General features: G+C 33.4%; 4 protein-coding genes across 4 annotated transcripts; 3 read left to right on the top strand and 1 right to left on the bottom strand.

The window, feature by feature from the left end:
• The first annotated feature begins 12,240 nt into the window (after positions 1 to 12,240).
• Positions 12,241 to 21,778, top strand: LOC134237381 (ficolin-1-like). Its single transcript, XM_062719490.1, has 5 exons — positions 12,241 to 12,276; positions 12,548 to 12,644; positions 14,444 to 14,608; positions 20,661 to 20,910; positions 21,739 to 21,778. The coding sequence occupies exons 1-5, from the start codon at positions 12,250 to 12,252 to the stop codon at positions 21,776 to 21,778; spliced, it is 579 nt and encodes a 192-aa protein (XP_062575474.1). The 5' UTR covers positions 12,241 to 12,249.
• A 15,809-nt stretch (positions 21,779 to 37,587) lies between these two features.
• LOC134237383 (angiopoietin-2-like) lies at positions 37,588 to 45,739 on the top strand. Its single transcript, XM_062719492.1, has 2 exons — positions 37,588 to 38,314; positions 45,522 to 45,739. The coding sequence occupies exons 1-2, from the start codon at positions 37,678 to 37,680 to the stop codon at positions 45,737 to 45,739; spliced, it is 855 nt and encodes a 284-aa protein (XP_062575476.1). The 5' UTR covers positions 37,588 to 37,677.
• Positions 45,740 to 47,509: 1,770 nt separating this feature from the next.
• LOC134237382 (putative ATP-dependent DNA helicase Q1) lies at positions 47,510 to 49,550 on the top strand. The gene is made up of 2 exons (XM_062719491.1): positions 47,510 to 48,323; positions 48,442 to 49,550. The coding sequence occupies exons 1-2, from the start codon at positions 48,182 to 48,184 to the stop codon at positions 48,990 to 48,992; spliced, it is 693 nt and encodes a 230-aa protein (XP_062575475.1). The 5' UTR covers positions 47,510 to 48,181; the 3' UTR covers positions 48,993 to 49,550.
• LOC134237384 (uncharacterized) lies at positions 48,993 to 51,209 on the bottom strand. The gene is made up of 3 exons (XM_062719493.1): positions 51,066 to 51,209; positions 49,904 to 50,975; positions 48,993 to 49,390 (listed from the first exon to the last, which is right to left on the bottom strand). The coding sequence occupies exons 1-3, from the start codon at positions 51,207 to 51,209 to the stop codon at positions 48,993 to 48,995; spliced, it is 1,614 nt and encodes a 537-aa protein (XP_062575477.1).
• Positions 51,210 to 54,618: the final 3,409 nt, after the last annotated feature.

Genomic DNA, 54,618 nt, shown 5'->3' with positions numbered 1-54,618 from the left:
ATATGCATCATTGTAGCGTCGAGGATATTGGTACTGGATATTGGGTACATGCACTAAGCTGAGGGGATCGTCTGGTCGTGGTGACACAGCGAAAGGTTCAAGGACTAAAGCCCGGAAGGATGCTGTGTGTGTGATCAAGACTCGCTGATTGTGGACAGACACAGATAAGTCAAACCACGTGTAACATTGTGATAGTTCGTTAGATGAACACTAGTGGCAAACCTGAGATGGTTTTATTTATACGTTGATGATGATGATGACGATGATGATCTATGGTACAGAGACGATTACTACATTGGGAAATGTTTGGCAATAATTGAAACATTGATTGATTGATTCATGATTGATAACTGAGATATATACCCGGGGTTGATTGTTAATTGGTTACGAAGATAATTGGTTTTTTTTGTTAACTGTTTATAGTGAGTAAGGGGTGTGGATCAGAGTGCGGTAGATGGTGTGAGGTTTTTGTTATTATTATTATTTCTTTTTGTAAATAAATTCATTAAACTTATTGAACTTGTGTGATTCTTGGAGAAAGCCAGCTTGACCACGTGACAGAAATAGGTTGATCGTTCAATTCACCCGTACAGGAATACATAAGGCATTTTAATATTATTTCACAAAGTTAGAAAATGGAGAACTCTTCGGATTTTTTCACCTAAGAACTGGAAAATGAAATAGACTTGGAAAATATTATTACTATTTCATTTAAATTACAATTTACAAATAAAAACAGAACAAACTCGGTAAAGGTTTAAGAGGGTTGTCCCAAAAGTCGTAGACAGGGAACATAGTTTATTTTCTCTTTGCTAAATCAAATTTCTTTTCTTGTCATAGCAAAGAGTAACATTTTATGATCATGTCTTTTTAGTTTCATGACGATATCACATTTAATAAGAAAATTATGAAAAAATAAAGAAACCATATAAGTGTACATCGGCGCACGTAAGCAAGCGTAATTTACGTCTATCATAACGTTATGGTCCCTTTTACTGCTTTACATGAGGCTATTAACATCAAAATAAATATTTTTATAGCGAAAACCACTCTTGACTACGGGAATAATTTGAATTCACTATTGTCCGTTTTCTTTAGTAGATTCAAATTTTAGTCAAAATTAAATTAGTTGAAAGATCACCTTACATTTGAGGCAGCAGAGAATACACTTTGCTTGACGAAGTTCATGGTCCAGAACGTTCCCTGCAAATGTCTGCATGAAACAATCAGTACTCTACTTTACATGCAATAACTATTTATTTTTTCGATATAGAGGAAAAGCTATGTTTGAATCTCATACTATTTAAAAAAAACAACTTTTTTTAATCAAAATATAGTGTGTAATGTCCTTTTTGTACTCTTTTCCCCCGTCTCAGATGAATATAAAACATACGAAAAACAATTTATTACATTTCCGTGCGCCGGGTACGCGTTCGATGACGTCATTCTCATCAATCTCAATTCGCACAACACTTTGAAAATCATGCCACCAGTCATCTGTTTCTAATGCTATTTATATGAAATTTTCACATATTATTAAGATTTTGATTCTGGTTTCAATGATTTAAATTTTAGTTCAATCTTTTACATAGTACCAAAGAAATAAAAACAAAATTAATGTAATAGTTATATGCGTAAATTATTCCGAATTTTGATCGTGCGCCGACAGACCATATCAGCCTTCATATAAATCGTCCCAATATGATTAATATGAAAGATACATTGTATAGATTTAAGAATTCACAATTTTAAAGAACAATGAATGTATTATGTCTATGCAAAATTTGGTAAGTATTGGTTGCGTGTTAAAAAAGATATTATCATTGTCTACGACTTTTTGGGACAACCCTCATACAGTACCCGCATCGTTATTCTTTACAGGATACACGATACGATAGGATACACGCACGATACGATAGGATACACGCACGATAGGACAGGATACACGCGCGATTGGATAAACGCAAAACACGATAAACGCAAAACACGATACACGCAAAACACGATAGACCTGATAAACGATCTTCACGATAGGATAAACGCAAAACCTGATAGGATTGTTTCAAAATGCGGAACGTTTTCTGACAAGACAAAAAGATTATTTTGTTTAGTTTGCTGCGATATTTTAATTTAAATACTTGCAAAGCTTCAAATCTAAATTATAAAGTACATTTAATTATTATAATAATAATATTGAGATGACTGGTTATTTTACAAAAGTTGCTTATTTATATAATTTTTTTGGCAAAGATAAAATGGATTATTATGAAATGGAGACTGTATTTTTTTTTATTCATAAAACTCTATAAATATATTTATTATTTATGAAAAAAAATATACGTTTGTACCCAATAAATTTATCTACAAGTACTAAATTATTTCACGGAAGAAATTTACGCAATAAATTAAATATCTATTTAAATAAATGTATGTCTAAAGCTTAGAATCTGCGTTGTATCCAAAAATCGCAATTAAATTTGAAAATCTTAGGGGGAAAATACATGTAAAGGACCGGCCGAAAGAAAGGTTCAAAGAAATCGGCTTTAAAGAACTATATAGTTAAAAAAAAATAATTTCCTGAAAAGAAATCTAAATAATTGTTAATAAAGTGGCGCTCTGCATTAATTCATGTAAACTGTGTCAATAGAATATGAATCTGCTACAAATGCACATGTACATGTACCTTTACGCTAAGTTCTCACTTATGTACATGTAAACATTCATATATCAGATACTTAAAACCCCTTATAATTTAACGAACATTGAATGATAAAATACTTTTTTTTCTTTATAATACAAAAAATTATGAACAAATATTAAAAGGGTGAAATGCGACTTTTCCGATTAAATAATTATAAATCATTGAAATTAAACTTTGTATGTACTGTTTCTAATGCGAATAATTATTAAGCCCTGAAAATTATTTTAGACTTACCCGGTAATCTTATATACGGCATATTCGAAGGGCGGGATGTTGAAAGTCCGTAAGCAATTTCAAATTTGATAAACATGATCTAACCAAATAGCCAAAAATAATATTGACTTCTTGAATAAAGTTATATACGTATGGAATAAAATCGGTTAATACTATAAATTGATTGGGTGAAATACATTTACTCGTCTTGCATGCATGGTCACGGCGGAATCAAACTTCTTTTTTATAATTATAGTTAATTATTATAATAGTAAAATATCGAGGAAAAAATGAATGCAAGCAAATTTTCATAGTTTAGACTGTTAGAATTATTTTAATCTTTTCTACGATCAAAGAAATTGTTTCATTAAATTACTTCTGTCTGTAACCCGATGAAAACCCGGTGATCCGAAAGTCCATGTACCATAAGTGCAGTATTTCTTTTTCAAAAAGTTCATGAAAGGACTTAATTTCATAAACAGTATGGAAACATCGTACAAATCAAATAAATCAGCGGATTGAGTTAAGGGACTTGTTGCATTAAATTGATCTATTAGATATTTTTTTGAATTTAAGCAAGGAAATGATTTTTTTCAAATCCATAAATTGTACAATTTATATTTGATTTGGAAAAAATCTTTTATGGGTGTACATGTAGTTCACACAAGGTATGAACAGAATCCCGAAAATATATACTGTTTGACAAAAGGTGAGAGAGCAGTTCAGGTATGTTGACGAAGAACACACACAGGCCTAGCTGTCATTTAGGGGGATGGGGAGAAGGGGGAGGGGTTGTTGACCGCACAGGAATGCAGTGTGCTGATTAGAGAGGTACACATACTATTTTCAGTTTATTTTCACACCGAAGAAGGTAAGCTTTTGAAAGTCATCATATTTTTTCCTGTATAAACTATTTTTTTTAGATTTTCCAATGCCAGATAAAATTATTTAAAATCTTCTATTTTATAGTAACTGCTATGGTATGGTAAATTGGGTAGGGCATTTTCATGCAATAAATATATAATAATCAAGAAAATTAGCTAATATAGTGATAAAACAAATAAATTTAAAAATGGAGCGTATACCGAAACAATCGGTGTTCAGATTATTTCGATCAATGTCTTATACTTTAAGATTTTGGTTATATCAAGACTTAAAATAACAATTGTGCATACATGCAGATCAGAGGCGTTACTAATATTATCAGACGATGAATCGAAAAAATGAATATTGCATTTTTGAAAAAAAAAAGACACATATCAATCCCCTCCTTTTAATTTGTTTATTTATTTATTGGATACGCATACACCCTGGCTTACCGAAAATCTTCCTCTAGTAGCTCTGACTTATTTTTTAAAAACTCATATTTAGTTAATAATATTTAATTTTGACCAAAAAAATCATTCAATCGATAAATAAAAAAGACCACGGGATCGATTATTTTATTTCCGAAAATAGAGTTAAAATCTTTATAATTACTCTCTACTTGAGTATGATGTAATCATTTTATTTATGAATTTTACTGATTAACAACTTTATTACGTTATTTATTTTTTCTTTTCCTTCTATGCTTTAATATTTCTTTTAATGATGAAAAAAGACACTCGGGATACTTCGGTAGTTTATTCATATAGTAAAGATAAAATTCGAGAGTTTCCGAATATACACGATAAATACAAAACACGATATAACCTGATAAACGATCTTCACGATAAACGCAAAACACGATATAAAACGCAAAATCTGATAAACAGAAAACTCGATACTATAGGATACACATATGCACACTCACGATCCGATAGAATACACGCACGATAGGACACGATAGAATTGTAAAGAATAACGATGCAGGTACTGTATCAGCATATATTACATATATTTAATTTACTATCATATATCATTTACTTTCAAAGATTTTTTCCGAGAAAAAACGGTTGAATATTTTGCTGATAAACAACGTTAAATATAGGCACATATATTGTTAATTTACTTGCAAGATTTTACGAGGTTCGCACCACTTTTCAAATATCTTAATGCGACCTGAGTTTATGTGTAAGGTTTGGCAGGATACATTGAAGAATTGCCCTTGCAATTAATCGATTTATCAAGACTCTTCTTGTTTCTTTTCCATTAATTTGCATACAAATGTGCGGCCGTATCGCTTGTCTGTAGAATATACGGGCGGCACATAAATAAAATAGTAAAACTGATATCGCATCCAAGATAATGACCTTTTATTTAACTGCAAATAAGATTTTATTTAATATCAAAAGACACTATTCATTTTACAAAATGTGACTTGATCAATGAATCATGTATATTGCTGTGTGGTCTTTAACAAACAAAAAACTGTATGTGATTGTTCGCGTTTATGTAGTCTAGATAAAATAGATTAAAATAGCAAAGAGTCTCATTTTGTTGTATTTTGAAGACCTGATATTTTTGTGTGACGTCATAGTAAACATGTCCCGTATTACATAGGCCCCGCCCCCTTACTGAGCCTTAATTACTATACCCCTAGCCAGTAAACAGTCCCTTTATTTTTAGTTACACAGACAGTTATTGACCTAATACGGAGTTATACAGGGTGTGCCTCGCCCAATACTGATTTCCATTTCACACCCTGCATGACTCCGTATTGACCCTTTTCCTATGACACATTTTGTCTAGGAGTTATTCCCCTCGGCCGCCATATTGTAGGGCAACATTCCCAAATCACTTCATTATTAAATCAAGTTCAACTTGTTATACTGGTTACTGAGGTAAAGATAATGCTATTTTTCTTATGAATATACTTTTGTTAAAGCCTCTGTTAATTCATGATTATGAGATTGTGAACATTTCCCCCCATATATTTCTTGCATGCGCTTTTAAAATTGTTTGTTCAAAGAGGTAAAATTCACTACTTTGCCCTACAAGATGGCGGCTAAGGGGAATAACTCCTAGGCAAAATATGTAACAGGAAAAGGGTCTATTAGGTCACTAACTGACTGTGTTACGAATTTATCCCGCTGAAGACCTTCTTGAATATAAAAAGAATCTATGTGCTTATTATGAAAATATCAAGTTTTAATCAAATAACAATCAACATAAAATATCGTACCAAGAAATTTAACTAAACTACCTTAGCAAAACGTTTCTTAGCCGCCATTTTCATTTACAATAACAACGTTTCGAACGGAATCGCTTGCCCGATTTTCATATTACTCCTCGACGGCGACGTAATATGGAAAATTTCAGGGCGTAATGTGATTAGCTTTTATCCAATCATCTTCAAATTTGTCGGAAGCGGGATATTTTTTTTTCCTTGAAAAGTCCTACAGTTTGACTGTTTTCCCCGACTGTAGGTCCAGAAACTGTTTAAATTGACTGTTAAAATGCCTGCCTCCCGCTGAGGTCAAATGGCGTTAAATTGAGTTATCTTTACATTCGGTAAAGGAGTATAACAAAACAGCTGTTGACAGGCGTCTCCGGAAACAGTGTAATTGTTGGACCTGATTGCCTTCGGCCTCGGTCAACAACTTGCATCCCGGTCCAGCTGATCGCCCGTTTCCCTATACAGATAAAATAAAATAAATGTGATCAGATCCTTTGTATATAAGTGAAAAGGGTGCATTAATGATTTTTTGCGAGAAACCTTTTCTTGATCGAATCCACGGGGAGAACAACACATAACCGTTACGACAAACAGTTTTGACGAAAACGCTGTCACCGTAGACCGTAAATTTAGTTAAATGTTGGTGAAAATATTGTCTGTAGCTTGCTAATAAATCTTCTGATGTTCCCGTGTGTGTGCTAGTATGGTTCTGTGACTGTTTATGAAAGAATAAAGGGAACTTCAAATATCCGCACCAATAATATTCCTACATTTAAGTGGGAGATACCTGTTTTAGGACAAAAGGAAAAGCGATACTGCTTAAGACAGTTTGATCTATCATCAATGCCCCGTAAGGGACACACGCATAACATAAAATCGCATAATTTGTCTTTGCACAGGTCTAATTGAGATTTGCTACAATGTATGCATATTAATGAAAATAGAGATTCGAATTCACTACCTTCCAATTACAGAGTGACCGAGCTTCTGAATAAGCAATCGTGAACAGTGACTTGTAACTGAAAGGTTAACTAACTAGTATAAAATTGTGGAAGTATGCTGGTGTGCAGACTTATCTGCCTTTGTATTTATTTGCTACGTATCCATTAAAAGCACTGTAGACGGTTATTACGAATGTTCATTTTATATATTTGCGGTATATCATGACTATCTGTTTCGTTTATATCACAGATACAAGCAGATAATTTCCTTCCATTATTCAGTTAAATAGATATGTTTAAATGCACAACTCACATGTACCAGAAAAAAATATTCCGACAATTTTTTCGGGAAAAACAGTTCATGTATTTAATGAGAATGATATTTTCTGCGATTTATTACGTGTTGCTTCTTTATTACAATTTACTTGTTTTACTAGTTAAGGGACATAATACAAGAAGAATACAGGGGTTTAACATCCGACTCTCAAATACAAGCCTGACTCTTCCTCAGAACACATGTTATCAAGATGATGGAAAAACAACTTTACCTCCAATTATTGAGAAAGAATGTAAAGGAGTTGCCCAGTACGTATGGATTTACACAAATAAAACGTATGTCGATGGGGCATTCCTTGAAATATGTGAAGTCAAAATTTTCGGTAAGCAATCATTGGAATATTAGAAAACAACGATTTAATTTCAATTGCTCGCTGCATATACATGTCTTAACCTTGTTAAAGCATGAGTAGCTATTTTCTTTCCTTACTTATTAAATTGTGTGCTTATTCCTCCTTAATGAAATTTAGAAATTTTGCTATACAAATTCATTGATGAATGAAAAGCTTTTGAGCAGTAAATTTCTACAGAAAAGAATTAAATATGATATAGAACATTATATCATCGGGTAAAAGCTCAAACCTGAAACTTTGGTACAAAATCTTTTTGAAATAACCCTCTGCTCCAATTCTCACCATTTTATTTGAATTCCAAACGCCGATTTTCATCATCAACAAGAGCATTCAAATAACACTTAAATTAAAATGGAAAATATCTTGAAGCGTTGCTTACTCTTTTTCAGAAAACAATATTTTGTCTAATCATGCATGATCATTTGAGAAAATCTTATATAGTAAATAGAAAGATAAAGATTTTTTGTTTAATCTCACAATAAAATGAAAAATCTTATTCATGTTTTAAATATTTTTTTTGATTGGTTGTATGTTTTGTAACGTCTCTTGAGAAAATTTTACACACATAAAAGAGACGCCAATACTTGCCGGTGGAGAAGGGCATATTTGGTCCTATGCTCGGCACTCGGAGCCATTATGCATTGAGGGATCTTTGCCAATATCTACTATAACACGAGATCAAAATTTATACGTTTGCTCTAGAGTCTATGTCGCGCACTAATATGCCAGAGAGCAAGAAATCTAGATTAATTAACGTTATTTTCTTGTGACCAACATTTTTACATAATTAGAATAAACTAGAAGTAAATTAGGCTTATCTCTTTCTGAGAGATTTCCCAGTTACCAAAAATTATTTGAAATGAAATATGTGCAGTGGACCCATATTATGTTACTTATTTTTCTATTCATAAAAATATACCCCTACCTAATAATAAACGTTTATTTTTCGGTAAGGCTTTTTTTATTTATTTAAAGAAAAATAAGTAACGTCTGGTGTCTGTGGCATAGGATTAATAGCATATTTAAATTATCAAGCGAATGTTTATGATTTAGGCTTACTTGAGACTTCCATTATATAATAAGCCACTCATGAGATCAGTAACTATATAAGTTCATTAGCAAATAGAGTTGAAATATACTCTTCAGATGAGACGCAATATCCATTGTTAGAGTAAAAGTATATCAAATATCAACTATCAAGTCATCATTTCAGCAGATCTAGAAAAAACCCAGACATGTACTTATATTTTTTAACAATCATCAACACCCAGTGCTATAATGTATATAAGCATTCCCCTTATCCATCAATTTTCATTGCGAAGATGGGGATTTCACAAGTACTATGCTTAATATTCTCCTTGCACTTAATACTCTTTTTGCCTTAAAACCTTAACCTGAAAGCAAAAATTATCAAAAGAAAATGCCTTATTGCCTAAAATCGTAACTGGTTAAGCGTCCCGTTTACTGTACTACGGAGCATTCTAATTCAGGACAATTTGCTAGGCTTTTATCGTACATAAATTATAAAGTTTAGTGATGAATGTTACCGACAGCAAAACGATAGAAGAAACAACAAAGTTTTAATAAAAAGATCACAGTATATAGCGATGAAAAACCTAGTAATACTATGGCAAACTTGGTCAGTTAATGATAATAAAAATATGAATTTGGAGAGAATTAAAAGTAAATGACAATAAAAATATGAATGTATATCAAATAGTCATTATTAAAGGCAACCTCATAAAAATGACATATTTTGAAGATTGTGTAAAATAAGAGTTTGGTCATCAAACAAAATAAAAGTGTAATAAATGCAAAAATTGATGTTCTAAAATATGTAGCGACATTACAAGGCAGTGTCAACACTTCTAAAAGAATGAAAAGGAAAGCCAATTCAATTAAAAGAAAAAGAGATATTTGTGAAAGTGATAGAGAGAGAGAGAGGCATTTGAAGATTTTGAGGATATACAGCTGCTTCGTTTCGCAATTGCCAAAAGTTGATCACGTTTAATGCTTACTTATTGTAAGAAATCTCCTCTTAATTTATAAACAAGAACTCATGATACAGACCCGGGTTTCTTTAAAAGTCTACAAACAGGATTTCAATTTAGGAACTACAATATTATTTGAATACACTTACTTGGTTATTACGTAAATATTTGTGATTAGATCCAGGATAAAATGATTTCATAAAAAAAGTAGAAAATGAAAAGAGAACACAAAAACCCTTAAAATAAACTTACTTGCCAAGAAATGCTTCATTTATGTACCTCGTCTTTGATAGGTGTTTATTCAATCTGCATATTATAAACAGAGATTGAAGCTTTAATCTTTTTGGTGAAAAATACTTATCTCAGTGCTTCAATCATCGCGTAGATAACTAACGCCCAGTTCTGCATAATATAAAAACCTTGAAAATCCTTTTTTTATGCATAAGAAATTAGGGCAAAGATGGAGTGTCCACGAATACTTGTTTTAATACTCCCAATGTACGTGTGCGGGATCTCTGGGCAATTACCATTACCTGAAAGCATCTATCGAAGATAGTTTGTTACCGATTACTGTGTCAGGTAGAGCGTCCAACGTCCTACGAGACATTCTGAATCAGGAAAGTCTGGTCCGCTTCTCTATGGTGCAAAAAATACAAAATTTAGTGATGGATGCCATAGATAATAAAAACAATAGACAAGTAATGAAGGCGAAGCTTAGTGAGGTGACAAAGGAATTACAGGACTTGGAGACTAGAAATCAAGTAATTGAAGAAGAAAACAGCAAACTTAAAGAGGAATTGAAGGTCGTTTACGGCACGATGAATGCTTATAGAAACTATACGATGGAAGAAATTCAAAACCTTAATCAGACGGAAATATTTTTTCTCAAAAGCAAAACATTAGCTCTCCATGATGAAAATCTCAAACTAGCCTTGAAAAATTCGGCTTTTGAAAAACAACTTGATTTGTTAAATAAGACAATAAAACAAACGGAAAGAGGTGTTCGAAAAGACATGGAGACATTGAAGTCATCGGACATAGGAACATTGGATAGAATTAACACTCTGAATAAATCCCATGTAATAGAAGTAAAAAAGAACTTTCAAAAAATAAAAGAACTTGATGATGGCTTTCGAAATAAAAGTCTGGTTCTGGAAAACACTGATCGAGGACTTAGTCAAGGAATGGAGGTTCTCCAAGATCAAATGAATGAAATGAACCCGACATTACAGATCAGTGGCGTAGAAGTTCTTGCCAGACAGATTAAAAAGATGGAGGACAAGTTCAAGAGTTTTGCAGCGTCTGCAATGGAAACGTTCAACAATGTTCAGGAGGGGATCTGAATGAATCGAACTGGTCTTTATCAAAAGGTTAAGTATAATTGTAAATTCTATTTAAGTTTAGAATTAATTCATAAGATAAACTTAGTAGCTGGTTTCCGGAGAGAAATTATCAAAAAAAAAATAATAATAATAAATTAAGATTTATCTTCTTTTACGGAAGTATAAGATATCAAGTACTTAAGGAACCACCTCCAATTAGTCACTTTATATACATTGTGTAATAATTTAAAGTCTTTTTTGTAATGGTTACAGATTAAAATAAAAAAATCGGATATCTTAACTTAAAATTCCTATTAAATGATCAAATAACTGTGAAATCAAAATTTTCAAATGATTGTTTTATGTTGTTGTTTTTGAGGTGACGTACGGATTCATATCCTCTCCAAGAGATGTCAAAATTACGAAGGACTGAATCACGTATGTAGTACCAACCTCGAAATCTAAAATCACAATTAATCAATATTTTGCCCACAAACCACGAAGGTTGACCCGAGGAAAATAAGTGTTTTAAGAATATATTCCCCACAACCCATTAGTGGCAATGGGTACATTACTAAATCCTGACCAATAAATCGGACCCGTTGGGGGTTTTCTTGGTCAAGAGGAGATGATGCTAACTCATCCTAGGCACTAAATCCAGCTTTAAAATTTCCATGATTCCGTGTTCATATATTTGTATTTTTGTGAATGTTTTATATCAGGCACGGTATTTTACTTTCAGGTTCTTTCTGTAAATATTTCGACATCGATAAGCTCAACGGTAAACAAGTAAATAATTAAGCAAACAACTAAACTAACTAAATAGCTAAACAACTAGAATTGCAAGGTTGATTACCGTTTGGTACAGGGTATTTACTTATGAAAGCATTTTATGTTTTGTTAGAAAACATGGTAGATAACTTTATGGGATTTTCGAAACTCTATATAATCGTCTGAAACATAAAGGATCACTGGGGCTGATATCTAAATTGGAAGCCATTCACCGGTGTATGTGGTGGCGTCTCTATATGAGTGAAAAAAATTCTCAAAGGGATCTACACAACATAAAATCAACTAATCGATTATATGATGATTTGTTAATGGATTTTTAAATTGTAAAAATAAATAAATGAATAAAACAATAAATCACATCTAATTAATCAATTTATTTTTCAGTGCTTTCAATTAATAGTCATAGTTGCTTGGACATATTACGGAAATACCCGTTTTTAAAGGGAGGAGATGGAGTACACATAATAACAGTAAACTCTAGGTCTAAATCTGTATACTGTGACATGAGTACAGATGGAGGAGGGTGGACGGTTAGTATGAGACTCAGTAGTAAGGTCTGTTTACTGTGACATGAGTACATGAGTACAGATGGAGGATGGTGGACGGTGAGTACAACTTGTTATAAAGTGAGGAAAAAGTCTACTCTGTGTCCTAAGAAAATGAAATCACTTAGTGCTTTTAGATGTTCTCTCTTATGAAACATAGAATCTAAATGTGTTTTTAAAATAAAAAATTAACAAGTCTTAAATTACTTACGTTTAAAACATTCAAAAGGAATTTAAATCATTTAATCTGTTAAAGGCTATACAAAGAAGACAAGATGGATCTACAGATTTTTACAGGACGTGGTCAGAATATAAACAAGGATTTGGGGATGCCTATAAAAACTACTGGATTGGTAAGATTAGTTTAAAATGTAACATTTACATTATAAGATGTCTATCTAAATGTAGTGACAGAATATAAACGAGGGTTTGACGGTCCCCCTAAAACTATTGGATAAGTACGATTTCTAAGGGGTGGAATGGATAAAAGTAAGTAAAAGCTTCTTGACATACCCCGGTAATATAAATTAGAATTATTCAACTTATGGTCTAGGGGTAGGGAGAGGTCACGGGATGACTCCTATGTTACTCTAGTATATTAGAACAAATTTAAAAAAAACAATAGGATCAAAAAACTTTTAAAAGTTATGTGGATTCAATTTGGGATGAAATGTAATACAGTGAAGAGAATTTTTCCCTGTCTGCTGTGTGTGTCATATTAGTCAAAATGATATTGAAGCATACCCATGTTGCGCAAATTTCAATTTATACATATCTATAAATGAATAAATTTTGCAAATAAAATCCGAAACAGATGCACCAGGGTTCTTGCTTACTCCTCTAAGAATACAGTAGATATCATACAATATGACGTCCGTAACAGATTCCACTCGAATATTAAGTATTATACATTAAAAGTAAAATAAGATCAGATAAAATGTATGCTAATACACTAGATTTTAACAAAATATCTTTGTAAATGCTTTTATTTTGATAGAGTTATAGAAAAGTATAAAAGTGTATAAAAGTATATAAAAGTGTAACATGTTTTGGGACACCCTATTTACATTACACTTACATTACTTATTCCATTCCCAGAGAACCCCCCGATAATCAATCTTTAACCTCGCAGTATTACGAAAACCTGTGTTTAAAAATTGACGTCATCTTGCCTACTATGACGTCATAATGTATCTGTCATGTTGATTAAAATCTACCACCGATGACGTCATATGTGTACATCTAGTAAATTGGGAATTGATCATGTCGTGTAAAGAGAATTCGGCTAAGAATGTACAAAGATACCTAAAATAGAGTTTCAAGGCAAATATCGTGGATATTTTGTGAAAATCACATGGACTTCAGTTAATTAAACAGGTATGCTAATTTATTTTCATCGATTATATTCTCTTTTGAAGACAGTCAACTATATACGTATCCCGGTCGGCATTTTCTTAGGAGCTGTCATTCGTGACTAAAATAATGCAACAGAACAGCAATAAGCTGGATATTTCAAAACATAAGATTTGTTCAGTTGGAAAGTTTGCCTCCTTTAAATACTTGAAAAGTGCTTCTAGAATTCCGAGTTAGAGATTGCTTTACGAAAAATCTCGGTTCATATGTATAAAATTCAAAACATCGGTAAAGGTTTCGAGCGAATATGTTAGGTTTTGTATCAAGGAAAATTTCGCTATTAATAGAAGTCACGTGATGCAGTGTTGTGGCGCACGTCTTTGCGTTAGACACTCTTTTATCTTAATGTAATATATAATAATAGTTTACCTTTATTGGCGGTTCTGGTAAATTTCTTTAAAAAGTCTAAATTTACCGAGAAATGACTTATATGCTTCCTTAACATACCCGCGCTCGTTTTCCGTGGAAAAGTTTGGTCATTGAAAATGGCAAGGAGCTCGAGTTGGCTGCTTATATAGAAATAACCTTGTAGATTTTTTAAGATTTCAACATGTTCAACTTGAAGGTGTTTTAGTAAAGTATAAGTAGTGATAAAATTATTTTTAAACACTTTGCATTTTAAAAAGTCGTTTTAATTACACTTGGAATTCCAGATCTACCCATTATATTATTCAGCAAATAAAAGAAAATACTATTTTCTAAAAATGAGTATAACTTTTTACCTATATCTTTGAAAAAGGAAATGATGCAATCAATGAGTTAACAAGGAACAGGGATCAGGAACTCCGGGTTGAGCTACAAAGTTTTGGTGGTGCTGAAGCATATGCTCATTACTCCACATTTTATGTCGGGGACGAAGGCAGTAAATACAAACTCACTGTATCGGGGTATTCAGGAACCGCAGGTACATCCTTTCATAAATTTTGATATTAAACACAGTTGAAACAAACCTTTTTTCTAAATCTTGAAAATATTCTTTCACAATATTGGGATTTAATGTTATGGCAGTAATAATAAAGTTGTGTAGATTGAAAATCAGAGAAAGTTTACAATTTGTTTACACTCTAGAAATTTATTATATCTATCATTACAACTAAAATAGGTCAAAAATATATTTCAATCAAGACAGCCCTTTTGAGAAAACTCAGCTGACCTATTGCTATCCGTTTTTGTCCGTCGTCGTTCGCTGTGCGTTAACATTTGAACATATTTCAGCTCCTGCTCTGAAACCGCTGAACCAATTTCCACCAATTTTGGCATATAGCATTTATTGGTGAAGGGGAACAAAATTTTAAATTTTATGGTCCTACCCGGGCTTTGGGGAAGGGACCAACACAACTAAAAGTAGTGCAATTTAAAAAAAATCTTCTTTACTCCTGGACATCAAGCAGTCAAACTGTTGGTATGATTGTAATAAGCATCCAGTTTTCTACCACAATTTAGAAATTCGTGGCCCCAGGTCAGGGGTTATAATGCAAGGGCGGGGCTAAATAAATTAAATACTAAGTAGTAAAAATGCATTATTCCTATAAAATTCTTCTTCTCTTTTCCCGGGCATTAAACAAAATAACAAAGTTTAGTTAAGTTAAAAAGAATGCTTCTTCCAAAATTGTGAATTGCATGGCCCCAGGGTCACGGGTTATAGTGCAAGGACGAGGCTTTAAAGATTATACTTTAATGCAGTAATTCTTTGAAATTCTTCCTTTCTGCTCCTGGGCATTAAATAAACTAACAAAGTGCATAATTAAGTTGAAAATGACTGTTTCTACCAAAATTTTGCATTTCATGGCCCCAGCGTCAGTAGTTCTAGTGCATTGGGCGGGGCTATATAGATTACATAGTGAAAATGCATATTTTTTTTTTGAAATTCTTCCTTTCTGTTCATGGGTATCAAATAAACTAACCAAGTGCATAGTTATGCTGAATAAGGCTGCCTCCTCTAAAAATATGAATTCCATGACACCAGGATCAGGGGTTCTAGTGGTAGGACGGGGCTATATATATTATATACAGTGGAGCACAAATTTATCTCAGACGCTTTGGTTCCTACTCATTTTGTCCGGATATGTGAAATGTCTGGATATCTGAATTTCCAGTTAAACAAGAAAAAATAACGTTAAAAAATTCCATTTCGATGAAAAGTCTTTCAGATACTAAAGCATCCAGATATCTGGCGTTCGGTTATCTGAAGGTCCACTGAAGTGAAAATTCATAAATCCTTTGAAAAGATTCTTCTCTGCCCCTGAGTATTAAATAAACTAACTGTATACATAGTAATGTTGAATAAGGCTGCTTCTTCCAAAATTGTTAATTTCATGGTTTGGGGTTCTGGTGTTAGGGCGTGGCTCTATTGATTAAATAGTGAAAAGGAATAATTTTTTTAAAATTGTCTTTTTGCGCCTGGATATTAAACCAAGGAGCTATGTTCATATTTGGAGGAGGAAGGATGCCTCTTTGAGATTTGTGGATTTCAGGGCACCATGTGTCACGGCTTCTTGTGTTAGGATCGGGTTTAATGTTTATATATGTAGAGTGAAATGCATGAATTCTAAAAAAAAAATTCTTTTCCTTTGTTCCTGGGTATTATTCTAATTATCTTAGTATATATTTATGACAAAGAAAGCTGCTTCTTCCAAAAAATGGTTAATTCCCGTGTCCCTGGGATAGAGTGGTGGTGGTACATGATCTGAAAATAATTTAATGCTTTGAAATCTGCACTTTGGTATTAATCACCAACATGATGAAATAAAATTTAAAGAATTTTGAAAGATGTGCCTCCAGGATCAGTTGGGATTGGGTACAACCCATTCAATGGAAATGCATTTTCTCTAGGTTACTCTGATCTACCTCTGGGTATAAAGTAAACAAAGTAAACATGCTAAGTGTATAGTTATGATAAGCAATGGTGGCGCTTTCAAAATTGTGAATTTTTAGTGAGTTGTGCGTTAACATTTGAACATTTTCAGCTTCTTTTCTGAAACCACTGAAACAATTTTAACCAAATTTGGTTTACAGCATTTATAGGTGAAGGGGAACAGAAATTGTGAAATTTATGGTCCCTGTCTCCCCCCTGGGAGCATGGAGGGTGGGGCTCAAATCACTACAATTAATGAAATCTTTGTAAATCTTCTTCTTTACTCTTGGACATTAAGCGGGCAAATTGTTAGAATGAATGTATTGAGCATTGAGTCCTCTATCAAAATTATGAAAATCATGGCCCCAGGATCAGGGGTTCTAGTGCTAGGGCGGGGCTATACAGATTATATTGTGAAAATGCATTGTTTCTTTGAAAATCTTCTTTGCTCCTGGGTATTAAACAAACTAAATAAATACATAGTTATGATGAGCAAGAGGGCTTCTATCAAAATTTTGAATTTTATTGGTCCCAGGGTCAGCAGTTCTGGTGTTAGGGCGGGACTCTATTGATTATATGGTGAAAATGCATTAATTCATTGTAAATGTTCTCCTCTGCTCCTGGGTATCAAATAATCTTACTAAGTAAATAGTTATGATAAGCAAGAGTACTGCAACCTCTTCCACAATTGTGAATTTTATGGCTCCAGGGTCATGGGCTCTGGTGGTGTTAGGGCGGGGCTCTATTGAATAAATTATGAAAATGCATTAAAACTTTGAAAATCTTATTCTTTGCTCCTTGGTATTAAATTAAATAACTAAGTACATAGTTATGCTGAGCAAGAGTGTCTCTTCCAAAATTGTGAATGTTATGGCCCCAGGGTCAGATGTTCTGGTGTAAGAGCGGGGCTTTATTGAATATATTGTGAAAATGCGTTAATTCTTTGAAAATCTTCTCTGTTCCTGGGTAATAAATTAACTAACTTAGCATAAAGTTATACTGCTTCAACCAAATTTGTAAAATTTCATGGCCCCTTTGTCAGGAGTTTAGCTATTTAGTTTAAAAGGGGATGGGGTCTTTTGATTAAAAATTGAAAATACATAAATTCTTCTAAAATCTTTTTCTTTGCTCCTGGGTATTTTGCAAACGATCCAAGTAGATATATTTATGATGAAGAAAGGTGCATCTAGCAAAATGGTTAATTTCATGCTCCCTAAATCAAGGGTATCGGAGTCGGGGGGGGGGGTTACATAGTCCGGAAAAAAATTAATAATTTGAAATCTGCTCTTTGGTATTAATCAACCATTTATGACGAAATAAAATCAATGATAAGAATTCCAAAATTCTGAAATATGTGGCTCGAGGGTCAGAGGTTCCTTTTGGATGGGGTGCACAACTGGTTATAAAGTTGAAATACATTTTCTCTGTGTTACTTTGATTTACCTCTGTGTATTAAGTAAATAGAAGCATGCTTAGTTTATAATTATGATAAGCAATGGTGCCTCTTTCATAATTGTGAATTTCATGGTCTCTGGTTAAAACACTGAACCAAATTAAATTGTTGGAAAGTTGTTACATGATACTCAGGTGACCTATGAGGCCCATGGACCACTTGTTTGTTTGTATCTTCTGTCTCTTAACAAAATCCTTTGTTTAAGGGAGTGACATTAAGCAGTTTTCTAATGTAGGTGAAGATGTAAGCTTTTAATTTATAAGAAAATAAAATAATATACCTTGTATTTATAAATGCTGACACTGGCAGATTTAAAGGCCAAGAACATAAATTCCAAGTATTTCATTCTTCAAACTCTTGTGTAGAATTCTTTGACATAATTCCAAGAGACCAAGAGAGCCTGAAACACTCATTTTCGATGAAGGGGAAAGGTGGGATATAAATTGTTTACCGGAAGAAAATTTACAACTTTTGTTACCTGTTTTCCAATGAGAATGTAACTCGTGGATTTGCTTGGGTGGCAATTGGTCGTTTGCGGAATTGTTTGTTGTTTGTTGAAAGACATTTTGGTTGTACGCAGGTGGTCTGAAGTTGGTGTTTGGGGGATATCTGAGTTTCTGATAAACATTATATTTGGAGACCAGTCGTTCCGTAAATCTGGTGCCCGTTGCAGCCTCACGTTGACAAACCTGCTTTTGTATTTTGTGGGGTGACTTTTTTTTCAAAATCTTTGGCGTTGGGGGAGGCGAATGCACTTGCTGGATACCTCTGCTCAGCATTTGGATATGTAGACGAGGAGTTGTCGGTTTACAGTGGTAACTTCCTTCCAACTGTATACACGATCTGTCCCAGTGAGTTTGAAATAAGCAATATCAAAAAGTCTGACAAATCTGTTTCATATTTGGATATATTACAAGAAAAAGACGTCGATCGAAATCTAGCAACAGGCCATTAAGATAGACGTGATGACCTCGGTTTGTCGTCGTCGGTTTTCCTTTGCTTGTATGGGACTGTTCTTACCTTTGTTGCTGTGTGTTATGTTTGTGTCCCTCGGTTAATTCGATTCGCGGGGGCGTGCTTTTCGGGCGGGCGGTTTCAGCAGAGAGGTGGGTTATTTGCAAGAGGGGTATTAAAGCAAGAATGTCGACAATCTCATCTTGGATAATCGTTTTACACATTTTGTGTCGGTGCTGTAGCCTTGTCGGCGGATACATTCTGTCGCTATGTCAGCTGCTAAGGTCTTCTTTTCACGGGGTTTGTTTGCTTCTGATCCCACCTGTGGTGTTTTCAATGTCCGTGTTTGTACTGCTCCTCATTTTGACAATTGTGCTTGAGTACTGTTCATTTTCTCTATATTTCTAAGACTCGAGATCACACACCTGCCATTCAAATTCAATGTAAATAAGGAAAAAGAATTATCTACGAGAAAGTATATAATTATTTTTTGATCATTGAATATGCCCATATGATTGAAAAAAATTATTGATTGCTACGTTACACGAGAAGACAAAAAAATTTCCATGGCTTTCAACTTGAAATTTATAAATACTTAGACGACTTATTTTTAAATATTTTTAGCCACCATTCATATATTGACTCAATATATTCTAGTGAACATAAAGCTAAAAGCTCGCAAAGATACCGCCTCATCAGTTTCATCTTTGGATTCTTTACTAACGATAGACGACAAGGGCCAACAAAGAATTCAATAGTATGACGAACGAGATGACCGTTTTTCTGTGGTCAATTTTACTTATCCAGTCTTGTTTCACCGGTGTTTACATCTCCCAAATTATTCGATACTGAGGAGCAAACTACGAATGGAATCAATTTTTAGCTGATATGTTTACCTTGCACAGACTTCAGCAACCTGATGTAAAATTAGCAATATGTATTTGTATGGTCCTTTAATAAACTTGTTAACAAATATAAGCCCCATCATTGGGTCTTATTTCGAGTGATGTGTTTCATATGCATACTACTGACTACTTTAAAGTCATTCTTAAACTAAAACTTAAAGCACTTCATCATTTTTTAGATAACTACATGCGGATAGAACCCTACATATTCAATTCTAAGAATTCATGACAGAAGTTAATTAATGATCTGCCGATTACCGAGAGAGATATTCATGCAAGGTTTTTAAAAAATAGCAAGAAAAGTGTACTTTTAACCTTCAAAAAGTTCATTTTTTCCCATCTTTTTGTCATGTGTAATTTTTTTTATATCATTACAAAAAATATTGAAACATAGTTAATATGCATAAAACATTTTAAAATTGCTTTATCCTAGATTATAAACTAACAGAACATCAAATCTGTTACTGTTTGCAACAAACACTTCTCTACATAAATTTAGTAAACTTTTCAGAATATTTCTTTCTTAATTATAGTACAAGATTACTAAAACAATATTGTTAAGGTTTAATTTATTAACTTTGACTAGGATATTGATCAAATCTTACGTATTTAAACAGTATCTTTTTTCTAAAAAAAAAAGATTGTAATATTGATTCTACAAATGCTCAGAATTCTAAAATCTAAGACACCATTGCAAGATACGACCGTTTTCAACACGAGATACCATACAAATTCATATTTCATACGTTATATTATTTCTTGCCATTTTAAAACCAAATCTTTCTTCCAGATGACAGTTTGACTTATCACAGTGGTATGAAGTTCAGCACAAAGGATCAAGATAATGACAACTACAGTACTCATTGTGCCGTATCAGATCACGGAGGTTGGTGGTACAGGGGCTGTACTGACTCAAACCTGAACGGACAATATACAGAGTCAGTGAAGCGTGGATTGAAATACCCTGTCTGGTTTGACTGGAGAGGTTCTGAAGCATTAAAGAAGACTTTGATGATGATCAGAAAAAAAATAGAAATAAAGTATTTTTTAATCACGGACTCATTAACATCTATGAATATATTGTATCTTTTCAAGAAGTGTTATGTAAAGAATATTTACATACTTATATTTTCCTTTTTTTTTAGATACACTTTATACTATTGCTTATATTTTTTGAACGTATAAATAATTAAAATGAAATATTTTTTTTTTCTTTTTCATAGAGCTGTTTTTTTTCTACAACGCATGAATTATTTGATATCCAAGATATTTTCATCATGAGGATAAGAAATCTATCTTCGACTATGAAAACAATCAGGTCATTTTCTATTTGCAAAAGTTTACAATGGAATTCTGAACGTCATCAAATAAAAAAACGATCAAGGTTTAAAGTTTCTAAGATAGCATTAATACAAAGTAACCTTTCACCTTATTCAGGATTATGACGTCAAATTCTTTTTAATACAATGTATGTTACAGAGTTTGAAAAATTCATTCTTAAAAGAATTATTTAGTTCTTACAGATAATGGCGCTTAAATCAAATACAGCTTTCTACACAAACACACACACATACACCCTCACACACACACACACCTTCAATATTAAATCAGGAGAGCTTAGAAAATTACAGATAACATTTAAAAAGAAACACAAAGCTGATTAATAAAGTATTAGAATTTTAATTTCAAAATATACTGAGCACAAAAGAGCGTTCACTTTGTTATTAGGAGGCACGGGTTAAATTCTCATTTGCAGCGACAAAGCATACATGTTCGAAATGAATGTTTCATTGCCAAGCTCTTCGGTGTTAAATTTGGATTTTTTCAGAGGTTTACTGAAATATTTTCTCAAGTGCACATTTTTTCAGTAAGAAAATTGACATTCAGAGATTTACAGCAATGGAATAATGCATATAAGTGTAGTGCATGTGACTTTTAGTTTTTCATTTTTTTTATCAGCAAAAAAAAATTCCTAATACAACTTTTAAGTCAGATTATTGATATAGATCGATATATTAATTGATTGATTGTATACTGTTTCAGGTCCCATTTGATAATTTTTCACTCATATGGAGACGTCACCGTATGCCTGTGAAGGGCTTTAAATTTAGACCTATACTCGGCACTCAGGGCCATTGAGCAGTGAGGGTCTTAAGCGTGACAAGCCTATCGTGACATGGGACCTACGTTTTTTAGGTCATATCCGAAAGACCTGAAAGACCTGTGACTTTTGCTTCTAATGCCGATCGCTTGGTGAAAGAACAGTATGTTAACGTCACAGGCAGTATATAAAGGACTCCAAATTCCGATGGTGACACTATAGTTCGATGGTCACGCCATAGTTCGATGGTTACGCCGAACCCTGATGATTTGTTGTCGTTCGGACGCCAAAGCCCGATGGTCACGCCAAAGTTTGATGGTTACGCCAAAACCCGATGATATGCGCCAAACCCCGATGGTTTGTTGTCCTACGGACACCAAAGTCCGATGATCACGCCAAAGTCCAATGGCTCCTTTCCTGTAAGACGCGCGATACTTACGTACGATGGTCTTACACATCAAAGTCCGATGGTGTGTAAAAACAATCAATGCTTATGACGTCACCATAATCCGACGTCAATTCTTGACGCCATTGCCAGAATTCAAAAACCTGTATTGATTTTATCGGGTTCATTTCATTTGAGATTGGTGCAAGCTTAAACATTAGAATATTTTTCAAATTGTGCAATTCAAATCAAGTTTAAAAATAAATCGAGAGATCCCGGGCGTATATTGTTTTGTCCTGTCCGTCTGTTTGTCTGCAAACTTTAACCTTTGCCATAACTTTTGAACCATAGAGATACAGACTTCATATATGATATGCATACTCCACTAATGAAGCTCTTCCAAATGACACCAAGGTCAATGACCTTGTTGCCTTGACTTTAACCAATATGCTTTAAAATTGTTTTGTACAATTGTACCTTCGCCATAACTTTTGAACCATATAGTCTGTGCTTTCAAAATTTATATAGAACATAAAACAACTAAAAATAAAGAAATGTTGAAAAATTTAGCCTGATACGTTCATTATTTGCCAAATTATTATAAAATGAAAACGACATTATATGATCACCCGGCGCTGTCGTCGTTTATTTTAATGACGTCCGATAACGGGATTGTTTTTTAAAATTCCGCTTCTTCTACCTCATACACTTTTTTGATGAGATTACCTGGAGCGGAGTAAGGATTTAAACACGTCTTGTTTATATGACTTTACAATGTCATGAACAGTGGCCTTCAATGAATATAATATTCCAGATGGATTAATATATCGGGAGAGATCCGCGCTTGATTGTGCCGGCATATTTTGCTTTTGGGAGTTCAATATCTACAACACATGATCAACGTCATTTTTTGACGTAATTGATTTTTCACACATTGACTGCAAATCGGCTTTAACTGTGTATCCCTTTTCTCTAAGAATCTATTTTGACATTAAAAGACAAGTACTCTGGATGTATATTATTTCTCTTTAGCCAGTTTCAACATATTTTAGGTTTTTACCAGTTTTTTCACAGGCAAAACTTTATAGAATGTTGGAAACGGAAACCCCTCCCCCTTTTGACGTCATTTTCAAGGCCTCATTTGTTTGGACATTCCGTGTAAAATTTACGATAAAATTTCATAGAACTTCCAGAATGAATTGAAAATTTCATATTTAATGGAACAATTGTGTCCCAACACATACCTGAATTAACGGGAATTTCGGATGTCAAATGCTCATATCAAAAGAGTTTTTCTCAGTTACACATACGTCGCAAAAACGTCGTGCTTACAAAAATATTACTGATTTATTTAAAAAATATAATTCATGATTTATGGTTTATTCTTTTAATAGAAAAGATGATGCTAACTAGATATTTTATAATTCATAGATGTACCTAAAGCAGTTTTAATTTTATGACGCTAGTCCATGAACATTTTGATAACCCCTCATACAGTTAATCATTGAGTCAAATGCTGACTAACGTTTTTCATACCAATTGTAAGACCATTATTTATACACTGAATTGACGACGTATTTTTTCCGTTGTTTCCTGATCATGACATGGAGCACGCGGCGGGTGTGACCGGTCGGCAGGAGATGCTCACACCTCTATGGCACCTATCAAACTTCTGATGTTCTTTCCGTGTTTGCTCTGCTCTTATTTTGTATTGTTTTATGGACTTTGAGAGTGTATACTGTTTCTCCATATCCTTCTCTTCATACAATTTATTAATCAAGCCCTCTTATAAACATTGACTTAGAAAACTTGAAATACTGATTTTTAAGAATATGTACCTTTGCCATGAACTATTTAATACATATAAGGGTAATGTCTCGTCCTAAAATTCGATAATGTTAAGTTTTACTGCAAGAAGAATGTGATCTTAATTTGTACGATTAATTTGTCTACAAAGTGCGCAGATCTGTACACAATAAGCTAAATCATACTGCAAACATGGTCCAAAGTCTCTTTCTCTGTTACAAAGTCTGTTGCACTGAAATATTCATTTTATTATATTTTATTTAAAAAGGTACGCTCAAAATTGTGGCAGGACTTTGGGATCAAAATTCATATAAATAAAAAAAAGGACAATATCTGCAACACAAGAATAAGCTTGATCATCAAAATGAATATAAGGGACTGTATTGTTTAAAGATTATAGGCTGTTCTTGCGCTTCAACAAAACTAAAATTTACAATGATTCGAAAAATCATTGAGCATATGACGTTTACATAATTTGATGCTTTTTTGGTCATAGATAATCGATATATGGAGATAACGATAAGTATTCAGGCTCAAAAGTTCATAAAGCAATTCAAAATAGGAACGGAGCAAACACGGATGTCCAAATGATCAGAAAAAGGATCGGTGCCATGGAGGAGTGAGCATCCCCTGCTGACCGATCACATCCGCCGTGTGCTCCTTTTCATGATCGGGAAATATTGGGAAAACCCATTGTCAATTCAGTGTGTAGATAATGGATTTATAAATAGTTTGAAAATGTCAGTCAGCATATGACTCAATTATAAAATATTAACATTTGCTTTCCTTATATAACAATGATAATGAAATTGAAATTAATTTTTCAATGACATGCAGTTCGTCGCATATGATCCGATTTTCTTGTATAGGGAAAGCAAAGTTCAGATTGTGACGTTACATGATGTCGTAGTTACGTTATTTTGCAATTCCATAACAAAGTCTAAATAATACCTATTTTTCCTTGTCACACGAGTAAAAACTGAAAATATAAGAAATAAAATTTCGGTACGACTTCATGCCATATCCCAACGAAACTCTAAAATGATATTTTATTTCTTAATTGTATTTTCTGACAAGGTCATTGTATCGACCATCGAATTTACGAAATGATTGCTTTCAACGAGACTGCTGATATTTTTGTTTCATAAACATGTTTGTCAATAATTTCCCTTGTTTTAGAAATTGTTCATACGTAGAGCAAAACTAGTTGTTAGATTACCATAAACGTCTTTTTCGAAAAGGATTTCCAAATATACTGTAAAAGCACAAATGTTCGTGGGGGATTAAATTTCGTCTATTTCGTTGTTAACAATTTTCAACGATTTTAAATACTACACGAAATTTTTTATGACCGTATACTGAATAGGGTAACTTTCAACGAAACTACTTTTGATGACAAATCAGCGAAATTTTAGTAAAACAATTGAGTCAGGCCCTGTAGTATCTTTATTTCAAGCTCATCAGGATATATCGTGTCGACATTGAGTTTGAAAAAAACCTTGTTAGTGAAATACGTGGACGACAATTTCAGCATATTTCAGCATTTTAAAGGTATTCCAAAAGCGCTTTCTACTTTTCAATATAAGATTATAACAAATTCTTTCAAATCAATATGAAAATAGTTCTGTTTTTAAAGGGTTTGTTTGGTTTTTCTAGTGGAAATTATAATAGATTGTTGGAAGACCTGGATTTTTCAAAAAGACACATAGCTGTTGTAAATCAGACACTAGCAACGAGATTTTTTTGATATTTGTTTCTGGTGTCAAGTACTAAGCAGAGAGTTTCATAAAATGATTTTGCAAATGATCAATGGCAAAGTAAGTTTATATGGTTACAATTTTGTATTAAAATTTGTATATATAAAAAGGCATTTTCAATTTTATTTTGATTTATTTTTTACTCTTGGAATAATTGTGTATTATTTAAAAATTATTATTATTTGATTTTATAAATTGAAATATTAAAATAAAGATTGTTTTAGATTTTAATATTTATATATATATATTATATACCGCTAATTTAGAAAACAAACTTGTAACAACCAGATTAGACTTTTAAAAATCATTTCTCCTCATTAATGTTTATCCCATTTATTAATAAAATGAAAAGAGAGGTGTGTTAACTACATTTCACTAAGAAAAAATATCTAGATTTAATATCCATAAGATTTTTTCACCAATATAGATATGCTAAAAAAATTCATTTTTGTTTTTGGAACAATAAAAATAAAAAAACTGACTTGATTGGAAACATTATTTTCAAATTTAATTATCTCACACAGTGCTGCTCTGAAGTTTGAATAACATCTCCACTTTAGGTTTACCATTTGATATTAAAATTAATATCGAAATTTCATTTTTAAAAAAAGTTTGACGTGCTAAAGGTTATTTTTTTTTTAAACTGCATATTTAATATAATACTCTCAAATTCCACTAAAGGTACATGTTTTTAATTCATATACTAGTATTATCAATATAAAATTTTCATAAGAAAGAGTTTCTTTAACAATTTCAAATTCAAAGCATCAGATTTAATTAGAAGAGTCACTGAAGTCCCAAACAAGGTGTACAGGGTATACTTGGTTTACAATTAATAAATGTTATTTTATTAGTCTATACCTTTTGTGGAAAAATTTTCCAGTTTTTGGAATTCAAAATAAGGTATTTTTGAATATGGTGCTTAAAAATTATTTATTACAAAAATCTTTTAAATGATGATATGATTATAAGGAACTTGGAAACTAATGTACTTGTTTAAATAAAATATATGAATTTTCATTGTTTGTTGTATTCATTCATTTAACTTACACAGTTTGAATAATTTTATTTTAAAAAATAATAGATACATTACATTTTATCGAAAGAAGGCAGCAATATCCCTTTTCCCACTCCAAGATAATTCCTAAATCATGCAAATTAAAATCTGTATTACTGAAATTGTTAATCAAGATATATACTGCTTTAAATTGTAAGTACAAGATGATTTTTCATTATTTAACAACAAAATTCTAATTTTTATAAAATCTAATGCCTGTTTTATGCAAATGGTTACCGATTCGATTATTGGCCGATGATCAGTCGGTTAGGGTCAACCGATGTTACCGATTAATCGATTCTGAGTTTCAGCCGATTTGACAACACTAACCCCTCGTACTTCCCTAAATAAGTTCTTTTAAATGGCTTCAAGGTCAATGACTGTGACCTTTACTTTGACCTGTATGCTAAAAAGCTTTTTTTCGTACCTTTGCCATAACCTTTGAATCGTATGAAATACAGACTTCATATTTGATATGCATACACCACTAATAAAGTTCTTTCAAATGACTCCAAGGTCAATGACCTTGTGTCATTGACTGTGACCTATATGCTAAAATAGCTTTTTTCGAACTTTTTTGCTGCCGGGCGCATAGTGTTTCCCCAAACTAGGGATGTCAAAATATATATCTTCCTTAGTCGAACATTCGATTGCATTATTCGAACGATAGTCGACTATTCGGAACATTTTTTTTCCATAATAAAATCTTGATTTCCGTTACTTTTACTTTTGTTTGCATAGATTTTGCAAGAGTTATCCTTCTTTGGTGTACGCATTACTGTAGCTATTATGATTACATGAAATTATATTTATTTAGTTTTAATATGCATCAAAAACTACCAGCAAATATTTTTTAAACTCATTTAAATAAAATACGATAAACACAACATCTACACATCAGGTGCCCGTGTGACATACCGCGATTACCGTAACTTTAATACAGTTAAATGCCCTAGCTTACATCACTACAATGTATGCGTGTTTTTATAAAAGTAATAATCAAATTATCAAAACGTGTCTCGGCTACCGTATGTGAACCTTTGAACATTATTAAAATAACAATATTATGGATACATAGAAAGTAATGACTAAATAACTGTGTTTTCATTATAATATTAGAAACAAAACCCAGCATAGTGATTCATAATTTATCAGAAAAACAATTGTTATTGACAATTATCAGATTAGAGAAGAGCTCTTAATATGCATTTATACATTGATAATGAAAAGTCAATAGTTTTTGTTCAGGAAAAATAATTTTGTCAAAAATTTTTTCATAAACAGATAAATTTGTAATCAAGAGTTATCGCTCTTTTTTTATCGTATTTTATTTAGTCGGTCCTTTCGACTGACAGTCGAATAGTCGACTATTCGTTGACATCCCTACCCCAAACACATCTTGTTTTGTATACGTAAAATAAAATCTTCATTGTTACGTTTTTAACCCTGTGGAAAAAACAGGTTTCCCACCTGACCACAAGTTCATTGTTAAATTATATGCCTATCGAGATCTGACAATTTAATCGTTATATGGGCTAAAAACTATACTTTGCAAATATTAGTTAAAAATCAGTCACAAGTATTTCCATAAGTACCGTTTGTACTCGACTATAAATCGTCTAAAGAAGGGGGGGGGGATAATTTAAGTCCAAAAATCCATATCCGATCAATAATAAGGCACATGTATTATTTTTAAACATTAAAAGGGACAAAATTACAATTCGTACATGATCAACAAAAAGCTCCTCGACCAAGGGCTTATGAGATTTGATAACATAAAAAACCCACGTAGCACATTTATATTTTGATATATATTTAAAAAAATGATGCTAAAATAACCATGCATGCTATAATAGCGAGAATGTTGAGATAACTCAGATAAAAAATCGCTTACCATTCATTCCATATATTGAAGTTATTTTTACATATACATGTACGTATTTACATATTATATATTCTATCTTATGCATGGTGATTATTTGTCCATTTCATAGTGAAAATAGGTAAGTCTTGAAAATTGTAGATTGTTCTTTCGAAGACTTATATTAGTAGAGCCCCATTTAGTATGTACTAGACAATAAGTTAAAATGTAAAAATCTTTTTTCACAACTTTTGCATGAAATTCAGCCAAATTTCTTAGGATTTCAGTATTTCATAAAAGGCTACCCCTTTTTCAACGGTTGAAATAATATACGCATTGTAAATTAGAGCTTACCTTTTCTTCGTTGGTTTAGCCCCCCCCCCCCCTTTTTTTTTCAATTAGCCACCCCACTTTCAATTCGCTACCAACGTCTAATGGGGTTAAAATATTTTCCAATCAACAATAAAATGATTACAATTTGAATTAGATTGAGGAAATTTACATCTTTTCCATGGGATATATATAATAAACATGAAGCTGATGTACCCGGGGAGGCCGGCGTACAACTTGATTGTATTCATCATGCAGGGACGGAAAAATTTTGATAGGTGCACAGAGCGCAGCCGATTGAGAAAATGGTGAAGATGTGTTCAAAGTCACTTTACCATCACAAATAACTGACGGCAACATAAAAAAAGTTGTGTTTACCAAATATGAATATAGTTCTAAAGTATATTATTCAAAGGGTGTCTGCACTTAAGGATATGCGGAGCGTCGAAATAAACTTTCAAAAAAGATATTTTCATTTTATTTGCCGTAATTATCAATATCTAATCTACAACTTTACTTAATTACAATTAATAAAAGTATGTATTTACGAAGTACAAGTCTGTTTTCTAAGACAGGGGTCAACACAGTTTTTTTCAATCTCCGTACGATAATGAGGACACCCACTTTTTTTACTAACTTTATACATAGTCCGTGCATGTTTGTTTATTGTTCTTATTTTGACAGTAGTTGAATATTTGCATTATAATATTGTGTTAAAAGGAGATCAATAGACAAACATGCGCTCGTGGTTAAAAAGAGAAAAAAACTGCTTCCTCAGATTACACCCGCAATCTCTGTTGGTATTGGATCTTTTTTAATACATGTCACTGTTATTTATCTAGTCAAATCTTAGACCCATTCTTACAATGTTTAATTTGGAAAAAGATTAGGGTAAAAACATGGAATTAGTTAATTTTATCGTAGTCTGAAATTATTTTTAACATTTTAAACTGGTGCCAAAATGACAGTCCTCAGTAGTAAATATACAAAAGTGAAATTAGATTAAGATTTACAAGCTACAGAAGCGACCAAAAAAGACCCAAAACACTGCGTTAAGTGCACTCATCCTTTGTTGAGAAGCGAAAGAAAACACATTCGATTTGAGGCTATAGAATAAATGTAAAGTTTTTTTTTTTTAATTTAATTTGAAACAGAAGTGAAATAATTTATACTCGAAATTGACTATATACTTTGTCTCGGCAAAGTTAATTCTATAGTACGATTTTTTCCCCTGATATTAAAAAACAAGTACAATGTTTTCCTGTAGTAGCCAGTATCTGTAGGCGTCGTATATCTTTTTTTATTACCGGTTCATATTCTTGAATATAACAAAGTGACGGGTTCAAAAATTCTTTTTAAGTTAATAAAATTATTAGATGAATATATACCCCTTTTTACACTGGAATTCATGAAAATTGTTCCAGCACGCTTTTTAATTCACCTGCAAGATTACCAGGTTGCGATAATGTTGATAACTTAGGCATGTAGTGCCCCTTTTCTGAAAATTGTTTTTTTTTTTATTTACGGCCAGCAATTATCCCCTACTTTAATAAAATTTACTTTTAGCAAACTTCTCTAATAAAAGTATCAAATAAAATATTTTTACTGAGAAAAGGGCCTATAATTTTCTACCCTACACCTTTAAAAATTAAAATTATTTACGCATAACCAATTTGTTGAAGGCATTTTCTTTTTGTTTTATAGCTCACCTGAGCCGAAGGCTCATAGAAATATATAGGAAAAATCTTTTAAAATCTTCTTCTCAAGAACCACTCTGCCAGAAAAGCTGAAACTTATGTGGAAGCATCCTTATGTAGTGCAAATTCTAAATTGTTAAAATCATGACCCCCGGGGATTGGGCGGGGCCACAATGGGGAATCAAACTTTTACATAGCAATATATAGGAAAAATCTTTAAAAATCTTCTTCTCAAGAACCACTGAGCCAGAAAAGCTGAAACTTATGTGGAAGCATTTTTATGGTAGTGCAGATTTTAAATTGTAAAAATCATGACCCCCGGGGATAGGGAGGGGCCACAATAGGGAATCAAAATTATACATAGCAATATATAGGAAAAATCTTTGAAAATTTTCTACTCAAGAACCACTGAGCCAGAAAAGCTGAAACTTATGTGGAAGCATTTTTATGGTAGTGCAGATTTTAAATTGTAAAAATCATGACCCCCGGGGATAGGGAGGGGCCACAATAGGGAATCAAAATTATACATAGCAATATATAGGAAAAATCTTTGAAAATTTTCTACTCAAGAACCACTGAGCCAGAAAAGCTGAAACTGATGTGGAAGCATCCTGGGGTAGTGTAGATTCCAAATTCTTAAAGTCATGACCCCGGGGGGTTGGGCAGGGCCATAATGGGGGATCAAAGTTTTACAAAGCAATATATTGGAAAAATTCTTGAAAATCTTCTTCTCAAGAACCACTGAGCCAGAAAAGCTGAAACTTATGTGGAAGCATCCTGGGGTAGTGTAGATTCTAAATTGTTCAAATCATGATCCCCGGGGGTTGGGCGGGGCCACAATGGGGAATCAAAGTTTTACATAGAAATATATAGGAAAAATCTTCTTCTCAAGAACCACTGAGCCAGAAAAGCTGAAACTTATGTGGAAGCATCCTGGGATAGTGTAGATTCTAATTTGTTCTAATCACGTCACGGGTACGGTGGGGCCATAATGGGGAGTCAAAGTTTTACAATGTTGTATCAAAGCATCCTATGGTAGTGTAGATTTCAAATTGTTTAAATTATGATCAGTTGGGTAGGGTGGGGTCACAATATGTATAGCAAGGGGGGAATCTGGTAAAGAACGGAATGTTCAAAGCTTCTCAGGTAGCGATGTGGCACATGGGCCTCTTGTTTTTTCTTTATCTTTTTATATTGATATTTTTTGCATTAATAATATATAGTTTCATGGTAGACATCCCTTTTTTGCTTCCTCGGTATAAAACGGCATCATTTTTCTGTTGGTCAATGATTCCAACAGATGTGCGCTGACCCGAAATATTAGTCCCTGCTCCGTTTTGTTTATACTTTATGATAAAGTAAACGCAGTGGCTAATTTTATTTTTAGAGTTGATATTTTATATAGTATTTATAGACTTACGACAACCCAAGACTAGACGTAAACTAACGACTGTCTTTTGACGTAACGTCAATCGTGCGATTTTTCATGAATAACCAAAATCTTACGAAAAATTCTAACGCCCGTCTTACGACTACGATTAGTCGTAAGATTTTTTGGACGCACGGATTTGTGAAGATCTTCCCTAATTATATTCATTTATTAGCAAAATATTTTCACGATCAACAATTTTTTGGATAAATAATAAAAGGATTTATTTTAAATACTTTATTTAGTGCATTTATTGACAATCACAAGAAAGGGCTATAATTATATAAAATGTCATTTTCCCTCCCATCTTTCTGCCATTTTAAACCATTAGTATTTTCGAGCAATACCTATACATGTACTTCGTTGAACGAATATTTCCAAGAGCAGCATCAGCAACTTGCTAATGCAAAAACGCCGCTTAATCAAAGGCAGATCCAGGACCAGAGCCTCGGGCCTGCCTACCACTACCACCACCCTTGTTTAATTTAAAAAAAATGTTGTTTGTACTGTCTTAAATCAAGGGAAAACTTGCAGTGTTCATGACATAAGTACATCAAGTTCCTAAATCACTTACATTCAAAAAAATTAAATCGAATTAAAAATCATTTAACCAAGGGTTTGGGGATCCCTCTATACAAACTACTGGATTGGTAAGTTTAGTTTATGTAACATTAACATTATAAGGTGTCTATTTAAATGAAGGATATGGAGATAACGAACAGTATCCAATATCAAAGTTCATAAAACAATACAAAACAGGAGCAAAGCAAACACAGACCTTCCAAACATCACAGGTGGGATCAGGTGTCATAAAGGTTTAATTTTATGACGCCCTAAAACGTCATATTTTTCAAAGTCCGATTCTTTTACCTAATACACTTATCTTGATGAATTTTCCTGGAGTTGAATAAAACCCGTCTTGTTTGTATGCCTTTATAATGTCATGAAAAGCTGCTTTCAATGCATAAAATATTGCATATGAATTTATACATTGTGAGAGATCCTTGCTTGATTGTGTCAGCATAGTTTGCTTTTAGAGTTCAATATCTACCACAAATAATCAACGTCATTTTTGGCGTGATTGACTTTTCACACCTTGAGTACAAATTAACATTAACTGTTCATTTCTTTTTTCTCTGAATCTCTTTTGGCATTAAAAATAAGTCCCCTGGATGCATTTTATTTATCTGTAGCCAGATAAAACAGTTCCTAGGTCTTTAACAGTTTTTTTTATGCCCAAAATTTTATAGAATGTTGGAAAAAGAAACCCCTCCCCCTTTTAACGTCATTTTAAAGCCCTTAATTGTTAAGACACTCAATACAAAATGCACGATAAAATTGTATAGAACTTACCGAATGATGTCAAAATTGCATATTTTACCGTCCCATCACAAATCTGAATTAATAGGATTTTTTAATGTCAAATGTTCATAACAATGGAGTTTTTCTCAGTAAGACCGAGGGCGAAAAAACGTCATTTTCGAGGTTGCGCCGCCTGGACAAACCATTGATTATAAAAACATTATTAATTTATTAAAAAATAAGATTTATGATTTGTGGTTTTTTCTATAGATAGAAAAGATGATGCTTACTAAATATTTTTAAATTCATTGATATATCTAAAGCGGTTTTAATTCTACAGCGCAAGTCTACGAACTTTTTGATAACCCCTCGTACTCGGCATCCAGGCCCATTTCCACGAATGATTAAATGTAAATGTACATTATATATGTAGAACGTGAAGGAACGTTTGAACGTTTAATTTCATCAGTATTATAAAGCTTGTTAACAGAGAAGTTTTGTATGTGAAATGATATGGCGGACCCCCTATCATATCTCATACATGAACGGGAGGATGCAGTCTTCGAAGGTTTCAAATATTAAGAGAGTGAAATCAACAGGCTTATTCTGTTTAAAAGTTGTCGTGGTTTTAATGTTTTCAAATCATTTAAGTAAAGAATAAATGACTTGTCCGTTACATTAACAGCTACCATTGTCCCCTTTAAGGCAGTTGTGGATAAATCTTATCACCATGTATAACTTTTATGCAAAACAACATGAAATTAACTGCAGTCAAATAGCACACGCCGTGAAACTTAAACAAATTATCAATTGAATTTTTAAAAAGGCATTTTTTTTAAACATTTGTCCTGAAGGAAAACCTTCAAGAGTACCATGCAACAATATATTCAAAAAGTGGTGTGAATCAGATGTGGATACTCAAAAATTCCAAAGTACATTTGGGCAATTTGAAATCACAAAATCAACAGCTTGATACTTACGACTTTTCAACTTAATACACAGGCAGTCCCAACCATAGATTAAAGTCCGGGCTTTTTAATATCATCGACAAATGCTTTTTCAATAAAAGTGGAACTCGTAAATTAACTTACCTGTCATTGGTCATTTGCAAAATCATTTTGTGAAAATACATTCTGATCGCAAACACAAGTTTCCTTAAGTTGACATCAAAAATATGATTGAGTTTCTGATTGACAATATCTAAGTGGATTTTGGAGACCAGGTTTTCCAGCAATTTATTTATTCCTTCGTATATTAGCATTCCTTAAGATTATATAGAGTAAAAACCATACTTCGTGAAAATTTTGTCTTCGAAAGAGTCGATGGCAATCTCGAGAAAATAAGGGGTCGCGAATATTTAGTTATCTACGGTATCATTGAGTCAAATGCTGACAGAAGCTTTTCAACTTATTGTTAGTCTATTATTTATACACTGATTGATGACGGATTTTCCCGTTATTTCCAAATTATGACAAGGAGCACACGATGTGTGTGACAAGTCAGCGGGGGGTGCTCAATCTTCCGTGGCATATGGAACTGGGGCCATAAAATTTAGACGAGCTCCCTTTTGATCGTAATCTCACCTTTCCACTAGATATTCCTTTGGTAAATTTGAGACTGAGATCAAAAGTGAGCTTATCTAAGTTTTATTGCCCCCAGGCCTGATGCCACCGCTGATGTTACGGAGGTCCGTGATTGCTTTGTTCCTTTTTTATACCGTTTGATGAAATTTTGAGCTTGAATTATACCTTATATTTCATTATTTTGTGGACAAGGAGATTATATCTTAATATAATAATTGTGCAAATAATTACTGACAGGCTTAGTATATTTACGTGTTTTTATTGAACAACAACTGCCTTTGACGTCAAAAACGTCTCGACTTTAATTTATCGTGGGGGATTGTTGTATAAAATGCTAAAAAGCCGTAAGTTTTGATTTTATTGACTTTGATAAAATGTTGTGATTTTAAGTTATCTAAAAGTTCATTTTAAAAAAATCCTTGGAGTTTAATTATCCAAGTCTGATTTACACTACTTCTCTTATATAATACTCTATAAAACTATACGGTAATTTAAATTCATTTTGATGTTTGAGAATATAAAAATAATTTAAAACTGACCAGTGATTGTAAATATTTTCTTTTAAGAAAGGACGCTATTGGTATAAGTTGAAGTACTACTTGAAAATGTAATTTTTTGGGAGATATCGAACAGTATTCAAGCTCAAAAGTCCATTAAACAATACACAGTTGGAGCAGAACAAACACGACCTCTAAAACATCAGAGGTGGGATTAGGTGCCATGAAGGACACCCCTACTAATGTGTTCGGAACCTTTTATATTTCGGTGTTCTGCAAATTATAAAACCCGATGAGTTCAGAGTAGCTCTGACAGTGGCTCTTTCGAGAGTTAGCAAGACGTCAGCGAGATAGGGTAAATTATTCACGGAAATGTGGCTAGGAAGTGCCTAGCACGTGGAGACATGGTAAACAGAAAAGTTATGTTGCGTTTTAGTTTTCACCACCCTATAATATCATTCTTTAGAAATGTACTTCAATTGATCTTTCTTGAATTCATTCAAGTTTAAATTAAAAGTATTCTCTAGGATACAATTTTCTTCTGTCATGCATTAAAATTTCTTTTTCGATAAATATTTTGCATTGGAATCGGGACTACATTTTTTGGCGTCAGATAAGCAAATGAGGCAACAATGCGACTTTAAATGACAAACAGATGAATGAGAATTGCATTATGGGTTACTATACGAAAACTACAGGAATTTTACCATTGATAATTTCCTTTATTGTACTATTGGTGAATACAATTGTCAGGAGGATTCCCTTGCCAACACACGTGATCACGGGTATAGTTATGTAAAAGTGTTTTGTCAATTTAAATGCATACGAGAAGCTGCTCGTTTTCCTTACCCTTGAAGTGCTGAAGTTCTGAACTTGATACTAACTACGTAAACATTTTATTCAACATATTTTTCTCTTGTAAACAACAAATTAAAAACGCTCGTGATATTTTCGTGGTCTCTAATGTTTGCATTTTGTTCATAAGAACTGTTTTTTTATTTTGCACTCCATTGACATGATCATAGATTGACCTGTTCGAAGTTATATGTAAACATGTATTTGGCGTAAACGTATTCAATCAACAATTGGTCAGTTTCTCGTGGTAAGATCCTCTGTGCACATTAATAGCAACAGCCATATAAAGCAAACAAACTTTTAGGTTTGTCAGTGTAGATGATATAACATTTTTTTACCAGCCTATCGGTCGCTAGTGAGCTGTAATTTTTGCAGTAAACTACGATAAGATGTATTAATTGTTATACCCTCCCCCTTAAGCCACCAATTTCTATTGAATATCATGAAAGTCTTTGAGTGTGGAAACACATTTTTCACAGGACATGTTTTCAGAAGAAACAGACTATAGCAATTTCCTGTTTACTGCCAATTTTATTTACAAAACCGGTTCTACCCTATAACCCTTGAAAAGGCAAACATAAACCACGTGTCTTGAATTTAAATCGCAATAACATCAGTAGGGGTGAAGGAGTAAGCTTCGCTATGTCGATTGATTGAACCCGCCGTTTTCTCCGTATCGTGATCGGAAAATAGCAGGATAGATAATTTCCATATTGCCCCTCAATCGCTAAATAATATTCATAATATATATAAGAAAATAGATTAATAAGGATCATCCCATCTTAACAAATTTCTAATTTGCCAAAATTAAGGTCTATAATTTTTATTTCTGGGGATCAGTGTTTTTTTAATATTAAGAATCAGGAGTTTTTATTGAAAATAAAATGCATTAGAGACTAATGAAGTCAGCAGTCAAATTACTTTTACGTACAAGCAAGTAGAGGCGGAATATACCCTTCAATGCCATCTTTTCGGCGGAAAAAACAACAAATTCTAAGTACTTGTAATTCTTAATTAGATCGTCAACGCCCAGTGCTACAATGTATTAAAGCAGTTTCTTTATTCATTATTTGCCACTGCAAAAGTGGGGATTCTACAAGTACTATGCATTATTCTCTCTTTGCACTTTAACAGATTATTTGCCCTTATGCCTTTAACTGAAGACGAAAGTTCTAATAAAAATGGTTTGTTGCCTAACACCGTAACCGACAAAGCGTCAAATGTATTACGGGACATTCTAAATCAGGAGAGTTTGGTGCGCTTTTCTATGGTACAAAAAATACAAAGTTTAGTGATGGATGCTACCGACAGGAAAACTGATAGTCAAGTTATAAATTCGAAACTTAGCGAAGTGACAAAAGACTTACAGAATTTGGAGATGAAATACCAAGTGATGAAGGATGAAAATGTCAAACTTCAAGAGCAATTAAAAGCGATACACGGGTCAGTAAATGACAATAAAAATATGACTTTGGAAAAAATCAAAACCTTGAATGAATCTCAAACTATCACTTTTAAAAGCAATCTCAGAAAAATGAAAGAACTTGAAGATGATGAAAGAAATCAAACTGTTGTCCTAAAAAATAATGACCGTGTATTAACAAAAGAAATTAAGTTTCTCAAAGAGAAAATGAATGAAATGAACGTGACAATACAAAGCAGCGTGAACCTTGTCGAGAGGGTGGAAAAGACAGAGGACATGTTAAAAAGTATTTTGGTTACTTACAATGAAACACAGGAGAATGCTGAGGATGTGAATGAATTGAAATTGGTATCGTCAAAAGGTATAGCATTTCTTTATATTTAAGCATGGAATTATATTCAAAGGTAAAATACAGGAAGTTTATTTCTTGAATATATTTATCGTACTATCAAGAGACTGTGGATATAAAAGTGATCGAGTAAAGAAAAAATGTGAGATATTAAAACAAACAAACAAACATAATATTTTTAAGCATGCAAAATTAAAATAACAATTCGTAGCACTAAGACCATTATAGAAAAAAAATTATCCGAAATTTTTGATAAACTTACAGATATTTTATGTTTTATTATTCTCATTATACATATGTTGGGGTTGATGCACCAATCTCTGCAGATTAATGTATTATGCAATTAAAGTAATTGTAAAATTATATATATATATATATATATATATATATATATATATATATATATATATATATATATATATATATATATATATATATATATATATATTAGAATTAAAAGAGTAAAAATAATCGTTTTCAATAGTTTGAAAATTGTCACTTTAGCAAGGCTATATACTCAGGGTATAGTTTGTACTACCCAGTCTTTAAAATTTCATTTAAGTTTTGTCGCTAATTTTGATTTTCTACAATATGATTGGATGACAACTTCCCCAACAATGATGAGTTTGCTTTTCTGTGAAGTTGTCTAAAAAGTTTGACCGAACAGAAGGGACATATTCGTTAGATTATTTTGTGAAGTCGATATATCTATGAATTGACCTTATGAAAAGGCTATATTGATAAATTACTATAGGTTCTCAAAACTTTTTTCAACTAATGAGCTTTGTTTCAAAAACCAATTTACATCCACTGAATATTTTTTCTCAAGATCTTAAGAAAACTATTGTCGTTCATCAGTCAGTAAATAATAGTACATGTAAACCTTTCGTCTGTGCAGATTGACTTAGCTGAGACTCTTCCATCACCGAATCTTACCATAATTTGCACTCAAATATCACAATACTTCATCTACTTAATCATTTTTTGTAAATGATTAGTTGCACACAAGTACTCTGAAGTTGACATCAAAGAGATGCTTGAGTTTCTGATTGACAATAAATAAGCTATGTAGTTTTTGGAGACCAGTTATTCCAACGATTCATTTAATTGAAATTCCCATGAGTACCAATTGCGATCCGTTATTTGCAGACCTATTTTTTTGGTTTGGTTTGAACATATTTTATTGTTCTGTTGTTAAAACAAAAGGATTGGACACAAGTTCTTAAAAACTTAGAACGTCCTCTCCTTTGAAACAATTTGTAACACAAAGTACATTGTTCAAAATTAATTTACACAGGAACCAAAGGTCAATAAGATTATCTAACATAGACAATGCTTATACAGAATTGAATTAATGTAGTATGGACATACTAATCTAAAAGCATTACTCAAAAACGACCAGATCTCTTAATATACAATTGCACATTTAAAAATAAACTTTCATTTTCAGAAATACTGATCGAATTATCTCCCCATAATAGAACATGAGTGTCTACAATACGTAAATTTATCATTCTAAAAATAGCATTGAACAAATCGTTTCTTGGGGCAGTGTAGTTCACACAAGAAAAAAAAGAAATGATATGCATCTTCTATTTTTCCGCAAGTACACAGTGGACTGTCAGTAATATTACACCTAAATAAGTCTTTATTTAGGACACAATTGTGTCTTAATCTAGTATGAATTACACTCCAGTAACGATCACCAAAAGTAAAAAATGACGGTGTAGGTGTTTTCTGAGAGTTTATACATTTTTTGAAGGAACCAATTATAGTGGATTGTCTTGTTTCAAGAGATAAAGAATTCCATTCCCTTATTGCCATTGGAACAAACGATGATTTATAAATATTTAATCTACACCTAGGGATACAGTAATTTTGTGATTGTCTTGTTACGTAATTTGGTTCTTGTGATCGAATGTTTGGAAATATTTCTTTCAAATAACCGGGTACCATATTATGAAATATTTTGTACATAGTTGTTCTTACTTTGGACATTCGTCTAACAGCAAGTGGTTCCCAACCAGTTTCAAAATAGAGAGAATCTCGCGATGCCAATGAGGTTAATCCAGTGACTATTCTTGCTGTTGCAAGTTGCAATTTTTCTAGTTTTTCAGAATCTTGACTAGAACACCCACACCAAACTTCGGTTGCATATTCTAACTTAGGTCTTATAAAAGTAGTATATAAAATAGATAAAGTTTTTGCACTGACCTTAATCTGCATTTTTTTAAGTTGACCTATTTTTTTATATGCATTAGCTACGATAGAATCAATGTACCCTGACCAAGTGAGGTCGTTTGAAAATAGAATACCTAAGTGAATTATGTGATGATACTAAATCTAAATTACAATCTTGAAATTTTAGCAATGGTAAATCTACGTTTTTCTTAGTACTAAAAAATACAGCTTTGGTTTTAGTAGGATTAAATTTCAATAGCCATTGTTTAGACCACCGCTCAAGTTGATTTAAATCATTATTCAATCCTAATTGAATATCATGTACATTTTCTGAACATTTCTGTAAAGAATTATCATCAGCATACAATCTGCTTAAGGTAGACATATTTTCAGCGACATCATTGACATATATCAAGAATAAAAGTGGTCCCAATACAGACCCCTGGGGAACTCCAGCATGTAAAGATCTAAAACTAGACATAGTATTCCTATGCAATACCCTTTGTGTCCTTAAATCTAAATAACTTTGAAACCATAATAATAACTTATCACTAACACCATAAGTTTGTAACTTAAAGAGAAGACCTTTGTGCCAAACCCGATCAAATGCCTTAGACAAGTCGCAAAAAACCATACAACAGTGTTTTCCTTCATCCATAGCTTTAGCTATGTAATCGAATGTCTCAATAAGTTGATAAACTGTTGAATGACCTGGTAAGAAGCCAGCTTGATATTTGTAAAAAAGATTGTTTGAATGAAAATAATTGTAAACATATTTAAAAATAACTCGCTCCATAATTTTTCCAACGCAGCTTAATAATGAGACTGGTTTATAATTTGATAATAATGATGGGTCACCTTTTTTAAATAAAGGAAGTACATTAGCTACCTTCCACTGTGTAGGAAATACACATTCTCTTAAAGATCTGTTAAACAAAATACATAAAGGATAAGAGACGCTAAAAATGGTAGCTTTTAACATTTTATGACTAATGTTGTCAGGTCCTATTGCCTTGTTCACTGGGAGAATAGAAATTATATCAATAATGTCCTGTTCAACTATTTCAATACTATTAAAAACACTATTACATAATAAAGAAAAAGCTGGTAATGCAGGTTCGACATCATGCGAAGCCGAAACCGATACAAAATATCTATTTAACGCTTCAACCTTGTCAATATCGCTGTAATTAATATGCATATTTCCATTTTCTATAATATTCCCCCAGCGGTGGAATTTCGGACCTAACCTTAGTTTTAAAAACATCTTTTAATAATTTCCAATAAATTTTAGAACTTTTGATACTTGCTTCGATAAGATTGGTCTCTATATTGTTGTAATAGTTTGCCATACTTTTTTCATGTTGTTTACTTTATTACCTAGTTTTTTAAACTTATTTTTATCTGAATCTTTTTTTGTTTTGTGAGCTTTTTCTCTTGCACGATTTCTCTGACGAATCGTTCTTCGCAAAGCGGAATCCATCCAGGGTTTATCCTTCGGCCTTATTGTAACTGTTTTTTCAGGAATACAATTTTTAACGTGATTTAAAAAACTTTTTGAAAAATTACTTTCCGCCTGATCTATATCTTTAGCTTCATTAATAAGTATATTCCAATCTGTATTGCGTATAAGTGTGTTTAGTGTTTCAAAATCTGCATTCTTATATTGCCATATTTTCCTATCATATGATTGTGCTTGTATTGTATGTGATTTAAGATATATGTATGTGCCTTTGTGATCGCTGAGAGATTGTTCTACGTCTATTGTCCCTGAGTCCAGTACATCGGCATGTAAGTTTTCGCTGACAAGAATTGGGTCTATGAGAGATTTCGTGTTTTTCGTGACTCTAGTTGCGTCGCATACCGTGTTTTGGAAGGAATATTTTAAAAGAATTTCATTGACTACATGTGTGATTTGGAGATTTAGAAAATTTACATTTAGGTCACCTATGACTAAGATTCTATCGGATATATCAACAGCTTTTTCAAGAGACCATTCGAATTTTTTCCAAAAAGAATTATCGGAGTTAGGAGGTCGATACACACAACAGAGCAGGATATTGCAGGTAGGATCGCTTATTTCTACCCATATACATTCTAGGTTCAAAGGTTCAAGATCAGGGCGTCTATTTGTGCGCAAAGAGTCAGATGCATATATTATTACACCGCCCCCATAAGAGTTCCTATCTTTACAAAAAATTGAGCTGAATCCGTCAATAGGAATGTCTTCGTTTAAAATGTTAGCATCAAGATGGCTTTCTGTGAAACATAAAATATCGTAATCTGATACAATACTAAGAAACTTATCAAACTTGTTTCTAATACTTCTTACATTTAAATGAAAAATGTCCAGTGTGGATTGGGTACTTTGAGATGGTCCCGGATTTGTCTCTATGTCGCCTGACAACAATAAAAGGAAATACATAATTTGAAACACATAATTGAAAAAAAAAATTTTTCTTGTGCCCCTTTTGACAGTAAACGTTTGGTATTTTGTAAAATGTACTTAAGACGCTCAATAAAAAAATAAACAAAATCATGAAATCGTAGAACATAGAATAGCAGTGATTTTGATGTACATCTACATTTACAATAGAAAAGTCCGATTGCGGCTCGATATTGTTCTATTGTATTAGCCATTATCAAAACATAAAGAGCAATGTTGAGCAATATTTGAACCAGCCGCAAGGAGACATATAATAAGAAAACGTGCAATTTTATTTCTATGACCTTTGGTTAAAAATAAAAACAAAAAAACATTGAAAAAAAGTTTAGGTAAAAAGAAATAAAAAAGAAATCAAAAAACAAAAAAGAACAGAACAAGTCACTAGGCAAAACCAAAAGCCTATTGACAGCTACTCGGTCCATCGTTGAAAAACATATGTACACTGATACACATACTGCTACATGTAAGAACAGCATGATTTAGACCCTTTGAAGGAAAAAATTAAGGGGAACACTTTATAACGTTACTGTAATATGCAGTGAAAGTTTACAAAATCATTATTTTATATGCAATAAAATACAATTCAACTGTCTTGCATTAAGAATAGCGGCTAAACATAACTGAGTCTATCAAAGGAAAAAAAAAAACCCAAACAGAATCATCCCTGTATATTCTAATACTCAGATTCCGCACCTGGGGCAATAAGGTCAAGGTCATTGAAGGTACGGATCAAATGTTTCTCGCCCTCCTTCTCGATCTTTACAAAAATGCGACCATCATTCGTCCAGTATGAGTGTATAGCATCTGCCTGTTTCGCTTTGGACAGTTCGTGAATAATGCTCTGTCGGTACCTGGTAAGGTCTTCGGTAACAAATAAGGGCGTGCCCTTGAGTTTTCGTTTTGCAGAATAAATTTTGTTTTTTACTTTCCAGTTTTTGAATTTGCAAATGATTTGAATGTTTCCGTTGGCATTGGGTTTACCGATAGGGTGGGATCGAGAAATGTCGTCCTCTTTTATGTCAATGTTAAATTTGGATTTGCATAGATCTTTCACCATTTCATCAGTATCTAAGTAGTTGCCCGTTTGGCCTGGCACTGGACAGTTATGGAACCTAAGAGAGGTCCTCCTGCCATACTGCTCTAGATCGTCGAGTGATGTTTCTAGATCCCATATTTGGTTTTGGAGATTGGCATTTGTTTTGTCTGCCTCCTTTAGCTGATGTTTTAAGTTCTTGATTTCTTCAGCTTGTTTGGCTATTGTCAAGTTTAGTTGGTTGAAAACTGATTGTACAGCCTTTTCTATGGTTGGTGTTATAGCACTTACCAATACGGGGACCAGCTGAGACATAACATTTTGATCACACACAGCTGAGTAAATCAGGCCTGGTAAACTGTATGTTTGTCCCTCGGATTGAATGAGGGGGGTTTGGGCAATGGGGGTGGGCTCTGTAATTGAGGAATAAGAGTCTGCTTGACTAACACTTACAGCAGCACTTACAGATGAATCCTCAGGTACAATAGTCGACGATTTTGAGAAAGTGGTAATCTCAGAATTATCATTCATATTGTCCATACTGCCCTGTTTACCAGAATTGTTTGAAGAATTCAGATCTGGGAGAGATGTAGACAGAAACCTTCTGCGAGATGTTTTGTTCTGATTTTCAGATGGACTGCTAAGTTTTCGTTTTGATTTTTTGGATTTTTTGTTATTACCACTATTGTTGGAACTTGACATGAGTTCATCTCACACAAAAGCACAAAAGCACAGAATGTTTTGGTTTTTAACTTTGTCAATGTAGTTTTTACTGAAGTTATTTTTATATCAATTCATCTGTGACAGCTTTGCGAAATGATATATTAGTGAGTTATCAATTTTCACACACAGAAATACAACATACCCCCGTTTTTTCCTCTCGACCGAGACTAAACGTCGACACTAGACGCCATCTTGAATTCCAATCCTATTTTTATATTCATATGACGCAAAATTTGTGCAAAATCCTATGCGTGAAAAGAAGAATACGCTTACTGTGGCCTTCAACTCGACATTTAGATATATCGACGACGTATTGTCAATTAACAATGGTTATTTCCATTTCTATGTCGATGCGATATATCCTGGTGAGATTGAGATAAAAGATATCATAATGGCACATCCGTTTCATACTTGTACATTTTACTTGAAAAGGAAGTTAATGGTAATCTAAAAACCAAGCTCTGTGATAAATGTGATGACTTGAACTTTTCTTTCGTCAATTTCCCGTACTTATGCAGCAATATACCCTCATCACCTGCATACGGCGTGTATATATCTCAGTTGATTCGATACGGAAGAGCATGCTCTACCTATGAACAATTTCTAAAACTAGGTAAATTACTGACAAGCAAGTTGATAAAACAAGAATATAAACAGTCTCGTTTGAAGTCACCATTTCGTAAGTTCTATGATCGATACAATGACCTTGTCAGGACGTTGAGATTGATTACTGTTCGTTATCTCCATATCCTTCTTTCAAAACTTACAATAAAAGAGAAATATTTTATTTCCATATCCATCATTGCTCAAAGTACATTCATCTACATATATTTTAGTGCTTTCAAAGAATTGCTGGGAAATTTTACAAATATTCCCGGGTACGTTTGAAAAAGATGGATTATACACAGTATTCATTGCCTTCGAAGAAAAGCTTGTTTACTGTGATATGAGTACAGATGGAGGAGGGTGGACGGTAAGTATAGCTTGTTATAAAGTTAAGAAAATAATACACTCTCAAGGAATTTCCTTTCACTACAATATTTTATTTCTTTGAGTACTTTGTCAAAGTCAGTTTGAAAGTAAAAGATAATGAATAGTGATCGATATAATAAATCCAGTGAAAGTTAAAGAAATCGTGAACATGACAAAACATGGATGCCTGGAAACACCGGAGGTGGAGTCATTTGCCTAAGAGGAGTAAACACCCCTGTTAGAGTGGACTTACAATATAACAGATTTATTACAAAAATAATAATCTTACTCATGATCTTACGTATGATATGTAGAACTTGCGAGAAACGTACGTTAAAAGCTAAAATTCTTGTTCAAGAACTTTTTCATTAGTAGCATGTCTTGTTTTTTTTTATGTACAATAGTTTTTATACCCGCACTTTCTAAAGAAAGTTCGGGTATATTGTTGTTACTCATGTCCGTCCGTCCGTCCGTCCGTCCGTCCGTCCGTCCGTCTGTCACACTTTTCTTCCCTGAACTCCTCTTACATTTTACACAGTAGCCTAATCATCTTTTGGGAGATGGTTGGTGGTGTCATGTAGATGTGCAGGAAGGTTTCGGAATTTTGATTTTGCCCCGGGGAATCAAATGGGGGTCGAAAAATGATGTTTTTTATGCAAAAAGCCCCGTCTTCCCTGAACTCCTCTTACATTTTACACAGTAGCCTAATCATCTTTTGGGAGATGGTTGATGGTGTCCTGTAGATGTGCAGTAAGGTTTCGGAATTTTGATTTTGCCCCGGGGGGTCAAATGGGGGTCGAAAAATAACGTTTTTTATGCAAAAAGCCCCGTCTTCCCTGAACTCCTCTTTCATTTTACAAAGTAGTCTAATCATCTTTTGGGAGATGGTTGGTGGTGTCCTGTAGATATGCAGTAAGGTTTCGGAATTTTGATTTTGCCCCGGGGGGTCAAATTGGGGTCGAAAATGACGTTTTTTATGCAAAAAGCCCCGTCTTCCCTGAACTCCTCTTACATTTTACACAGTAGGCTAATCATCTTTTGGGAGATGGTTGGTGGTGTCATGTAGATGTGCAGTAAGGTTTCGGAATTTTGATTTTGCCCCGGGGGGTCAAATGGGGGTCGAAAAATTATGTTTTTTATGCAAAAAGCCCCGTCTTCCCTGAACTCCTCTTACATTTTACACAGTAGCCTAATCATCTTTTGGGAGATGGTTGGTGGTGTCATGTAGATGTGCAGTAAGGTTTCTAGACTGGCCTGCCTGTCTGATATCCGATATACAGACAGGTGATCAGTAATGTAAAGAGCCCTCTACCGGCCGCGCTCATTGGCTGATAAAAACTCTCGCTGACGTAGAATTTAAATACCTCGGGGAAACCAAAACAGATCATAGAGTGCTATATTACATGTATTATGGATGATTATCGTTACCTCGAGTTTTCTTTGCGTTCGAAAATTGCATTGGCAGAAATAAATTGTGAAAGACATTTAACATTAAATTTTCTAAAGCCTTTGCAAGGAAGAAGTATTAAAAGTGCTTTGACGAACGATACCGTTGTTGTTTTACCGACGGGCTACGGAAAAAGTTTGATTTACGAGATGCTGCCCAAAATATTTGATACCAAGATTATAATTGTTTCACCGCTGAATTCCATCATAGAGGAACAATCCGCAAAATTAGGAGACAGGGCAGTAACAATAGATGGGAAATTAATACAGGATCTTGAGAAGAAAGGTATATGGTTCTCTCTCTCTCTCTCTCTATGAGACTCGTTAAAAAATAATTACCAAGTATCTATTTTTTTTAGAACCAAGCACAGAATCTGAAAATGAGAGAGTTAAACGATTCTTCGATGGAAAGGCTGTTTACATCATGGGGCACCCAAAATTTATTATGGAAAAAACAATTTGTAAAATTCTTCGAAATAAATACAAGGATATAGCACACATTGTAGTTGACGAGGCTCATTGTGTTGTGAGCTGGGGGCACGATTTTCGACCACAATTTTCACAAATTTCAAAGTTTAGGTCCCTCTTTCCAAATGCTAAATTCGTAGCCCTGACGGCCACTGCAACGGTTAAAATGCAAAAAGAAATTGCAGAGAATTTATGCATGTCCAAAAATTTCCACACAATTTCAAGTAATACTATTCGCGCCAACATAAAACTAAATGTCTCCAAAAGGTGTGCATCAACAGGTGGACATTACACAGCAGAAGAATCCTTTGAAACATCTTTGAAACCAGTGATTTCTGAGCTCTGTCTACAATTTCAAAACTTTGACAGAACAATTGTTTACAGTAAGCTTAAATACTGTGCTATGGGATTTGAGCTAGTAAGAAGGGAGGCAATGAAACTATCCCTTGAAGATGTTTCTCAAGTGATGAATGCAGTTTCACAATATCATGCACCAAGCACCACTAAGGTATTTTAAAACTAGTTTTTATTTTAATTCACATAAAAATGAACACATTTAAAAAATTCTCTTTAGCCATCAACTATACATATTTTCCCAATTTTTTTTAAGATGAAGGAGAAAACAGTTCACAAAATGTGTGACCCCTCTAGCCAACTGAAACTTCTATTTGCTACAGAGGCATACAGCATGGGAACAGATGCACCAAATATTCGGCGAATCATACATTTCGGTCCCCCATCATCACTGGAAAGTACGTTTATCTTAAAAACATAATTGTATATTATTCAAGTATATGAACAGACAAATATTTAACAGATAAGTAACTAAATTAAAAATTTCTTATTAGTTAGTATGATTCTTGATTACAGCGTACTTGCAGGAGATAGGAAGAGGTGGGAGAGATGGGGCCCAGTGCATCGCAACTCTGTTTTATAACGCAAGTGACATACGAAGCAACGTCAAAAACATGAAAGAAGAAGTCAAACAGTTTTGCGCGCTAAAAACATGCAGGCGAAAATTTCTTACTGACCACTTTGGATTTTCTTATGAACAAAATATGACACCGCATACATGTTGCGATGTTTGTGAGCTAAAATGCCAATGTGACAATTGTATTGTCGCCATTGCTGATAAAATAGAAAATGACGTAGCAATGGAATCGCAAGCATCAAGTCGTAAAACTAAAAATTCTACATTACTTGTCGAAGTTCTAAGTGCGTATTTTGATGCTGAAAACAGTCAATTGGATATTCCAAACCCAGATGTATTTACTGGTCTCTCTAAATCATTGTTAACAGATCTTGTCAATTCAACTGAAGATTTTGAAAGTGAGGATTGTTTAAAGCAGAAGTTTAGTCACTTGCAACCTCATTTTTTGAGCAACATATATGAAATCATACAGAACGTAAGTGAAATCTAATTAATTTCCATATTCAACGGAAAACTGGAGCTTTTTATTTTCTATCCAACGGTGGTAGTTGGTTACATTAATATTTGTAGACGAGGAAGCCTGGATATCGGAGAACTGTTCGTGTTGGCGCCCTTCTTCAAACGAAAAAGGTCTAACCTCTCTCAGTTCATTTAGAATTGACAGTTCGTCACCAACAGCTGATTTGTCGGAATGTCGTTTTGATCTTTCGACAACACCTGAGATTTCATCATAATGCTCAGCAATTTCTCTGATGCTTGATATGGCACTAGACCTGTTCCTAACATTTCTTTCAGTTTTGTTGGAGAACATATGCTTGATATGTTCTTTTATTTGTTTAACTAAGTATTCCATCCTCCTGTCTGCTGGAATATGTCCGTTTACTTGTCCTGATGTGTTGACAAATAAACCGTAAAATTCTTCGTTTGCAGCTTTCTCAGATAGGATACACGTTTGATGTACAAGTAATCTCATGATTTCATATGCATATTTTGATAGATTGTTGTTACTTTTAAATATGAGCATGGTATTTCTTAAGAGACAGAGGCCCCGATCGGCATTTTACAGAAATCATTCGGCATCTTTACAGACTAATCCATGTTGTTTAAAGCCGCTTAACCCGAGCCAATCTTTAAAGACTAATCCAAGTTCTAAGACTCGTCGGGATTATTTTGTACTTTGTCGACTTTGGTATTTTCTGGGGTTTTTCGTTTTAACACCGATATCTTTGTTTCTTTACCATTTGCTTACTTGATGTGAATCATCTGCACTTCTCCTTCCACTAAAAAAAAGATAAATTTTAAATGTGATTGGCTTGTTTTTTTTCCCCTAATATTTTTTAAAAATTTATTATGAGTTCATATTATTTATATTGATGTTGTTGTAAATAAAAATATATATACCTTCAACCTCCTGTTCACCCATATTCATTGTCTTAATTTCGTTCTTCAGCATTGTTCCAACTTCATTAAAAAACCAACACCTTTTTATTTCGTCGTCAGCAAATTCGGGTAAAATGTGTTTAGAAGGAGCGGAATTGACATCTGGCTTTCCAAAATACTCAAGAACACATTCTACTATATACATATCAACAACAGAGACAAAAAAGTCCTTGTCTGCATCATAGTGGGTGTTGATATTTTCATTTACGTTTGTTCTGGAAATAATATTTTTCAAATGACTTAATGTTCCCCTATCACCAACACTGTTCTCTTTGTATAAAATTTTGAATGCCATTTTCAGGAAATTCATTTGCATGTGGAAAAGTTCAAATGTAATGGGACTTATGTTCTCAAAACGATCTTTCCGCTCATCTTCATGAGCCCTCATGGCCTTTGCCCCAGAAAACCTTTCTCTCGTCAACTGATCCCCTCCTACATGAATGAAAAAATCATTCTCATCTTTGTTGCATTTTCGACAAACATCCAGAACAAGATCTTCATAAAATTCTAATATATCTACAACATCCTTATAACTCTGTTCATTTTTGTAAAGCACTGGAAGTGGGATGACTTTAGACTTCTGCTGAAGCTCAGGGTAGGTTGGTTGACTAATATAAGTAGGAACAATATCTCGAAACTGGCGAAAATATGGCAAGTGTTTTAACATGACCCTGGCAGAAATGATCGTATAGTCCCTGGTTAAAACTTCGTTATCTTCAGGAGATGGTAAAAATGCTTGAACTGGTGTGGAACAAAAATCTCGCTGTGGGTATATGTTTGAAAGATGATCAAATGAGATATTCTGAACAATTGCGGCGGATCCAAAGGCATGCTGCATATGGCCTCTGTTGTCTTGTCTTTGATCATGCACACCAACTGTCCAGTTGATATTGTCGCCCACGATGCGGATGGTTTTGTTGTTCTGAATTTCTTCAATTAGTTGCTCTTTATACTTTCCCCCAAAGTTTTGTATTACTTTCAAGCTTCTCTCGTATCCAATACACACTCCTACAGGTTGTAGTCTATCAAAAACCTGGTGAAAATATATTAGATTAAACATATGATATTTTGTATAATTGAATTAGGAAAAATTATATTAAATTCATATACATTTAGACATTACCTTTTGATCACAAATATTGTCAAACAGCAGAAGAGACATCATTCTTTGAACAAGGCTTAGTTCTTTGTTTCGTCCTTGCATGAGAACTCCATAAACCATTCCAAGTCTTGGAACAACTCTCTCTATTTGCATATATGAAGACATTTGGTGTGGCTCTAGTAAGATGGACAGAAGACATACAAACAGGTCTGGGAAGAATGTTAATAACTCCTCCACAATCGAAAACCAATTTACATTTTTCAGATCTTCAAAATTCTTCTCCATTAATTTGCTGACATAAAAATGTTTTCTTCTATTCATATGCTTTGCGGTTTCACTAATTTCTTGAGATAAATGATGTACTACATTCTTCCTCAAGTATTCAATAGAAAGGATTTTTGAAACAAGATTGTCTGTAGTTTCATAGAGACATGACCTTAACAGGATTTCTCTGTCTTTTTCCTGTAGTTTTTCTTGGTGTAATGGACTGTATGATTTCATGAGACTGCTTATGTCTGAACATATACTATTATATTTTTGTGCCTTGTTTTTTGATCTCGTTGTCTTCTTGGCTGCTGTTTTTCCAGTAGACTGTGGCTTTGCATATGAATGAATTTGAGCATTGCTTTGTAAATCTAAATTCAAAGACTTTTTTCTGCATTGATCCGAGGACTTCTTTTTTGTTTGAAGAGGACTCTTAGCATAAGAATGTATTTCTTTGAAAATATGCAAATTGAAAGAGGATTCATCTTCATTTTTACAACAGGTAGATTGTACCTGGTCCTCAAATTGTTTAGCAGGTGTTGATTTACTAGTATTAGTATATTGGACTGTTGTTGGTGCAGTACCTGCTGATGGAATATCCGTAAAACTCTTTTCATATAGGACTGCATATGAACCACCTGAAGTGTACGTAATTTTATATAAATATATATATTTTGCTGCACGTCGAAAAAAAACACAGAAAAATATCTGTGTAAGCAGTTTTTTTTATCGTTTTATTATTCTCGCTAATTAAATCTTAATCTATGGAAGATAAACTTACCAGAAGATGAATCGTTGGGGTTTTCATCAGCTTTAAACGAAAGTTGAAACAACCGATTTCTGGCTTTAACTGGAGTGTCTTTTCTATCGCTCCTTTTTCTTGTGTCATTTGCAGGAGAAGAGGCTACCCTCTTTCCTCTACTATACACACCCACATAGTTTTTCTGACACAAATCATAGAACTCTCGACATTTTTTGTCCAAGTTAATTAATTTTTGAAAGCAATTTCTACAAAGTATTCCGCTTTCAACACTTATACCGCCATACTTTTTTAACAGCTCTTTTAGACCAATATCTGTATTTGTTTTGTATTCAATTAATCTAACACGATCACTAATATTTCCACATACAATACAAATATTCCTTTTTTCAGATTTTTGTTTCACAGGAGTGTTAAACATTTCATACTAGGCCTATGTACAAGACATTTCACTTAGCTGAATTTATTCTAAATTTTCAGGCGTGATATAACAGATCAGCAAGCCCCTATCACCTTACATGACATACATTAATTGGATAAAATAGAACTGCAGCAACTCTGCAAACAAGTTTTGTTTATTAGAATTGACATATTTAATTACCGCAGGAAACATAAATCGGTTTAAAGCTCACCCACTGAGTCAGCAGATAGCTTTATTATGTGATTACTTCCCATGCTGTGTCGTAGAGCAGCGGCGATAGATGGCGCGTCACTCAAGCCAGGAATCCCTGGCTTTAATGGCGGTGATCACCTGTCTTTTCCTGCGTACGCTAAAGACAGGCAATACCAGTCTATAAGGTTTCGGAATTTTGATTTTGCCCCGGGGAATCAAATGGGGATCGAAAAATGATGTTTTTTATGCAAAAAGCCCTGTCTTCCCTGAACTCCTCTTACATTTTACACAGTAGCCTAATCATCTTTTGGGAGATGGTTGGTGGTGTCATGTAGATGTACAGTAAGGTTTTGGAATGTTGATTTTGCCCTGGGGGGTGTAATGGTGTCCAAAAATGATATTTTAAAAAGTGAGGTCAAGGTCAAAGGAAAATTCAAGGTGAAAATAAGTTGACGTATTAATAGCTCTCAGCAGTATGTATCAGCATATGAAGTATGATAAATATATCTTGAATTGTTTATTCAAAACTGGTCTAGACATTAATTTTAGAAAAGTGAGGTCAAGGTCACAGGAAAGGTTAAGGTAAAAAAGAGTGAAGCATCGTAAAGCTTACATCAGTATGTATCATCAGGTGAAGTTTTATAACACAACTTGAATGGTTTCTTTAAAATAAAGCTAAACACTAATTTAAAGAAAAGTTATGTGAAGGTCAAAGGAAAAGTCAAAGTCAAAAAATATTGCTGCAGTTGGATATTTACATCAGTATGCATCAACATATGAACTTTGATAAAAATATCTAGAAAGTTTCTTTGAGCCCGATGGAAAGACAGATGGAAGGGTGGAGGACGGACATGACAAAAACTATACATGTATTCCTAATCATGGTGTGGCATAAAAAACTTGAATCTACATTATATGAGCATGTTTCCATCTATCAAGATTATACAAGCAAATTCAAAGAATTGTGGTCCTCTGCTTTCTGTGTTTTAGTGAATGAGATACCATAATTTATGGCAGATTGTGTGTCAAATATGCACCCCTATCATATATCAATTTTTGAAAATTGGGTCAAAGGGGAAAAATCATAGCATGCTCTGAAACATTTTGTTGCAGGTAATGTACATGTCAAATATGAAAGTCCTATCTCTTTTGAATCAAAAGTTATATATACAATATAATATTTTTGAAAAGTAGGTTAAACTTCTGGGTCAAGGTCACAGAGTCAAAAGTCATGATATATTTAGAAAAGTCTTTTCACATGTAATAAACATTTAAATTTGAATGCCCTTTCTTTTCTCCTTCAAAATGATCAATTTAAAATGTTATTTTTTGGAAAGTAGGTAAAACTTTAAGGTCAAGGTCTCACTTGGGTTAAAAAATCATAGTATATTTAGAAAGTTTTGTGGTAATGTGCATGTGAAATATGAAAGCACTATCTCTTATCATTCAAAAGTTATGACCAAGGTTAAATTTATTGTGACAGATGCACATACTAGCTGTCAATAAGATGGACAGACTGACAGACAAATGAGATTTAGTGTCCCCTCCCTTTCCCCAAAATGGGGGACAAGAATGCCCTTGCTGTTCTTGAGAAGAAGATTTATGATGGAAAAAATCCCCTGCATATTTCTTAACGCAAATCAATATTGTGTTTTTATGTCATTATACCCGCACTTTCGAAAGAAAGTTCGGGTATATTGTTGTTACTCATGTCCGTCCGTCCGTCCGTCCGTCCGTCCGTCACACTTTTCTTCCCTGAACTCCTCTTACATTTTACACAGTAGCTTAATCATCCTTTGGGAGATGGTTGGGGGTGTCATGTAGATGTGCAGTAAGGTTTCGGAATTTTGATTTTGCCCCGGGGGATCAAATGGGGGTCGAAAAATGACGTTTTTTTATACAAAAAGCCCCTTCTTCCCTGAACTTCTCCTACATTT

This window comes from Saccostrea cucullata, unplaced genomic scaffold (assembly GCF_032062105.1).
Source record: "Saccostrea cucullata isolate Sc308-1 unplaced genomic scaffold, CSIRO_AGI_Scuc_v1 ctg5707, whole genome shotgun sequence".
NCBI classification, from domain to species: domain Eukaryota; kingdom Metazoa; phylum Mollusca; class Bivalvia; order Ostreida; family Ostreidae; genus Saccostrea; species Saccostrea cuccullata.
Note: the sequence above shows the minus strand (reverse complement) of the source record. Positions and strands in the feature narration are given on the sequence as shown.

What these genes read in the sequence shown, in the direction of transcription:
- LOC134237383 (XM_062719492.1), top strand. Translation starts at nt 37,678, where the DNA reads ATGCCTTTAACTGAAGACGAAAGTTCTAATAAAAATGGTTTGTTGCCT. An exon ending in GAAATTGGTATCGTCAAAAG is followed by an intron (nt 38,315 to 45,521) that starts GTATAGCATTTC and finishes CATATATTTTAG; the next exon opens with TGCTTTCAAAGAATTGCTGG.
- LOC134237381 (XM_062719490.1), top strand. Translation starts at nt 12,250, where the DNA reads ATGAGTACAGATGGAGGAGGGTGGACG. An exon ending in CAGATGGAGGAGGGTGGACG is followed by an intron (nt 12,277 to 12,547) that starts GTTAGTATGAGA and finishes AATCTGTTAAAG; the next exon opens with GCTATACAAAGAAGACAAGA. An exon ending in GGGGTATTCAGGAACCGCAG is followed by an intron (nt 14,609 to 20,660) that starts GTACATCCTTTC and finishes TCTTTCTTCCAG; the next exon opens with ATGACAGTTTGACTTATCAC.
- LOC134237384 (XM_062719493.1), bottom strand. Translation starts at nt 51,209, where the DNA reads ATGTCTTCATATATGCAAATAGAGAGAGTTGTTCCAAGACTTGGAATG. An exon ending in ACAATATTTGTGATCAAAAG is followed by an intron (nt 50,976 to 51,065) that starts GTAATGTCTAAA and finishes TATTTTCACCAG; the next exon opens with GTTTTTGATAGACTACAACC. An exon ending in GGGTGAACAGGAGGTTGAAG is followed by an intron (nt 49,391 to 49,903) that starts GTATATATATTT and finishes TCAACACATCAG; the next exon opens with GACAAGTAAACGGACATATT.
- LOC134237382 (XM_062719491.1), top strand. Translation starts at nt 48,182, where the DNA reads ATGAAGGAGAAAACAGTTCACAAAATGTGTGACCCCTCTAGCCAACTG. An exon ending in TCCCCCATCATCACTGGAAA is followed by an intron (nt 48,324 to 48,441) that starts GTACGTTTATCT and finishes TCTTGATTACAG; the next exon opens with CGTACTTGCAGGAGATAGGA.